Source organism: Phalacrocorax aristotelis, chromosome 12 (genome assembly GCF_949628215.1).
Source record: "Phalacrocorax aristotelis chromosome 12, bGulAri2.1, whole genome shotgun sequence".
In the NCBI taxonomy this organism is placed as follows: domain Eukaryota; kingdom Metazoa; phylum Chordata; class Aves; order Suliformes; family Phalacrocoracidae; genus Phalacrocorax; species Phalacrocorax aristotelis.
The window spans coordinates 11,588,271-11,650,799 of NC_134287.1; the positions used below are offsets into that span (position 1 = coordinate 11,588,271).

Below are 62,529 nucleotides of genomic sequence, written 5' to 3' on the forward strand. Positions count from 1 at the left end.
TTTTAGCCAAGCAAGGAAAACTTTTTTGCATCTCTTTAAAAGTAGTTATTGCTTGCACACAATAGTTTCCTCCAGTCCCCAGCAAATCAAAAAGGTGTTTTTACATTCCTACAAAGCCAGATTGAGATCCTAATGCCCTCATCATCACGTGGCTGCATCCATCATCTCATCGGGGTTTAGATCCTGCTCTTTAGATCTTCTAATCTTTACTGTGTGACTTAAAAGCAGATGTTAACTGCAGCCTGTCACCCATGGTTCAGTGGTCTTGGTACCATCCAGCAGAGCAGGCTGACATAAGCCCTGCCCAGCTTATTACAGAGTGATTTCATTCTGCCCCCATTGAACAGGAGAGGACACTGGTCAGCCCCGACGTGCTGGCTTCAGCTCATGGGAATAAAGAAAAAGGGAGAGAAAGAAAAATGTTACAGTGTGTACTCTGTAAAATAAAAGTGCCCATAAAAACTGAACCCTCTGATGGAGGAACAAACACATCAACTGACATTAGAAATGAGTGCACCTGTTTTTAGGAACCCCCTCTCTTCCCTCCTGTGGCAAAGCACTCAGAGTACTCAGGGTACAGCGATCACCTCTGCTCAACCTCACTTCAGCGACCTAGAGATCCAAATGGCACTGAATTCACACAGGTGCTGAGCACAATCTTTATTTAGGCAGATTATAACCTGATTTCTTTTCTTCCGGATGAAGACAGAAAGTTGAAAGAAGGGAATTACACCAGGAAACAATGAGTCTACAAGGCAGAATCCAAATCCTTTTCCTTGACAGCCCGGCTCTGTTGGTAAGGTTTTGTGGACATACTCCTGCTGTGTTATATCACTATCCAAACAATTCTAATGCACCTTCTAAGCTTTTATTTTCTCCTTCAGTGCTATCATATTTTAGTTAGAAGTGATCAGTCTACATTATCGCACTGTTCTGACCCCCCAGGTACCTCAGCTATTAGATTATACTGCCCCATCCGTGAAGACAAGGATACCGATATTATCTGTACATCCATCCTGATGAACCACTAACAACTACAAGATCACCTTGAGGGAGGAGGCATTTAAAATATCCAGGAATGAAGTTTAGAGGGGAAAAAAGACAGAGCCAAAAATAAATTAGGTGTTTGCCTGCATGGGGTACAAGTCTGTGGACTAACAGCCTTCAGCAAAGATTACCTCCTTCCGACACAGAGAAGTCACGGCTGCTGTTGTTTTTATAGAAGTGAGTATGAACAAAGGACTGAGCTGTTCTGGTAGGAGAAATAATTGAGCCTGTAATCAGTTATATGTCTCCAGATGGAGGCTCATTACCTTCTCAGACAACATACATTAAAATTCTGACAAATTGATACCAAAGTCCAAACAACTCAAACGTCTCCCCTGCACGTCTGTGGCCCATAAGGATCTCTTTTAACCCTCACCACTGTAACGTTTTAGTTAGAGGCAATGAGGAGAATGCTCCATCTCTGAACTCAATCCATACACAGCAGCGATGTGAAGGCATCAGGATGTAAACAGACTGACATTTGGTATATTTAGGGTTTAATCTATATGTAAATTTCCCGAACATACTTCAATAAAAAAATAATTCACAAAAATTTACATTTACAACTTTGGGCGTGATTCTTTATGCCTTTAACTAATGGTATCAGATCTGTACTGTTGTATTTTATAACACAGAGCTGATAGATCATTTGTACAGGAGCAGAACTGAAGGTTTCCTTTTGTAAAAACAAAAGAGACCTGAGAGAGGTTTTGTTAGGCGAGTAACAAGCAGCAAGGCACACAAGACCTCTAGTGAGTTTAAGTCTCTTGTAAGCTAGGTATCTGTGAATTGATGCAGGAAAAATATAAGAACAGCATGGACTTCCAGCTCAGCTTTTACATCATGTGGCCTTCTGAACCCTTGTAGTTTGCCTGCTTCATCTCCAGCTGTTTATTAAAATAGGGTGACAACCCACTGCGTCACGTATGTGACAGGTAAAGGGTGGGTCATTATTCCAAGTACTGGGACTGACTCCCAAGAAGCTGTTGAGCCATAAATTCAAACCGCTGGACATTTCCCACCTGCTGCTAAACATCATTTGGACTCTACATATTAAAGTTGGAATTTTAGTATCACATGAGGCAGGTGAAATGAGTCGTAACCTATAGTAACCCTAAATCTTTGTCCATACAAGCAGTGGTAAAAGGTGAACAGTCAAAAAAACTCCCCGTATGGATATAAGATATGCTATTACAGCTCAGACCACAGTTTTGTCTCCCTCAGTTTCTGGTGTCTACCAGTGGCCAGCAGTAGAACCTCACAGAAAGAGTAAAAATCAGAACAAGAGCCAGTCCTGAGACTGGGCTCTCATGCCTTGTAAGCAGCTGCTGAGTAAATCCTCTCTCAGTCGGCACAGAATTGCTTGGGTTTTGTTGAACTACTTCATCTTTTAGCCTTACTCAAAGCATTGGTGCTTCGTTTAAAAAATGTTGAAGCAGGACCCCACCTAAGGTCATCCCAGCACATCAGACGTTTCAGCCTAGTTGACGTACTCTTTGGCGGACAGTAGAGGGACCAGCTGACTGTGCAGTAAACACCAGCCTCCAAGGGTTTCTCCAGCACCCAGCTAACAGCCTGGGGTTCTCACCCTGCCCAAGTGGAAGGGTGTGGGTAAGAAGTCCTATCTCCCCCACATCTCTGAGTAAGCTTCCCCATCTATGAGTGGTAGGAGCTTCCCTGAGGACTAAGTTGATTCCACATCCAGGTACATCGGTATGTGGGGAAGAGACATACCTGCATAGCATGTGCCACCTGCAGCATCCCCAACCTGAGATCCGCTCCACACACACGTGCAGCTGCCCCCATCACCCTGACTCCCATGGAGAAGTACCCCTGCTGCATGTAGAAGATGGTGCAGTGGTTTTAAGTGATGACTGTGGCCAACCTGGGGTGCTCAGGAGAGCGTCCCAGCCTATGCCCCAACTCTGTGTGAGCACACACCACTTACCTCTCCCTGTCCCTCAGCCCAGTTGTCTTTTGAATAGGCACAGAGACCAGCAGGGATGGTCCAGCTGGATCCCCAGCTCAGAGAATCAGAGACAAGGACTTTGAAGACCTCTGTGTAGATCACCTGCCCCACAGTCCAAACACAGACTCAATTACCTGAAGATCTGCAGAAAGTGAGAAACCAAAATATCATGGAGCTCCATATGATTGCCCCAAGCAACTGTAACCAAACAAGTGTCAGGTCAAGAGCATTCCCAAAGACACATTCAGCACCATCAGCAGGAGATGAGACCTCTGGAAAATCTGGCTAGTCTGGGCATAAAAAAAGCAATTTGCATCAGAGACATCATATTAAGGCACAAAAAGGGCCTTAAAAATACATAGGTCACCACCTCCTCTGGTTCCTCCTACAATGAGAACAATAACGCTCTAAGGCAGCCAGCCTTGATTGAAAGTCTTCAAGCAATGGAAATTCATCATTTCATTAACTCTCACAATTTCTCATTTCCATGGCAGCAAAACAGTAGTTTTCATGCAAGCTGAGAAGCAGGCATGTTGAAAGGAAATGCTCATACATATAGAAGGAATGAATCACAAATGCTCATACTTAATATCCATTTAAATCTCTCACACTAACATGCAGGTTATAAACAAGAGACCTAACAATTTTCAGATTTTTTTCTCTCAATGCAAAAATGTTCTTTTTAATCTTAAATCCTGTATAATGTATGAAATGCTAAAACATACACTTTTGCATATAAACAAGCCATTCATATTCAGGCAGTTTAATTGCCAAGTTCAGTAGGAGCCACGTTAGTTAGCTGCATGTAATTTTCAGACTATTTTATTCATATCATGTTTGTAGAAAGACTGAAAAAATGGATTATATGTACTTTGATGGCTTTGTCTTAAAAAGTAGGAATACTTACATGCCATATCTGATTAAAAATTTACCAGTTAGTAATACTGAATTGGGAAAATTTAAACATAATTTCAAGGCAAAATACATGAAAAGTACATGTGGGTAAGTTAAAAGCAAACCTGTTGCAAGAAAATCAATGGAAATATTCATTAAAAACCTTGGCTGTTCAGAGTTAATGGTTCTTTTAGAAGGCTCTCAAACACCTTAAGGGGAAGACAATGCACAATGAAGACATTTAATTAACCTTAACTCTGACCCCCATAGCAATAGCATTCACATATCTTGCAATCATTACTTCTTTCCTACCTGCTATGTGCCTCTGAGAGCACACTTTCTCATCACCTTCTCATCACAAAGATCTTTTCATGCTTTTCTAAATTTCTCCAAGACAAGCATAAGGGACACTTAATGAAATCACGTAAGGAAGCACAGGCAATGGAGTGAGATTAAAGATAAACACAGATGGAGATGATCTCTTTGGCTGGGATGGGAAAATGTTCAAGATATGAGAAGACGATCTGTGGTAATGCAAATGCAGCTGTTCCTCTCCCCTGCCTGTGCAGCAACAGGAGATTGGTGAACAGAGGGGAAGAGTCACAGGGAGAGGCAATCTTTTCTTTTACACAGAAGAAAAATTACATGACTCTGGCAATGAGGAATGCTACCAGACCACCCTCTTGCCTTGCTTCTCTGTTTGTAAGAAATAATAACCAGGCCTTTCCCATGGACGTCAGTGTAGCAAGCCCTACGGAGGTAAGATGAAGGATGGGAGGAAAAGACTGGTTCAGGCTCCTTCTCAGAAAACTTCCAGGTTGCTGCTAACACTCTTTGTGATCTCTGTTCCCACTATCACTGTAACCATGATGAGAACATCAGACTGGGTGTTCTTAGAGATTTATTCACTAAAAGCTTTCCAATTCACCTTCCAAATGCACAGCAAATCCAGACATGAGTGTCAAGAACTCCTGAAAAAAATACCATTTGGAAAAAGAAAAAGGGTGAGGATTTTTAAGAGGTGAATGAGAAATACCTGATTTACACACAGAATTTCTCAGTGTTCATGGGGGTTTATGAGGACACATAGGTTTACTGGAAAGGGAGAGGAATGCCACACTTCAGAGCAATTCCTGCTATGGGAGGGGATGAAAGAAAACTGTCATTTCCTTGCCCCAGAAAGAATACTCACAAACTAAGCGAGACAGGTCTTAAAAAGGCAGATCTACTAAAGGCTGACATGTATTAAACCTTCAGCTGCACCAAAGGAAGAGCTGACACAACTGAAAGGTGTATTTGGAAGTTATTTGGAGATGAAGAGAAATATCTTTTCTGCACCATAACAAAATATACTTCCTAGGACAGCATAGCTATGGGAAATAGCGCCGTAAAAGGAACGCAGACCATTTAGGAGACTAAAATTTGGTGTAACATGGATTATTTTTCATTGAATTGCAAAGGCAGTATACATTCACTCTACTGGGTGGTAACTGAGAAACTAACCCAAAAATCCTCTTAAGTCAACAAAGAGGCTGCCATTGACTTTATCATACTATAAATCCAGTTCCAAAGAAGGTAAGTGCAATGTGTGTACTTTCTGTCACCGATAAATGATGGAACTGAGGAGAGCTATTTTCCAGACATTACCAGTTCCTTTGAATTCAGCCAAGTGCAATTCATGGCAGGAAGCAATGTCATCTGAAACACAGCCTCTGCTGGGGCAGTACATGGATGTTTTAAACAGCGCTGTATAGCAGCATGACCTGCTTTAGAGATGAAAGCACCTCAAGCACTTACACAAAAGCATGTACAATTATCTCTTTGATCCCCTAGCCCATGATTGCCCAAAGATGTACAGTTATGTTTTAACATCTGGAAATCTCAGAACAAACTTGCTTGCACAGCTTCTCTCAGGCTGCTGAGGACCTGGAATTCACTCTCTGCAGAGATTATATTGTTCCTTCAATCACCAGACCCACTCCCTTGGAAGATGTTAAGATGAAGTCAGATCAATCCTGTTTCATTTATGAGATGTGATGTGATGATAGGCCAAGGCCTTACAACCTGAGGGCAATGGGCTTTTGCATCCATATACAAAGCAAAATACCTGAACTCATTACTTGCTGGAGCAGACAGCATCTGTTATATTGTGCAGACTGTCAAAATAAATTACTTGGAAAGATCAATACTGGTAAAAGATACCAGGGGAGATGCAGAGATGGCTTAGATGGGAAAGCCAAACTCTTCATCAAGGCTCTGATTTGTGCCTGTAGTGCCTTGGTTGTTTCCTTAGACGCAGCTTTTCCAAGACTCAGAGTCCTGCCTGCATAGACAGACCTGCCTACAGGTGAGCTTAGAAAGCATGAAGAGATAGTCCAGGCCCTGTCTGTGTGAGCTGTAACATTACGGCTGTCATTTCACTGGTAGAAGCTAAGTCCTACATTTAGCTCAAGAGCCAGGCTTTATTTTAACTGTGCTCGCGCTAAGAGTGAGCCTAGTGGCACATCACAGCAGTAGAGTTTGGTCCCCTTCTTTGAACCAGACATGGAAGGGCCAGGCAATGACCCTGGCCTGAATTACCCACTCTTGAACATCCATCCATGTATCCTGGGTGTTAGACCAAAACCAAGTGACTCCAAGGACTTCTTGACTGAACCACAGAAGAATCTGTCTGGCAGCAGATATGAATGACTTTCTGATAAATACTCCACCCCTGCCCTTTGACAACCATACGCTGCTGATAGCCCAGCTATTGAGTCTTACTGGAGAAAAGGTGGAGTCTTTTTGCTAGTTCAATGCTGCCGTGAACTTTTGCCTTCTTGCATGTAATATTTTGCTATCCAAAGCAGGAAAAACATGAGAAAAAAACCCTCATCCTAGAAGGTAATTAGCATCCGGCTGCCTAATAACCCATTCTCTGCAGCACATGCAGGGTGGTGTAATTAAAGCCATAAAATATTCAGAAATTATTTCTGCATTTGGAAGATACACTCGCAACATAACTAATGATGGCTGCTGCTGTGTGCCTGGGCGAGGAATTATCCCCCAAAAGGCTGTTCTCCCTAGGAAGCCTGCTGGTCCCATCCTGCCTTTCCCAGGGGAGTTGAAAGTCAGATAACCCAGGCAGCAAATAAGGTCAGTTCCTGTCCAGCCCCAACCCACATCTCAATCTGTCACAGCTCAGTGCTTCAAAATTTGAGTTGGGCTATTCTCCTGCAAAAACCTCCTTGAGCACATTTATGCTGTCACCCAAATGCACAGCCACATGCAGCAGCTCGTCCTGCAGCAGGACTGCGCCATCGCACAGCAGTGACCAGCCCCTGCTCACCCACTCGGCAGCGACTGAACGCATCAGCATAGGAAGGGCCAGCCAGACACCGGCAGATTAATGTGATGTGCCCACAGATTCGCAGCACTCGTGGAATCGGTCCCATTTCCCAAGAGGCTGATGATTTACCAATGCATCTTGTGGCACAGTGAAGTTTGCAAGTTGCCTCTCTCCCTGCCGATAGTAGCACTGTTTTAAACCTCCCATCTGTGACTTCCTATAGACAAAAAGACTGTCCCAACTCAGGATTCTGTTTTGATGGTCTTGCTTTTGTTTGAGAAGTGTGAAAGTCTCCTTGAGTCTGTCATGTTCCCTTTAAAAGCAGAAAAAAATCCTGAATTTAAAAAGTTTTAAAAGAAGGATGAGAAATCAAGATATAAAACCTTTCAAGCAGAGTTCATTAGCAAGAGTGTTTTAAGCTGTACAGCAAACAGAAAGTATCCAATCTGCTTTAAGAAGAGATCTTTGAACTCTGTTTTGCATTTTTCCTCCTCTGGTTTCTACCCCTATTCCAGCCACTGCAGTGGCAGCTTTGCCAGGTGTCACTCATCACGCTACAGGGCAGGTTTATAAAACCAGTGTTTTCCTTGCAAAGTCAAAGCAGGTACTTTCTCATCTGCACTGGGATGCTTAAGAAAAGAGGGGAGGAGAGGTAGCTGCTGCAGCCAGCAATGCTACAGTCACAAAATAAACAGGATCTATCTTGGAACACTTTTGTAGGAGATGTGCATGCTGGTGCCTCCTGCCAAGCCTCCAACCACCTCAACACAAGACAGAAGATGAGGAGCCCTATAGCCAGGACCTGCTGCAGAGCAGCAGTTATCCCAACCTATTACATGGAACAAATCCCATTACCAAAACCCTGGACATCAGTGACAGCAACTGCAAGAGTTTACTTTAAAACCCAGTAGTTTCTCCCACTATATTTCATTATAAGAACCAGAAATTCTTCTGCCATGTGTAGCTGAGAGACCAAACGCAGCCTGAGGTTCACCCTGCAGCCAGCTCTGAGCTAGAACAAAACTATTCCCGCAATTCAGCTAAAATTTGCTTCTTATCCTTTAAAAAAAAAAATTTGCTTTCTTGTAGAAAACATTGGGTGAGTCCCCTTGATTTACAGCTACAGTCTTTAGGAGATGTAAGAAATAATAATGACCTGCTTCTGAAATGTCTTGCTTCTGAAAGCTGAAAACAATCTGAATAAAAAATTCATTGATCAATATTCTACCACCGTTTTTGCCAATTAAACCTGTAAGTTAGTGTCCCTTAAAAAAATACATCAGAGCAAAGACTTCATGGGCTTAGCCTTGACTGTTCACCTGTGAAATACAAAATCTCTTAATTTTTATGTGATAATAATTACGTAACTTATTTTTAGATGTAAATAATTCAGCAAGGATGAGATGCACAACACAGAAGATTAGGCTGTGCCTGTGTTTTGCCTACTGATAAGGGACGGTTTTGCTGTCCCTTTGAATGCCTGCACCACCAGCATTAACCTCTGCAAGCATCTTGAGAGGGAAATAAAAAAGAGCACTCCCAGCAAAGCTAAATTCCACTCCCAGCTGACATTTGTTTCTTTTTATCTATACATTTGTCTAATTAAGAAGATATAGTGCCATTTTAATTTTCATATAAACTCTTAACTTCAGTGGGGATGCATTCTGCAAACCAAACAAGGATTTATTAAGATAATAAAGCAAGCACTTCATAAAAATTTAAATGCCTGCTACAAGCATCTTTTTTGTGGAACTAAGAGGCCAAGAAAATCTCTTCAATGGGGGGAGGGATCTGCAGTAGTAACAGCTTCAGCAAGCCCATGCCCAAGTGCATGTGTGAAGTTCATGTGTGCAGGCGTGGCTTCCCATATCTGAGGCCACTCGCCCCCCACGACACTGAGACTGCAGCAGGATTTTAGCTGTGTGCCAGCGTTGCACCTTTTCAAGCACAGGGGTGCACTGGTTCAAATTAATTGATTCATTTAGAAGGATCTCAGCTATAGGGGAGAGCGTATTAGTTTCCCTTGCTTGTGCTGCATCGTCTGTTTATAACAACAGAGTTAATCAAAGGAAGGGGAGATGAAGATTTTTTTTGCCAGTGTGTCAGGAAAGACCATGAAGCTTTAATTGACCCCTCAAGAGACAAAGTGAAAAGCTTGTGGAATGAGTTAACTTTTCAACACAAAGGCATGTTTTCCTTTCAGTTCTGCTCTGGAGACTAAAAGCAAGTGTCGTGCTCCCAGCTCCCCGCCATCCTGGGTGCAGAGGCTGTACCACCTCCTTACCTGAACTGTTTCAGAAGCAATGCAGGTATTAATAACTCAGGGTAATGACTCAATAATCCCTTAAACCCTGTAATTTAAAAAAATGGCCACTGCTGACTAATGACTTTGGAGGCTGGGGTATAATGAATTCTGCATAAGATGCCTGAGGATTTTAAAGCAATCTGTAGCTCTGCCTCATTTGTTGGGGCTATGCAAGGTGTTCCCGAAAGCAACATCTCCTGGGCAGCCAAGCAAAAAGTATCCCGGTCCTCCAAGACCAGGACTGCAAGGGACCAAGGATGCTGCCCCTGATGCCACGTCCTCCATCCCCTCCCCACACATGGAGACACCGGGGTGGATTTAGCAGTCACAACACTGCAGCAGGCTCCCAGCAGGGTGGGTGAGGAGAGATGATGGCCCTTGTGACTGAATGAAAGAGGTTGAGAGAAAAGACAATATCGTACACTTTTTTTTTTGATGGGGGTCTAAAAATTTCAAATGCAGCATTTAGAAAAGTTGGGGAGGGGGAAAGGATTCCCAAAAATACTCAAAGTGGGACATGAAGTTCCTACAGAGATCTGGTGAAGTACTCCTGCTCTCTCTTAGATCTCATAGGTTTTTACCTGTTATGTCTATCAAATTTTTACCAGTTATGTCTATCAAATCAGTTTTTCCACCCTCCCCTTTAGTTCTGGGGCAGTGGGGAGATAGACATAGAAACTAAAAATATATGTTATAGCACAGGCCACAAAAGGACAAGTTTCCTACTCACTCCTCCTCCCCTGGCCATGACCTACAGCAAGACCGCACAAAACTGAGGACAGGCAGAGATTAGCTGGCTGGCCAGATGAGGAAAGATGTGCTCAGGAGTAGCTTGGGATAGCGAGACTTGATAATGTTTGCACTACATAAAGCGTGCGCTGTCACATCTGGAAGGACGAACAGCAGGGTCCAGTGGCAAGGGTTGCTGAGGATTGCTACAGTTTGTTCCCAATTCCGCGTGGGAACTCTGCATCTCCTTTCTCTCCTCTCTCCTGGTAAACCTGAAGCACAGAGGCAGCAGTTTCCTTAGTGGACCTGGTAGTCAATAGGCTACCATGATCCCCAGCCAATAGTCAATGGATTAACATGTGGAATTTCCCGGAGGACGTAAGCCTATGTCTTGCAAACGCTAGAGTGAACAATTCCTCTAGCCAAAAAAAGCAGATGATTTGCTTGCAACTTGCGTGATCACTCACCAGATGTGGACACCTATGTGGCGACAATGAAAAAAGGTCTTTTAGGTAGCAGGAATAGATTTTGTTATAACTAAAAGCTATTACTTCTCTTTAAAAAAATGATTTTGCCCTTCTTCTTATACCACTACAGCTCCAACAATGCTATCATAAATAATGAACATACTCAACTGTGTGGCAAGAAAATCTAAACACCACCATAGCTGCTACTCACTTAACTTAAAATATTCTAGTCGGATTTCCTCTCTGCTGTAACAAACATTATGTTTTCCCTCTTCTCAAACAACTGTGACACTCATGACTACATTGCAAGAAAGTTCCCTGCAAGCCCCCAGCATTATGCAGCCTCATTAGTAGCTTTGATTATTTATTCGGCACATCTCCAGCTTGCCTGAGCGGCCTTAAGACTCTCAGTCCTCTGCACTGATTCATATTGCTAGTGGTTAATACAGTTCAAATGCCAAAGGCAAGCCAAAGGGCAAAGCCAAAAATAGGTAGTAGCATCAGCTGGGAAAAGTAACCAACTCACATAATGTCAGTCACCCCGTGATGACCCCGTTGAGCTGGTGTTTAATAGGAGGCATTGAAAATGAAGACGTCATGCCTAAGGACACATTGATAACTTCATGGAAATGACCAAAACCCAGCACTGTTCTTCTGTGAGTTGTTTTCTTAACGATTGCTAATCTTGTTTAAGACAAAAAAAAAACCCGCAGTTTACTTGAATGCTCTGCCTTTACAGGGAGGTTTCATTTCATTCTTCCTTTCCTTCCTCTGAAGCACCAGATGCCAGACAGGATTAGACAGCAGTTTGAACTAGAACGCAAAAAAAAAAATAGCCTTAAGAAACATTTGCATTGCCTTAAAAATGCTCCTGGAACCAGACATTCAGAGGCTGGTCCTCATTTGAACCAGCTTGTTTCTTCCTTCACTGCAGTAGTGTTAAGGCCATTGACTGAAAGTTAACAAAGTTGTCTTAGGTGTAATGGCCCTGGGACAACCGACCAATGGTCCTTCGACCATCTCCAGTTTTCAGTGAGCAGGGCAGGAGCATACCTTCAGTCTGGTCTGGAAATGCCAAGTTTTGACCTCTTTGTTTTATACTGGAGGAAAAAGCCAGCTCACTCTTCATTTTGTTGGGAATCAGTTTCTTTAGAAGCGTTTCCTCTGATTTTCCAGAACAAATTGTCACCTAGAAATTCTTCATTGCTACACCAAAACGCAAGTGATGAGTATTAGCACCAAAGGAAGCAACATCTGAATAAAAAATAGCTTTATTTTTAACTTTAAAAGCATGATGACCCCAGAGCTGTCCCACAGGAGTTATCCTTTATCACCACTGGATGAATAGAGATTTTTCTGGTTTGCAAAGCCCCAGTCATACATATTCATGCCAAACAGAGTTCCTGTCAAAAAGGGTTTAATCAGACACAAGGCAGAATGTAGGTTACTCTTGCACCAATAGCTCCTGGTACGGTGATCTGCAAAGTGTCATAGCAACCAGTCCTGCAATGGGCTGAATATTCCCTGAGTTATGCCAACAACTCAAACCATGTCCTGGTTTGAGGTCAGAGCGAGCAACCAGCCCCAGGGCCTGCCGCCACCCTCCTCTTCAACCTGCCAATTTCCTGGGTTGACTTATATGACAAAAAAAAAGACATGAAGTGAAAAACCAGGAGGAATTTGGACTGAAAATGTTCTTTCCACTGGAGTTAAGCAGTACACAAAAGTTGAAACATTATGTTCAAGAGAAGACCATTGAGAAGGCAGGTTCTCCACTTCATGAGGGTGGCTGGGATGGGATCTGGTTCCAGACATGACATTATTCCCATCTGTCTGTCTTGCGAGAACCCTTAAAGAATATCTGGCTGTGCTGTGACATTCACAACATACCAGCTTGTAACAGGGAAAACACATCTAGCCTTACCTACACTCCTCCAGCCAACCAAAGCTCATGAGGGACCAGCACTAGAGAACCCAGGTCCCTGGAGAATCATGAGCTGGATGTTTCAGGAGTACTAGAAATGCTCTTGCTGCTTGTAGCTCATACAGCACAGTGTGGCCATGACGTGGCCTCAGACATGGAAGCCCAGATGATCTCCAGCCACAAAGCATCCCACTGTGAGGCAGTGTTATAGCTCCCATCATGTCTTCAAAGAGAGCTCTGGGACTCCACTGCCCTACAGCAGGCAGCTCCAACAGCTAGGCAAAGCACCTTTTCCCAAATTGTTTTACCCTGTGTTTCCCCCCAATTCTACCATTCACAGTGTAATCAGCCGTCAGATACCCCTCATCTCTTTGACCACATTCCCATCTCTTCACATGCACACCATGTGCTTCTTATACTTTGCTGGGGACAAGGAGAAAATGGGAAGGGGTCATATCCCACTTCAGAAAATGTTGATTGGATTATTTCAACCTGCTCCGTTCAAAATGTACTGTTATGGACCAACAAATAGCACACCCAGAGGTGACATTCCCCAAATAAACGATTACTTAAGGATTAGTCACGCAGCTGTACCGAAGGCATACAGCTGGCTTTGCAGGAAGGATAAGTGCAGCAAAGATGAATACAGATGACTGATGCAGCCAGGGCAGGGACCTGTCCTTCCACGTCAGCTGGGTATAAAGCTTCTGGCTCGAGGTCTGTCTACCCTTATTTGGCGTCCTCTGGGTGCACCACTGCATTTGGTAATTACAGAAGGAAGGAAAACCTTTGCAAAAAGAAAGTGACAAACACAAGCAAGTGTCTGATTTCCCAAAAAAATCTTGAGCAAGGCACTAAAAAGTCTTTCCCCTCCAGCTGGCAGTTTCTGAAGGACAGCAGAAAGACAGGAACTCTCTGAAGCATTTTAAATTGCAGAATTCATAGGGGTACCCAGGGAGCTCTTGCCACAGCCTGAGCACACAGCCATCGTATTGCACTGCAAGCGCAGATGCTCAGCAAACTCCCCTCCAAAGGGCCATTCCCTTTGAGCAAGCTGAGGCCAGGGAGTTCGCATCCTCCTTCACACCCAGGACCTGCACTCGCTCTGAGGAAAACTGTTCCCTGAAAGGCCCTAATCCAAATTTTAGCCCTGATAAGGGTGAAAAAAAAATGCTACATCTGACTTCACTAAGGTTTCAAATCAACCCCGTTGCCTGTTATATTAATAATCACAGCTTTTAGCATACTGGAGCCCAGCAGTTTCTTAGGAAGTAGCAGATGCCCTTTGGTTGCTCTGCTTTTTTCCTACTGCTAACTTATTACCCTCATGACTCTGTCAAGAAAAATCCATGGGGCATTTCTTTCTTTTTGGAAAAAAACTTGTTCTGTAGTAGGTAGATGATACATAGGCATATGACATCCCCTACGAAAAAAGACCAAACTCCTGCTCTCGCCTAAAACCACACACAATCACTGCCTATTTATGTCTCACTGCCCACAAAATCATGAATAAGTTTGATGGCAACAGGCCTTAATTTTACCAATTCTACCTTAATTTCAAATACTTGTCAGCCGCAAAAGAGTGCAAAGCGAACCACAGCTGACCAAAAAGCCATGAGGATTTTCTCCTTACTCTTTTTTCCCCTCCACCTTTTTTTTCCTTTAGCCATAGCTCTTTCCACAATGAGTGTCCCTGGTAGAGACCAGGTCGTTTATCCTGGGTTCCTGCAAAGCTCTTGGACGCTTTGCATCGCTGTGTAACTATCAGCAGATTTTCCTAACGACATACACCGGTGCAGGGCCAGAGGAACGGAGGTGAATCCAGCTTGTTTGACACCTCCATGCCGAGCCCGCTCTTTTCTATTCGCTCGCGTCGGCCTCTTTGCTATTATTAAGGCCGAGCTTACAGGGGTTTCTGGGAAGCGCAGCCAAGCCCGCCTGCGGGGCCGGCAGCCCCGGCGCCCGCCCAGGGCTCCCCGCACCGCTCACGGGCTCCCCAGCCGAGCCGTGCTGGGGGACCCCATGGCCGGTCCGAGGGGTCCCTCTGGTGATGGGAAGCGGCGGCGCCTGGGAGCAGAGCAGGGGCTGCTCCCGCTCGTTCTCTCCGAAGAGCTAACTCCCCCGGCCAGCCCTGCCCAGCCCCCGGGCCCGCCCCGCTGGAGCACCCCGGGGTGCCCTGCGCCGCCCCGGCAGCCCAGAACGAGGGGCTCCGCGCCGGCCGCCGTGTGGGCTCCGACCCCGTGGAGGGGCAGCGTCGCACCAGGCCGGTGCTAAGAAAGCGCACGCCGGGGCACGGAGGGTGCCTTGCCCCGAAGCGGCGCAGGATGCGCGGCCCCGCCGGCATCCCTCCCTCGCCTCCACCGCAGAGCGCGGAGGGGGGCAGCAGGTCATAGCCCAAAGGCAAAGCGAGGCGCTGCCTGCACTCGGGTTTTTTCAGGCTGCCAGATAATCTGGTTTTTAACAGAGCCAGAACTTTTATGAACAAGAAATATTCCTCCCTGGGCTTAAAAAAAAATGAATCGGCGGTCCCTCCCCCCGACATGGAAAGCTGGGACACAGTCACTTAGCCCAGAATCCCACACATGCAACAATTTGGGGTGAAGAGGAAGAACAGGGAAAGGATGGATCGTCTTAGTGTAGTGGGCAGAGGATGTTCCCACTGATGTAGTCCAAAATAATGAAATATTCTTTAGAAATTGAAATCCAACAATTATTTGCATTCCAAGTGCTCCAAACCACTAGATATGACTGATTCACCATCTCTAATGACTTGCCAAACCTGGGGGAAGGGGGTCAGATCCATGGAGGTTTTTCTAGGCCCCCTGGGCTCAGGGGAGACCATAGCAGCTCTGCTAAGCGGAAAATAATGTGATGCTGGTCCCAGTCCTTCTTTCACACTCATTTAGCCAGGTGTGATGCTATCCAATAGTGGTGGCAATGCATTACTTTGACACTGGTGTAATTTAGCAGAGGGTTGTGTCTGCTTTTTTCCCTAAAGAGCCTTTTAAAAAAGCAAACTGTCAGACCTTCCTATTCAGGTCACTCCCAAGTCATGTTCTGCAATACAGTCTAGAGAAAAATGTAGAGTGTTTTCACTTTAAAGTGTGATGATAAAAGAATACCTGGTAGCCAGAGGGAAATTTCAAGGGGTGAGAGCAGTCCTTCCAACTCCTCTGGGGGTCTGACATTACGTACTCCTCAGGCAAGTAAGTTATTAACGTGCTTCATTCATGCCCTTTAGCAAGAAGCAGAACTAAGTGCAAATCCAAGTCCTAACTATTGCAAATTTCACGCCTAGTTTGGCATTTTAGTTTTTCCAGCTCTCATAAGTAGGTGTTTATAATCTGAGAAGCTCAGCTTTCATGGAAGAAGAAAAGTCTGCCTGAGCCCTGTTTGCAGAATACAGATGTTTCCAGTTGCACCCTTCCAGAGGGCAGTGTGCTAGCTGTCTGCCTGTGCTACAAGTCAGCAGCAAGGTGTTTTATAAAGCAGTGAGGATGGTGGCTCAGCAAACTGTTGAAGCGTCTCTTATACAGCCCACACACATGGACCTGCCTGTGTTTCAGCACTGACACACTCCAGAAAGGTCCTGCCTGAATATCCCGGAAGGTGGCAATGCTCCTTCTTTCTCACTGACACCAGGACTCTCTAAAAGCTCAGTCTTGTCACCTCATGTGGGACTGGATACTTCTGCTCCACAATAACTATTTTCAGTGTGTTCATAAGTAATGGGCAGAGCTGGCCTTGTGACCGAGTGTCTCAGTCTGCTGCAGAACACAGACACCTCTGCCTACAAGCAGCTTTCTTTGCAAAGGCACTCATTCACTCCATATCCCTTTTTTAGCCTAACAGCGAGGAGTTACAGGTGCCACCCAGAAAATGCTTTGCTCTTCTTATTACTTACCAGGAGAAGGTATTACTGCAGTCTTAGAGCTCTCTTGTCCGTTCAGTGCGCTCGTGCTTAGTGCTTCCTCTGCCTGGAAAAAGAGCATTAAGAAGAAAATTTATGCTGCAATTTATTCCTACTTTACTCCTGTCACATTAAAACTGCATCCAGTCCTGCTTATAATGACAGCCTTACTCCCTAGCAAGGCAATCCCCCTACCCTCAGAGGTGCAATTCCCTCCACAATTCTCACAGTTAGTAATCAAACTCTCCCCTTCTTTGGCACCTTTAACCACCGAGCACTTTAGAGGAGCCAGTCAGTGCCACGGGAGCAAACAGGAAGACAGACTGACTTTGATTCTGATGGGCTCAAATTAGGCTACAGGGTCAGCCCCAAACTGTGTAGCTCCATCTGTGACAGACCCAGACTCCTTGCCTGATTTGCAGAGGGCAAAAACATCCACACAGCTTCTTGCAAGATGATTTCAAGATCTAAGTGTGAAATCAGTGTGGACTGATACCAGCTTTTACCCAGCAATGTTTTAGTTGCCTGTTCTCCCTCTTCCCAACCCCAGCTGGGAAGGAAGACCTGAAGTTTGTTTCACAAGCACTGCCATGACAGAGATGAAGCAGTGAGGACATGGCATTTCAGAAGCTGTCTGGCAGCTTTGGTATTACCAAGAAACTTGGAGGGACTTCAACATGTTTGCCAGGTTCAGCACGTCACAATGTGTTGCACAAAGAAGCTGTAAACTCTTTTCTGCATCTAACTCGGACAAGCAAAACTTTTGACGCATACCCCTTTCAGATCCACCAAAACTCCCAACAGAGGCAGTTTCCTGAAGAGTCAGTTAGCTTTTGCCAAGGCCCACCAGGTAAGGAGGTAAGGTGTTTGTTTCTGCTTTGAGGATTTAAGACATTCCTGTGTCTAAATAACAGCAACATCCACCCTTGTCACTTCTAACTGACAGGAGTGGGAGGACGTAGCTGGGAGGGGCGCAGTGGCTGGATGCATGTCCCCACCCAAATGGCAGACAGATCTTGCCATCCCCTGGCCCTGACAGCCAGCTGATGAAGCTCCTTTGTGGCACCCAGGTAAAGGTCACACCTTGCTAGAGCTCTTGGAGGATGATTTTTCCCACACACGTGAAGGAAAATATGCCCAAAACAAAATTAGGACGTAAAGCTGAAGGCTTATGGTACCTTTATGAAGCCTCAAACTCCATTAATAAGTTGGTTTGTTTCCCAGAAGAGTTCAATCTTGTTTCATACTTAGGGAGAGAGTGGGGGGTTATTCACAGCACTTCACTTCAGGCTTCCTGGAGAAACCTCTCCTTTCTCTCCCCATGGGAAGCAAAGGCAGGCAGGACTCCAACCTCTCTAGCACCGACAGATGAATTAGTGCCCAGGTGCCCAGAGGTGGCATTTACACACAGTTTGTCAGCTTTGGGGCTGAAAAGCATAAAATTTGACCCTGCCTAATTTTGGAGGCGTGCTGGGGGGATACTCATCCTGTCCAAAAAGACGAATATAGCTGTGAGCACGTCAGGATGTCCCAGACTAAGCACACCCATGGAAGGCAAAATTAGTGGGTGGTGCACAATATTAATTCGTCTCCTTATCCATGTGCACCAGGATGCTGCCTTTAATTAAATTAGCATAAGCTCTCTCTTTGACATTCTCATTTAAGATTACAGGCTTGAGGTTTTATCCCAGTAAATGCATAAAACGTGAACGCATCCGAGAGTCATTTTTTCCTGTCTCTCTGTACACTCACTGTTTCTATTGTCTTAATGATCTGTTTTGTCTTTGCCAGCTGGGGTGTGTGTTACAGACCAAGCCAATGTTCAGTTCTCAAAAGGGGAGAGCAAATCACTACAGTGGCTTCTTTATTGCAGGGTTGTGGGGGCTCCCCAGTGAGATGGAGGAGCCTTATGGCTGTCATCTTCCCAAAAGTCATCCTCAGCCTGGGGGACAGGTGCTAATTGAGAGCAATTTGTGCTGAGCTTGAATCTGCTTCTGCCCCGTTCACCAGGGCAGAGCTCGTATAGGTCCCTTGACCATTCTCCAGCAAATGGGAAGAGCTGTGGAAACGCTCTTCTCCCTGGGCTGTTTCCTCTTTTTTATAAGCACTTTCACACTGTCAAGTGGTGTGAAAATGTCATGGATAGCTGAGAGCCTTATTCAATGTGCAATGTACAGAGCAGAGATAGGTCATGCTGCACATACCAGGAGCTCCCCTGCACCTTCTTTGGGTAGGATTTGTTTCAGGCCTCTTCCGTGTGAAGTCCCTGGGCCACGCTGGCCCACCTGGCAGGATCTCATGTCCAACTCACCACCCTCCACCACCTGTAGGTCTCCCTCCTTGCTGGGTTTCTGCCACCTAGGTAGCTGAGTGCCAGCCCAAAACCCATCCTGGATCCTTCATTGGACCTAGCACTGTCACTTCAGACTATGCTCCCTGCCGCTGGGCACAGAAGGCTTGCTGGGAGGTGGTGAACCCAGGGAAACCAAGGAACCAAACTCCAGTTCCACTACACATGATTTCTGTGCTTCTATCCAGCCTTTGCATTTGCATGTTCCTGAATTAATCACTTTAAATTAATGCCTGCTGATTTCCTCATGTCAATAAATGCACTAAATGCAAAACAATATCATCCTTACGGTGACTGTTTCTAGCTCTACAGCAGATTAAAACTAAATTTGCTGATGTTTCAAAACTGGCAAAATCATGCATCTGCAGTACAATTTTTAATGCTAGGCAGACTGTTATTAATGGTGGGATGGCTTGTGTTAAAAACTCTCTGATTATGAAACGCACTTTTAAATGCTTGACAGTATCAGCATAAAGCTCGCTTGTTTTATTGTTTAAAGGTGATGGAAACCTGCTTTACTGCGGGGTCATTACTAGATTAGTTGTGACTCTGCTGCTTTTCTGGTGACACTGCATTTCTCCTCTTGATTCAGCAGCTGGATCTTTTCTGGATTTGTACAATTCTTCCACCCTACTTTGGGAACCCGTCCTCTTCTTCTGCTGTAGGTCTAACTGTGTCCTAGATATTTCAACCTACAAAGACTACCTGACCTGTGATCAAGTGAGCGATGTCCCTCTGTCCACAGATAAATGATTAAATGGAGCCAGAATGCCTTCTTCTGGAGAGCCTCCTCCATACTATTATGAGTACTTTTCTGCCCTTGCAGAAAAGCCTCCCACTTTTTCAGGAGCTTTACCATTTATCCAGATAGCGCACAGCAGCCTGTGATCACACATGTTGCAAGACACTCTGTGTATCTTCAGGCTCAGGGAAAGACAGCTGTCTCAGCCCTTCTTAAGATGGCTCACACCACTCAGGAGGAAGACTACGGTGGGTGAGCCCTGCCCTGGAGCCTGTCTTCCATCCCAGGACAGGAGTGTTAGGACCACGTTGGTTCAGGGGGGGTTGCTCCTGGACAAGGCTGTTCCCTTGGGACCACCCACACCTTGGCAGTGCCAACATCCCTTGCTAGAGGTTTGGATTCACATAGTCTCCATCTTTCAGCCCACATCACATTTAATGAGCCAGACAGGCATTATGCCATCCTCTTTGCGACAGAAGCAGAGTGCAGTGTCCTCAGCCAACTATTAAAGCAACCTCCATGTGATTTTACAGCTAGGCCTGGTAGGATTCAAAGTTTATTTTTACTGAGAGTTGATGGTTAAAAGCTACATTAATTTCTGGTTGTCAGCTTTTACTGCCAGTTACCGTTCTTGCTCTCCACCCTGTCTCGGGGCCTGTGGTGCCCCCTCTTTAAAGCCGGCACCTCCTGGCCGCTCAGCTGGGGTCACAGAGAGACCAGAATCCAGAGTTGATAAGAAATTATAACCAGTGCTGCAGGAGCAAGAGACAGTACACACAAAAAAAGCTGTCTCCATTGATATTTCATAATTAAAAATTGAGTCCTACTGAGCCTCCTCAGAGCTGTGCTGAGCCTTTAATATAAAATGGGTTTGCAGCTTTTGGTGGAGAGACCCTGTGAGGAAGGGCGACGGAGCTGGGTATCTCTCCATCAGGCCGCTCACACTACCACAACTAGAAATGCTTCCAGGGGAGCTTTTTGCAGGAGATATTACATTTCAGCCTGGCTCCATAAGGGGCTGGTTATCCCAAAGTAGAGACAGTCTTATCTATTGCTTCCTGCCCAGGAAGGAGCTTGTGTTGCTGACTCAGTGGTTGCTGTGGGGCAAATACATGGTGCTAGCACTATGGTGTTATGGAAACAGCCATCTTTGCTCCTGTGGTAATAATAAAAAGCATCTTTAAACAGCATTCATGCGGAGACAGGCTATTTTTTAAGCAACAGGCCAGGCACCTGCCTCCTGCCGCCTCTGCTTCGCAGCAGAAGCAGCGCAATGCCATCTGACTAGGGAGCAGTGAGGAGCACTTAACTCCACGGGACGTCTCTGTCACATCCCCTGCACCGCAAGGCACTCAGGTACCGTTACCCACGGCCTTCAGCAAAGGAAACGCAAAAGCATCAATGCCCAGGGTTATTTGCTTTGCCAAGCGGAAACCCTTGTTCTCATTCCCCTGTAGGAAACCCAAAGACAGTAACTGCTCCTGACATCTCTGCCCCGGGTGGTGAGCCCTTTTAACTGCCTTGCCATAACCTAGACAAGAGGTTGGAAGAAACATGTCTTACCATAGCTGGGCTGAGGGGAGCAGACGTGAGGTGCAGTTTGCTTGCTAGTCTGTACTGGCCTACGGTCCTGCCTGCCCACAGGTGCCACAGCAGGTCTTAGATTCAGCGAGGACGCCCAAATGGCCACTAGCCACGAGTGTTGTCCACCAAACTGCTCAGCCCTCGTGTACTGTGGCATTTCTCATCCAGCTGTGTTCAAAATCTGATTGATTCAGAGCTGCCCAGTGCCGTCAGTTTCAATCTGAAATATTTCTAAAGTCTGAAAAGTTGAGACCTTTGTAAATGATGCGATCGCTTTGGAAGTTATAACACAGCGCTGCTCCCAGAGGGGAGTCGGTGAAGGTCCTGAGTGGGAAGCGTTGCCCAACGTGAAGGAGAGCTTTGCACGTCAATCCTGAGCCTTGTCACTTGAACACAGGTTTATTTATTCCACCTAGCTGTAACCATGTGCCTGAGATGGCTGAGAGAGAAGCCTTGTCTGCTTCTCAAGCCAAGGGAGAAGGCACGAACCCCCAAAGGACGCCCCAGCTCACAAGTATGCTGGATCACTTCTGGGGTTTCCTTCCTCTCTCCACTGACCGCAGAAAGCAAACATGATATTAGCTCTGCTTGATAGGATGAACACACAGCTCGATGCGTCTTTGCTACTCCTGTTTCTCAGGAGCAGTGTAATCGCGGCGGCAGGAGTTTTTCAGCAAAATGTTTGACTTTGGGGTTTTTCTATGGTTTTCTGTTTCTTATCTGAAAAATTCAAGTTCTTCAAAATTCAATCTGCACAGGGGATTAGGGCCAGCTTTAATCAGGTTTATGTAAAAAAGTATAAACAAAAAATATATGAATACAAATATATAAGTTAAATATATAATATATAATAAATAATATAATTATTAATAATTTATTATAATGTATGGGAAATAATTTGTGCTGGTTTATTAAAATAATGATTATATTTATAGATTATATATTACGTATATGTGGTATATATAATAAATATATTAAAATTTATAAATAGAAAGTAAAAAATATTTTAATATGGTTTAAAAAATTGTCAGACTGCCTTGCTCCAGCAAATTCTAAATGGAAAGCTCCCACCTTCTACTTAATTTTTTTTTTGCTTTAAAAATTAACCCAATCCTTTCAGTTTAATTAGAATTGCCAATATTTACAAAAATCACAAAAATTTACAAACCATTTTCTAAAACAATGTAAACTAAATGGTTTGAAAGATGTCGCTTTTTTGGCTCAATAATTTTTCCAGGTTTTTTGTTAGCAAAACTTTTCATGGTCTTATCATGGCCTTATCGTCTCGTCCCAGAACAGAATAACCCTCCAAAATATTTTCAAAAGGCAGGCAAAAAAGTTTTCTTCTTTGTCTCTTGTTTTGACCGACTCTGAAATTGCAGTGATTGCTGTGGTGTTGAGCTCCCACAGGTGCTCAGGCTCCTGACGGGAGAAAGGGAATGTTAATTCCATGGTTGGCTTTACTTAAATAAAAAGAATATTTGTCCAAATATAATAGAATTCTTTGCAGACCCTGCCCTGATCAAGCTGTGCTCAGAAACATGCAACCTGACTATCCTTATTTTAGCAAACTGCCTGTCAGTCTTTGCAGCCCAGCAGGAAGACGGGCTATTAACAAGTCAGGTATTTATAGCGCAGATGCCAATAATTTGGAGTATTTAATCACAACGTACTTTGATTTGTCCACAGCTCAGACAAACGAGCTGGCTGTGCCAAGGGCCATGGCTGAGTACGGGGTGGCTCTGGGTCTATCTAATACCACAGAATCACAGAATCATTAAGGTTGGAAAAGACTTCTAAGATCATCAAGTCCAACCACCAACCCAACACCCCCAGGCCTCCTAAACCATACCCCAAAAGTGCTACGTCCACACATTTTTTTAACTCCTCCAGGGATGGTGACTCCAGCACCTCTCTGGGCAGCCTGTGCCAGTGCCTGACCACTTTTTCAGTGAAGAAATTTTTCATTAGGTATCTCCTTGTTCTTGTATAAAAAGAAGAAATAATGGACCCAACCTCTCATCAAGCCGTGCTGGATTATCCCATCTCCAGCCAAGGCCAGATCCTGTACATCTGCTAAGGCTCAGCTCTCTGTGGTCTTAAAGAAGCTGCAAGTGGGGATGGGGAAGATTTGCCTTTTCTGACTAATGGCATGATACATATTTTGCTTGCAAAATGCCTCTCAGATATGAAATTTCACAAATCTTATGAAAAGGTCTTTTCTGAGTGCCCAGAGAAGGTGCACAAGCTAATCCTGTAGCACTGAGATGATAAAAGCACACCCTGAAGGAATGAATAATTGAAGCCTGGCCCTAAATATTAATAGTATACAAGGGGAAGAGAACACTTCCCTCAGCTTTGCACTTACCAAGCTGCCTGTTTGGATTTGAGCAGAGATATTCTCACCACCACTCCAAGCTCCTTAAATCCCCTCCTAGAAGGCTGTGGCACCCCGAACTAATGCTACCTTCGTCTGAAATTCCCCGGCTCGTTTTGTATTCAAACCTCAAGAGGAACGTGGTGGTGTTTATCAAAAGATGAGCTCCAAATGCAAACAGGAGCAAAGGATGCTTACGGAGTCCCCTGCCACTGCAGATGGGAGAGCACATCTGCGCAGGAGACAGGTTGCACAGAGGGACCTGGTGCGCAGTAAGCAGGGGCTTGCTCCCGCTCCGGAGGTGCCCAGCCAGGGCTGCTTGACACGATACTGGGGTGATGGGGGCTTACCAGAGGTTCATGGTAGACCCTCTCCAGTGGGTTAATGCTCCGTTTTGGGAGACGTTTACAACATGCTGGCCCCAGACTGGTTTTTAAGCAGGCTCAGTACAATGCAGCTCTGTGCATGGCAGTTGCAGGGACCAGGCTTTGTGCTCACCTGGTTGACAGCCCATACAAACTGCCCCGGAGGCTGCTGTGAGAAAGGGCTTGCAAGTAAGCACGCACACGGGAGGCAACCCACCTTCAGGCTCTGTGGGCAAAAGGCTCCCATGACACCAGGAGCCAGAGCAAACCACTGGCAGGTATGTGAAAAATGGGTGGGACTGAATTTTTTTTCTTCAAATGCCACCTGAGTGTGGAAATTGCACTGCAGACGGTGCATCACAGGAGCAGGGCAGCAACCTGTGCCAGGAGCCTGCACTCCTGGGAGAGCTGCTGATGGGCAGCCCTGAGGAACAACACAGTTGAAGGTGCAGCCTTCACCAGCTCTCAGTCCAGTAAAATATAAGTAATTTAAATTAAAAAAAGAAAGAAGGGTTTCTGTCTGACTGTTGATACGACTTAGGCTGCTCTCTGCTGGCTCTGTGTGCTCCCTGAGTGTTTGTGGTCAGGATCACTGTCGGTGCTGCATGCACTAACATTCACCCCTGGATCAAGCCCTGGGCTGGGAGCGGGGATGGATGGGTTGGAGGAAGTGATAGGACCGGGTGGCTTACCCCAGCAAGGACCCCTGCAAGAGAGGCTGTATAAGGAGCAGAAATGTGCTTTGCAGCAAGATCTAAACTATGAGACACCCAGTGGGTTAAAAATACTGCAAAACTGAATGGCTTGAAAATAGACCATTAAGCATGCTGTTATTGAAAATGCCCCTTCCTTCCCACAACAACAACAACAAAAGCCTTTATGCAAAAAGTATATATATTTTTTAATAAATCAACTAAAATTACATTTTTCACTTGAACAACACAATTCTATGGTCATTTCTGTAGATAGCACTCATTAAAAAATAAAACCCAATCCTGACAGGAACTTGGTTTCCATTCATTCTTTTCCTTGCTCCTCTCTTCCTTAACTTTGTCCTTCCACCAGGAGAGGGGGAGAGACCACCCAGGGAACACAGGCACTGATGGAATAAATCAAAACCTGGAAGAAGAAAAAAAAAGAAGCCAATTTTAATTTCCATTGGAAACCTGAAGCTTAGACAGGGAAGTATGTAAACTGTAGTTGCACATTCAAGGAGTGAATAGGGAGACAAGTGCCTTAGCATTAGGAATGGTGTCAGCCAGCCCTGCCCTGGTGCCACATCCGAGACAGGGGTAGAGATCTTCAAGCTGTGGCCAAGATGCAGTGGCAGATTCCCTGCAACAAAGCCCACAGGGTCGAGGTTGTATGGAGGGACAAGGTGGGGGGTGAAGGGCAGGAGCTACCTGCTGAGGCTCCCTGGGTGGTGCCTAGAGGAGACAACCAGTCCGGACTGCCTCACCTCTGGCCCTGTGCACTGCAGGAGACTTTGGGATGGGAGAGAGCCATGAATTTCTGGGATCTGGGTGGGAACAGTCCCAGGTTGGCATCTGGCCATAAAGAGGGAATTGAGGTGGGGAAAAGGCCTAACAAGGACATTCAAACCTAGCAAATTGCTTTCAGTGTCATGTCCTCCATCCCCACCGAGGTGTCTAAGCCAACCACGGCAGCTTTGGGTCAAGAGGACAAAAGCTTCCCTGGCTGTTGTGTTTCACCATTTGGTAGAAATCCTCCTCTTCTGCCTTCCCGTGGGAAACACTTGCCCTCAAATTTGAGGAGAGACCTACCCAGGCTGGGTCTTTGCCACGACATCGGAACGCCGTTCTTGGGATCATCTGTAGTCAGCAGCACAGCCCCGCCACGGGTCTACGCTGACCAGCAGTCGTCTCCTTGAACTGCCACCATCACCCTGGAGAGCAGCTGCTTCCCAGCCTCCTAGGTCTCCCTCCCAGCCGGGCGAGGCTGTGGCGTCCAGCTGACAACTCCCTGATCATTCAGCCTCGCTGCACACACATCGATTTTGCTGGGAAAGACCCGATTTATCACAGCACAACCTGCTCAGAGATCCCCCACTTGTCCTTCGGTCTTGCAGCACAGTCTGTACTGACAGAGGCAACAGGCACCTTGGCAGAAATGTTTTCCCCAATCTGCTTTACTCGATAGCACATACTCCGGAGACACTGTGGACTGCTTGATGCATGAGTCGCGTTTCCCATAGACACAGCTGAGACAAAAGCTAATGCGTGGAGGTGGTGGGAAACCACTTGGATATTTAAATACATATACATATCTGCAGAGGCTGGGGTGTGAAAATGACCTTTTAAAGCACTTATTGCACTTCTGTTTTATCACCTTCTTGGACAACATAGCTAAGAAGCCAGGCAACCTTGTTTCTCTTCCAGTCTTTTCTGTTTGGCTACATGACACTGCTTCCAATTTCCAAATTTCCAGAACTCTTGAGGAAAATACGAGATTAATATTTCCCTCTCAGAATTTCTTGGGGGGGGGGGATGAAGATCACGCATACAAACACTTCCATTTGCACAGAGCATTTCTTTAAAATAACAAGAATTTTAAATGCTGTTACCCAATTGCTCTTTTTAGATCTAATATCGAACTTGAGTTTGGTCAAAACACTTTCAGTGTAAATGTTAAGAATGGCTGCCTCTTTCAGTAAACATATTCTTACCCCATCACATAACATTATGGACAATGCCTTGATGCACCTGCACGCAGGGACTTTCAGAAGACCACAGAGCAGAGAACTCCCCCTCCGGGGAGGGAAGCTCTCATACCTGCGTTTAACTTGCAGTAGGTCGCTTAACCACTAGATGTCTTTGTGCACCGCCTGGCGCTCTGAGCAAGGCTCCCGGCAGCCAAGGCCCGGCTGATTTTCAACGGAAGCTGCAGAGGCCTTCTTTTGTCCATTGTATGCATTAATTTTTTTTAACTTAATAATTGCTTTCGGTCCAGGAAGAGCTGCAATTCCATGATACTGCCCACACCTCCTGCACTGCCAAGGGTTATGTCAGTACTCACTAAGCCATAACAACAGACAGAAGTACTGGCCTGGGTGCCCTGCACACATAAACCTCTGCCCAGCGTCACCACGTCCCTTCCACGATCCGCCACAAAGCACAGGCAGAACTGACTGTCAGGCCTCTCGTTACATCTGCCAGCGCCTCGCACAGGGCAGCCCTATGCCTATTTCTTCACTGTCTGAGCTGCACGCACACATAAAGGGGAATTATCTGGTTCTTGCCCTTTTTCAAGCTGTCAAACCCAACACATCACTGACTGCAAGAGAAGGCAGACAGAGCAAACAGCGGGTTGGAATCTTTTATTCAGTAATCAGTCCTGCTGTGTGGGTAGCATCTTAGCAACTGGAACTTAAGTATGCAAAAATACTGAGTTTTCACAGTGAAAAACCAGACAGTATAAAATATTCCAGTATTGCCTCTTAGAACCATTATTTCAATAAGACCCCTGTTTCAAAGGCAACATGCTGATTTATTTTGTTTGCTCGCTATTCTCAACCCCTCCCCCCCAAAAAAAAAGCCTGTTCAGACAGTAACCTTCCTTATCCCCACATTACCCGCACTACATGAAATCCCCTCCTGATTTCCAGAGGTTTATTGAAGAACATTCTTCCAGTGGTGTCAAGGGCCAAGAAGACATAGATGATTGTGACACCGAGTGGTCCTGATGTTCTACACACCAGACAACTGTGGTGCTACTGAACTCTGCTGAGAGGCTCCGTCTCCTGTATGAGCCACCGAAGAGCTTCGTGCCGGCCTTGCCTCTCCAGTTCTGCTCCAATTACTTCCCTGCACTTCTGATGGTAGTCGTTCACCCAGTCACACTAGAGGAAGAAAGGGGTTATGACATTCAGTATAAACACAGAAGAGTTGGTGCCCTTACAAGCTGTGTACGGCCAGAGACATTTGTAGGCCCTTGTGCTTCTTGGGCTCGAGCTCTTACGCTGAGACAGGATCCTGTCCCAAAGAGACAGATCTCTAATACATGGAAGTGACTTGTAAATTTGATTGGGGAGGAACTGAAGCAATTAGTCCCAGGTTTTCAGAGAAGCCAAGGTTCAGTTCAGCTGACAAGTGTTTAAAGTCTCAGCAAATCACTGCCTCCAGCAACTCAGAATAGCTACCTTGGCATGGCCTAGTGAACAGCTTTGCAAATTTGTAACTGAACAATGCAGTCCTGAGACACAAGCTGCCCTATTGATCTGAAAAGGTAACCTTACGGTACTCTTCACAGTCCTCTTCAGAAAAAGAAAATGCAAATAGGATTATAATTCAGAAAAGGAGAATGGGTTGAGGCAAAATAAAGAGCATGGTAGAAAAACACGATGAAATATGTCATGGTGACGGTAGTGGGAGATCTAAACAGAAAGTTTAGAGTATGAAGCTATTTCAGAAATAAATGCTGCTGAACAGGTATCACTGATGTCTGCTCAGAGCCCATATGTGCTGCAGAACGTGTTGTGGCTGAATGGGATTGGTCACGAGTGGATACCAGCAACAACATGGACAGTCATTAGTGTAAGTCTCTGGAAAGATATCACGATAGTCTGACAGAAGCAAATTCAGGCAGCAGTAGGAAAAGAGGAGATAGTGGAAAATATCATATGAAGGGAACTACCAAAACAACATCATCGGAGGGGTCCTTGCTGCCTTTGTCATAGAATAATTTAGATTGGAAGGACCTTTGGAGAGCTCGTCTATTCTACCCTCCCACTCAAAGCTGGATCAAGTTAAATTTAAGTCAGATTGCTCAGCATTGCTCTCTGGATCTATGAAATGGAACAGAGGCCAGTGGTTCTTGTAAACAGAACAGAACAAGCTGGTTCTAGTGCAAAGAAGGCAATGCAAACCTACTGTTTTTCACTTACCTCTTTTTGTGTCAGCAAATTAACATCAATCATTTTCGTCTGGATTGGAACCAGGGTTAAGGGTTCAAAAGTCAGGCTCCCTCTGTTTTTGAAATTGTACTGCAGCAGAAAGACAAACAGGGTTGTAAATTTTTAAAAATGGCTCTAGCCAGATCATGCTTACTCCTGGGTTCGTGTCATCACTACAGAACAACCCATGTAGCATTCAGATGAGGAGGTAGCAACTTTTCCTTAACAGTTCAAGCAAAGAATCTCAATATAAATCTCAGTTATTTCTTTCAATGGTCACTTTTTAAAGGCCATGTCCCAGGTCACAACTGCACAGGACTCAGCCTGATGACTACATGCCAAACTATAGTCTGCATTTCTAAAAGCATAACCCAGCCAGACTGGCAATTATAATGTCAAAATCTGTCCGTAGTTTTGTTTCTACTGCCACTGAGGACGTTCTATCACAGAAGAAAATCCCAACTTGAGAAGATCAACCAATGCTACAGCAATGACTCCAAGGGGCTGAATAAAGATGCTTCTGGTCTTTAACATCCAGACAGAAAGCACTTCAAAACAACTCTCACATACACATTCCAACCTATTGAAATTCTGCAGAAGCAGAACTGTCTTCTGTGCCTCCATTAGTAAGGGAGACTTGGAATCAGTCTTCGCCAAAGCATGGTTTTGGAAACCAGGAGTCTTGAGTAGGATTCAACTGTCTGCAGCATGGTCCCACCTCAAGTTCCAGTACTTTAAGTTTTACAACCGGTGAGTCACAGAGAAAGGTGCATCTCGAGCAGGTCATTCACCTTGGTTTCAGCAGGGATCACGAGAACAACATTTTCTATTCGGATCCCAAAGGACCCATCTTCATAATACCCAGGCTCTGCAGAAACAGACAGTAATTAACTAAGCCACATAGCTGCACTGTGCAAATACTCATTCCCTATGGCCAAACTTCCCCTCCATGGCTTTAGTCCACAGAAGTCACTAAGCAATCTTGACATCAGACATCCACAGAGGCAAATAAATTCCTGACTCTCCTTAATCCGCACAGAAGCCCCGAGCAAGGTGACAGCAACAGTTCTCAAAGAGAGGAGAAACAAGACAGACAGCCCTGAAGCTCAGAGAGTCTCCTTGCAAGTCAAGAGAGAGCACAGAGTACATGAGTTCCAAATACCAGAAACTCTGAAAATATTAATGTCTATGAAAGGCAGGTGGATAAGCCCTTCCCCAAAACACTTATTTTAGACAGTGCTCCCCTGACTCCCTGAGAGGACTTTGCAGCCCTGAAGGAAGTAAGTCTCTCAGCAAACCCCAGCAGGCTATTAATTTACCGCTGGAAGAATAAGGCATGTAAAGATTTAAGAGCTGCCTCAAATAGCCCATAGCAAAGACAGGATTAGCTCCTGAAAGCTTGGTGTCCACCTTGTACTGTAGCCAACTCTTCCACCTCAGAATGGAAGGCAGCATGCCATAGCTGGGCTGGTCAGCAGCACAGCTCTGCTGAGGTTTGCACTGTAGAGAGCAGGCCTGCAGCACCTGACTGCAAAGATGCTGTATGGAAGGTAAAAGAGCTAAAATGAGGGTCTTTACCTAGAGAGCTTAAATGACAATTCAAATAACAAACTGAGGAGACAAGCCCAGAGCTTATGATCCCACCTTTCCTTTACTCCACTGTCAGATTTATCTACATCTTGAAGAGTCCCTCCCCAGTAACCAGAGAGAATCACCAACGCTAAATACCATCAGAGACGATCATGCCAGCCTCCAAGGGTTCATCTGCAAAGGTTTTGTAGCTAATACCACAAGGACCCTCATGCACATTTAGGAAAGAGCCAACTCCATGTCCTGTCCCATGCAGGTAATCCAAACCACAGTCCCACAAGGCAGAGCGGGCAAAGGAATCTAGAAGGTGACCTGCAGACCAAGGGGAAGAGACAGACATGGAGAGAGAATTTGACCAAGTCAGGCTCCATCAGAGATGCTGATAATACACTGAAGGCTCAAACATGGAAAACCTGCAAAAAATAAACACAAACAAACAAACAAACCACCACGCCCTCAAAAAAGACTACCACCCACCAAAGAAAGGAAGTCATTGGATTGTTAGAAGTTACAGGGCAGATTTGGCAAGTCTGACATTCAAGCCCTTTCTCAACTAAAGAGCATGTTGTCCCCCTCCTCCTCCTCCTGTTACACAGCCCTTCAGAAGATGGTCTGTAACAGAAACATTGCACTGCTGATTGCTCCACTATGGTTTTCAGGAAGGAATCCAGTGGTTAACTGTCCCACAGAGAATTCAGTACCTTTCTTAAGGGTAGCTGCACTAAGTGAACTCAAAGTAGAAGACCTTCCAGTTATATTTGCCTGAATGGCCAGTCATTTCAGATTGTTTCAACCAGAATGCAGAGAATTTCTGTTGCCTGCATGTGAACACCAAGCCCGTATGTCCAAGTTCAGACACCCTCCAGTTTCAGTTGGGGTTTCTCATAACACTTCACAGCTGCTTTTTCCTCACCTCCCCAAAAACACAAACTGGAGAAAACTAAGAGGAGGCATCTTTGCGTAAAGTTTCTGATCAGGAAGAAAATAGTTCTGCAACAAATTCACCAGGGGTGAATATATGTCACAGCTTCTCCTGTGCAAAATCAAAACAGCTCCTTTGTGTGTCATTTTCCCATGCTGCTCACTGATAAAAGAGATTCCACATTAACTGGAAGATAATTAGCTGGTCCTTTTAAAGCTGGAAAGTAGTAGCTTTGGCAGGGCCATGAGTAAAGCATGAAGACAACCTCCAAGCACAGACTAATGAACATCACTGTCACCCTAGAACCAGAGCACTTCAGACCTTCCCCCTCCAAATTTTCAGCATTGGTTGATGCCAAGACAGAAGGCGTCGGTAATCCAGAGTCCAAAATGTTGTGATGGACACTAACACAGACAGTTACATGAACATCTGCCGAACATCTGACCTGTCAGCCATAATGTTGCTGTCAGACCACTTAATGGTTCTTCAGAGGTCATTGCTGTGGTCAAAACACTCCAAATCACCAACCTACCTTTGGTTCCATTTGGGAAGATGGCTGCGCTCACAGCTATATGGCCCTTCAGGACATAGGTGAAGCATTCCTGACAAAGAAATGTGTGCCATAGGTTAACAGGGAGCAGCAAAACTTTGTCTTCCCCAGGAATGGAAAGAAAGACTGCATCTTGTAGAAAATTGTGGAGGATCTGGAAAGACTTGCTCATGCTCTCCTATAGGTGGCAATGCCAAAGCAAGCCATGAGCAGAAGGTTTAAATTAATCTAAAGATCCTTCTCCGCTAATTATGGAGAGTGTGTCACAAAGTCAGACTGCAGGTTTAGCAGCAAGATTCACCTGACCTATATGGCTGATTTTCTTTGTGGCAGTAGTTTTACTTCCTGAGCATACCCTAAAGCATATTTTCATCACTGAGTGAACTATAATGATGAAATTAGTTTTAATTTAAAAGGCAATTTAAAATAAACAAAATTACATTGCTGAATTTCCAACACAGACCTCAGATAAGTCTGAGACTGGTTTTTGATACGGTACACTAGACACAAACCACTACTGCAGTTTTGCATTAGACATTGAGCTTTGCACTAAATTAAACCCCCCTATTTCCCATGTTGGACAAGCCAGTAATATTTAACCTCAGCCCGCTGACTTTATTATTTCTTAGAGAAGACGTGACTTTGAAGATGTGTGCATTTTAAGATAGAAAGGTGTCATTCTCTAAATCACTTAATTTATATTTTGGAAGTCTGACAGCCTCCTTTTCAGTCTTTATCAAAATGCTGTCACATATTAACAATAAATGATATTTGATAGAGCACTGTGACTATATTGCAATAGGTCACATTACTATTTTAAGTACCTCTAATAATAAGGGTCAGATCACAAACAAACCACACTGAGATGCCAACTTACCTTTTCATAGGCTGATGGTGTGCCAAAGTGCATTGTCCTGGTCACGTCTGTTGTACCATCTCTTCAGAGGTAAACAAAGATGCAGGAAGCAAAGGAATGGCAGAGAAATAAAGATCAAAGTGAGAATGCACAGAAAATCCAGTCACACTGCAGCAAACCAACCAAACTCATAATTGGGTAGTCATCTGCTCTGTGCTATGCAAGACTGATGATGTAACAGTTCCTCATCTCAAGAATTCCTGAACACACATGTCCCAGATGTAGCAATAATGATTTACAATTCAAAATGTTATCTTTCATCCATAAGCATCCCAAAGCTCTTTGCAAATTAGAAGCTAAACTGCTCATAAAAAATGATGCTAATTTGAGGTTTAGCAACTGATACCTGCCCATTGAGAACACAGCAGAGAAGGCCAAATGTAGTCTATTTCTATGGAAGATGATTCATTAGCAGCTTAAAAATATATAAATATGTACAAATGACAGCTACTAGTTCAGAAGAGGGTAGGGTAAGGGGGTATAGAGTCCCTTTCATCCTGAAGGTGTCTTGTGCTAAGACTTCTAGAAGTTATCCAGCATTTGGATAGGAGTTAGTTTGAGATGTCACAAACTGGCTCTAAGTTCCTTCTACAAATATCAATTTAAGCCTGCTATCAAAAACACAGAGGCTCTTGAAATAATGGATTTCCTTTGAAACACTCACTCCTGTGCCTACACTCTTCCCCGGCACACAGGCCATGGACACAAAGGACTCACGGTTTAATTTCTCAGCAGGGACAAGCAGAGCACCCTTGTCACAATGTTGTTGTAAGTGCCATTGATGTCCAGCTTATATTGTATTCAAAGGGCTGCTTTTCATAGCTGCACTAAGGAAACCATTACTCAAGCCATCAGAGGGGAGGAAAAAAAGATGTCCTTGTAAATATCTTACCAAAGGGTGTCTGTATGGTTCTTTTTCAAAGCTCTTCCTGATTGACCTAACAAAAAGGCATAGCTCTAAAGACAAAGCTCATCTCAAAGGAGCAGTCAGGCCTGTCCTGCATTTTTCTGAACAAGCCACTTCTCATCTATTTACACTGGTTAAAAACACCCCTTCTTTCATTTTCCATAGAGTCAGATTTCCACAGTAAACAGCTGCAGAGATTGAGGCCACTGAATGGCACTGTCAAAACAGCACTGAGTGAGTCAACAGGCATGACGCCTTCCCAGAAACACACCTGAGACCCAAGTCACCACTGGGATGAGAAACCCTGCCTCTGAGTCTCTCTCTGGAAAGGCAGAGAACACCACAGGGCAGTGCTGTCCTGCTCCTTTGCCCCACCTTGTTCTGACCTCAACATCAGTCAAATCTGCCCACAGGGCAGACCTTGGCAGGGTAGGTGCCTCACTCAGCTGTGCAGGCTGCTGTGTAGGCAGCCCAAGGCTAAACCAGGGCAGTCAGGCCTGTTCCCTGCAGCTCTAACACCAATGAGCCAGGTGAGCAGAGCTGCAACAGACAGAAACATGCACCCCCAGCTACAGCACACCCACCATCCCACTGGTAATGTGACTCAGACAGGAACTGTACTTTTAGATCTCATCCCCTACCCCAGACAAGGCTTGCCAGCAGCCCTAGTCTGCTGTCCTAAGCCCAGCTCAGGGCCTCCTGTCACAGAGCAGTCACCCATTGACTGATGCACTTGGCTATATTCAGAATCCCAATAACTCCCTCCAGAGGGGATACAATAAGCAGGCTCTCTTTGAAATGGCACTGCACTCAAACCTACACATTGACATGCTTGCCACAGCACCTGTGAGCTGACCCTGTAGGTGGTCACAGGGAACAGAAAACGTAGTGGTTCAGCACCATTCATTCCACTCACTTGTACTGTGCTCCTGAGTCCAGGAGGTAGATCTCGTTCACAGACAGCGTTCTGTTGGTCTCAGGAACCGGCCTGTTCAGTTAAACACAAAGTTTTTTGTTTCACAGTTTTAAGGTCTCCAGCCCACGTCTGCAGTTCAGAAACCACATTAAGTGCAAGCTTGGATGTGTCGGCTCTGATTTCTCGTAGCAGTGATGGAAATCCCACACATGCTGATCCAGGGATCATACTGAGGACTGTATTTGTCTACAGTAAATAGCACTACAATACAGAGAATAGCTTTGTTGCTTCTAGCAAAAACCTCAACATCTGTTCCCGGACATATTTCAGAACAGTTTACACTTCATACTCAACCTTCCCAGACTTCTACCCCCAAAATAACCCTTTTCTAGGCTCCCTGAGCAGATCAGCATCATAATACATGCATGCTGCCAGCAGAGAGAGATCTCTTACTATGTGTGGAAACTCAGGTGGAATAAAGCAAGATGACAATCACCACTAACTACATCTCCCTGGAGTACTCTGTTGTGACTCCCCAAAGCAGCTCATTCTAACTATGTTTGCTGAAGGATGAAAGGAGAAGCTGTGTTTCTCTTACTTGTAGTGAATGATGGCTCCATTTGGACCTGTGCTTGATATGGTAGCAAAACTCAATTCAACAAAGTCTTTTTGTTGGCTGAAAGAGAAGATTGCAATCACTAAAGCACAAGTGAGAGGAGCACACCAGGCACCTGGGGCACCTGGAGTGAGTGCCCCATCCCCAATTTCACATCACCCCAGCCCTCCCCTCAGATTTGAAAGCCATCTGGGCAAGCACACTTGGGTAGGAGAATTGTACAAACCAAAGCCCTACCCTCCCAACCGTGTAGAAACCTGCTTTCCACCTCTACCCTTTCCTTACAAGCAGAAAACTCACCACCCAGACCATCCAAGGAAAGGGAGGTCCTGAACAATGTCTTCCTTGTTACTTATTTACTTAAGGCATTTTTAGAAGTCCTGTTGATGTACACATGGGAGTATCTCTCAATACAAATGATGTTCATTTTCCATCAGAAGAGGAGGAAACCTAACGCTTACATCAACTCCTCTGTGGTGAAAAAGCAACTGTCTCATATTTAAGCATCCTAACCTGCGGCACTCCTCATTGCTTTCTCAAAAGGAAAGCAGATAGGATCCAGTGGGCTGGGACTTGTATCTCCCAAGAGACCCAATTCTTCCCCAACTCTTTCAAGTGTTCAAAGAAATCCTGTAGTAATGGTTTGTCCTCAGGTAAAATATATCTGCGAGTGAGGTGGATTTCTAAAGAATAAAATAAAAACAAATGATAAAAACACCACCCAGAAAACATCCTCACAGGGGAGTTACTTTTTACCTGCGAAACTCCTCCGCTTTGTCTGCAGCTATTATTTCTGTTACTGTTCCCTTTGGAACCTAGTGGACAAAGGCATAGGTTGAATTAGTACCTCGACAAGCAAAGAAAATGCTATATGCTTAAGCATGACGCCACTATGAAACCCAGTCCTGAAGTGGCGTCTTTCCATGTTTTCTGCCCTCATTCCTCAGTAATGACAAACACAAACCTAGTAATATTGTGCAGAGCATGTAAAAAGCAGGAAGCAGAGATGGTCACAGAAGGATTGCTGAACCCTGACTAGGGAGCAGTTAGTGCGGTATTAACTTCACTGAGATATGTACAGAGGCAACATCTCACAAGGCGTCATCTCTTCAGAGAAGAGGTTACACTAAGCTTAAGCAGTTCTCTCCAACAGCCCATGATATTAGCAGAATTTTTACGCTTTAAAATCAGAAATGGAAGCAGTTGCAGGAAAAACAAAGGACATTAAATTTTACTTTAGGCATTTGGTAAATTAAAGCCTGTGACACAACTTCCCCAGGACTGGACAACAGGCAAAGGGGAGCAAGAGCTAGGTTTCATTACCCCTGAGGCAGACTTCCTGAGGTACTCAGACATGTAAAAAGGCACCTTCTGGAAGTCACCAAACCATCTCCAGAGATAAAGTCAATGGACTCAGATATGCAGTAGCACAGAAGGAGCACAGCTTAGCAAGTTGCTGTGTAACACCTGGCACTCTGCACCTTCACTGGGTACTTCTAACCCAGAGAAAACACGAGTAATTTGTTTTTATCCCATTTTCACTGCACATGGGCATGACTGCACCTCTCCATTCCTAAATGTCAAATCTGTCCATGCTGCCAGACAACACTGATTATCATGAGAATAATTCCAAAGTATTGCACTAAACTGGATATTATTTCACGGTTTATACTACCAAGCCAGCACAAGAGAGTATTAACACTATATTAAGCCTGTTCAGGTAGTTTCTTACCCACTCTGGCTTTGGTCTGTGTAAAATGAATGGGAGCATGTTTTAAAAAAAATTCATGCAGCCTTGGATGAAAGCGTGATTAAAATTCCAAAAAAAACACAGATAAAACCCCAGCTGTTTCCCCTCTTTTAGCAAAGGCACTGGCACTATAAAGACTATCAAAAAGTTTATGCTAATGAAGAATTTTACATAGCAATAAAATCTCCAAATTAAAAAAAATTAATACACTACCTCTTTCTCCAGCCAGTTAAAGAGTTCACAAAGGGCAACAGCATCTTTAATCTATGTTAAAATAGGCACAAGAAAAGGGAATTGAGAAGAAAAAAAATTATCAAACCTCAGCACAAACAGTTTTTGATGCAAAGGAATTTGACCTGCAAGTTTCAGAAACACAAACTAAGATATTATCTAAGAGGTCTTTCCAGGTTCTGCATCCTGTAATTAATTCAAGCACTGGAAATGTATCTGGACAATTAAACAAACATCAATAAAAGTTTACTGCTGGGAAGCATCTTATTGTGAAGAATTACCCAGTACTCAGCAAACACTGGCTTTACCCCACACATGACTTTCAAGTCTCTTTTGTTTCAACGCACCAGATTTGTATATCAGATCGCGGAAGCTAACCATGCGACACATCTGGTGATGCGACAGGGGAACATGCGCTTCGGGCACAGGGTCACCGCCGAGTCTCTGTCACACAGCTCCTGGCTTCTCTCTTCCCTGATAAGCCCCATTTTTCTTCCTTTTTTTCTACATGCTTGCAGTATGCAAGGGCAAGAAGCAGGAGACAAGTGTACAAGAGCAAGGCACAATTTTGTCCTTGTGTGGCAGGTAACAAAGTGTCTCTGCTCAAGTATTTCTACTTTCCCTTAACTAACAGGGAAAGAAAAACATTGAAATAGAAAGCAGCAGTTCCCAAGAAGCTAGCAGAAAATATGAGACAAGTCCAGAATTGCCAGCCCTGCTTTAAGTGGCACATTTCTCCTGTTATGAAAACTGCTGCTTGCAAATTAACAGGAAATAAACAAGAGAAAACTTCAACCCCACCATGAATCTGCTTCACAGGCAGCTTCTTTGCTTGAAAATATGAAGCTTCCTGGGAAATCAGCCTCATTTCCAGTGCCATGATGATGACACAAAAACAGAGTGCTTTGAAGACACTGGCTGCTTCTGAATATCTTGGCCTGTGTTTTGCACCATGTGTTGATGAATATCTCTGTGTTCTTTAGTCTGTATTTATTCAAGTGATAACAATTTGAAGACTCCACTGAGAAAGACAACAGAACTAGCAACAGGTAAAGAACATCCCTTTGAGGGCCCATACTCTAAACAACACTTCTCAAGCCTGCGTGGTCTTCCAACAGAGCAAGGTTGGCTCCTCATGCTATTACAAATGTTCTTCACTCCAAGGGAATGCTAAACAAGCAAAAAATCCTGCTTCAACAGCAGTAAATGTCTGACAGAAAACCATTTTTATCCTGCCATCCAAATTCTTATTTGCTTTTTAATACAAAACATTAAAACTGAAATGAAAATGTAATTTCTTTCCCTAAATGTAAAGCAAACCTCTGGCCATGTGCAAGGAGGCTCTCAAGACTTCACTTACATGTGCTCTTCTCATGCCTTCTGTTTCCGATGCATTCTTCACAGCTTTTGCAATGCAGATGGGGGTATATGGGGTGAGGTATCGGTAAGCCTGCAGTAGGACAGGGATTACTTGTAGATTAATCAGACTACATAATCCTACAGATTTAATAACTCAACCTGGCCACAATTTGTACTTCGACAGTCTCTCTCAACCTTCAGCACTGTGAGATACTCGTTGCCCGTAGTCAGCTAAGTGCACTGTGGAATAAAGAGGAGAAACAGTCCCTGACTAAAGGAAGAAGAGCCACAGAGAAATCCAAGGAACTAAAGGGTCAACAGCTTGTCATGAAGCAGAGTGAAGATCTGGATATCCTAAATACCATATATATCAATGTCTGAGCCATGGATTTCCTGTTGCTGATGTACACTAAAGGCCCAGAGAAAACCGATGAGAAACACCAATCCCAGGGACTAAGGTGGAACTTAGGCTGCACAAACAGACCAAAATCACCTTGACTTGTTACCTGACTGTCACCCTCAAGCAGCAGGGAGCAAAGATACCCAGCCCAAGTACCAATAACTGGAATTGAACCTGGCAGGGGGCCCTTCAAGGCTGTGGCTCCTCCAGCACTGAGCAACTCCTCTTCTAATCATCAGCAGCTCTGACAAACACATCAGAGCCCCAAGAAATATCAAAAGCATTTGCAAAGCTGAGCTTTACATGCTGTCCACTTCTAAAAGGAGCTTACATCAGCAGTTTGAGAGAAAGCTTTCCTGTGCATGGACGGCATGGCCCTGCATTAAGAACTAGTAACCAATCCCTTACCACTGTGCACCTCCCCAAACATCAGCTGTCCTTAGATTAGCAGAAATGCTTGGCTGATTCTGAGCATGTCTTCAGAAATTCATCAACTGAAGTGACTTGCCCAAGCCTCATCACACCTGGCGTCAGAAGAAGGGACAAAAATGAAGTCTTGCCCCACAGTTCTCTGCTCTACCCATTATATATCAGCAGATGGGATGAGCATCTACACAAGCACAGCCCAAGCAATATGTTGGTTTCCTATTCTCAATGCACCAGCATACAAATAAACACCACTCAAATTCATGGGAAAGGCCTGGTAGACCCTCAGCAAAGGCCAATTTCACAAAAATCCTACAGGCTTACAGTTTCCAAACTCTTAAAAATAGCAAGACAGTTACACTATATTATGCAGAAACTAAAATACTGAAGAAGCCACAAGAAAGGCAGAGAAGTCCTTTTATCAGAATCAGGACAAAACTTCCCAACAGTCAGATTCTTAGATGGGCTTGCCTTTTATAGATACTGGTAGGTTCTATTAATCTTCTGTGAAAAGCATATTTACCTGGAGCTGTAGGCAAATCTATAAATCTGTAGGCAGATCTGTGTTTAATAATGGACTGGATTTTTGCCAGTGTCAATATTTGGCTTTAGTGGAGACAGGCTTTAATGGAGACAGACAGTAGATGGACTTGCAGCGCTAGTGTTCTTCAAAGCACCCCAGGCCAGTTGCTCAGCTGGTGTAGAGCGGTGTAGAGACAGAGAAAAATGCCCAGCATGAGGAACTGGAAAACCTTTCACTCTTTCAGTGACTCTCTAAGTGGTTCTTAATCAAGACATTTCAGTCCTTCCTCTCCTGCTTTCGGTTGCACAATGCTCCCTGAGGCAGGGACTCTCCCATTGAGTACAGAGGGCATGTAGCACTGTAATGACTCAGTATCAGCCAAGACTTCCAGTGCTAATGGGGTAAATAATGTCACTACAATTCATTACATTCCTTAATCCAGGCCAGGCCTGCTGTGCTTCTCCATATGGATGCTCCGCATAAATCATCTACAGCAACTTATCCAAACTGGGGTTAGTCCATTGACGCCAACTACAGCAAGGGGTATTCTACTCAAGTCAAAAGAGCAACAACAATTTATCCTGAATGCTCCATAGACTCTATGCTTTCTGCTACTCTGAATGAAAGAAATTGGGCAAAATGTCAGTATTCTGTATTAAGAGGCCATTTGCATGGAGAAATGGATTGATAGGTCAGATTTAACCCTGAGCAGCGGCAAAAAAAGGTCTGTCTTGCTCACGTACATGTCTTGCTGGTTTTTAAAATAAAAAACACCACACAAGGCAAACTGCACATTCCCCTCAAGTCACTGCAAAGGCACAGAGAGCCACATCCCATATTAAAGGGATATGTTGAAAGCAACAAAACTTTCCAGACCTGTTTGGTTTTATCGTATGCCCCAATGTACCAATAGCAATGAAGCTATTAAGGTGAATCTCATCACTGAAGAAAAATAATGCATGGTTCCTGCTATTTTGGCCATGAGAGCTGGAGAGTTTATGCAGAGATTTGTGCTGGTAACGAACTGTGGCAGCCTGGGGAGACACGAACAGACCCTGCTCTTGGGATTTTGTCTTTCAGAATACACAAAGCTGAGGCCACCCTTAAAATTCCTGTGTACAGAAAAAGCCTTCAGGCCCCATGAGTTAGCTCTGTTGTCACTGGTACGGCTGTATTATACACACACCTGCAGCATGTGAAACAGGCAGGAGATATCTGCCTGCCTGGTGGAGACAGAAACCTGGTGGTGGGTGAACACAGACTTGCGGCCAAACACTTTTTGCAATTTAGTTCTTCCTTCAGTGACCCCTTCATCCGAGCCCTGCGATTCTCAGGCAGGAAGCCCGGACTCTTTAGTAACCCAGCACAGACACTGATTCTGTTCAGCGGGTCCGGTCTTCCAAGGCAACATCTGGAAAAAACCCACTGGACCCTGACTCCCAGCCATATTTACTCACAGTACCTGTTAGGTACTAGATATCTAGCTCTGTAAAGTGGATGGCATTCCAGAGAATGCGATCTCTAGCAAACAAGAGATGTACACAAGATGCATGGAAACTGGCATATCTGTCCATAGTTGCTGCTGTGTCCTTCCCCAAGCATCTCCTTTCATGACTACTGTAATATGGACTGCAGGGCTCCCAGACAGGCAAGTTCAAGTACAAGGGTAAGATATAGGAAGTACAGATGTACCAAAATTATTCTGATGCTACAGTTGTCCCTCAGCAGATGCACTCACTGCATAGACAACCAGTGCCTGCAGGTTATCTGTGTCCTCACAAGGTTCCCTGCTGCAACAACTCTGTTGCCCTGTCCCTCTTGTCTTCGGTACAAGATGTCACATATTGACTGATATCCCCAAGCCACTGAAATAAATAAGGGGAACCATCTTCAGACACTCAGCTCAGTGTCCCCTCCAATGCCCCCTCCCAAAAGTCCTGCTCAACTTTCTTGCTTCTGCAAGCTTCCAGCTCTTACTGCTGGTCCACATAAGGCTGATGCTCCAGCCACGGACAGAATGACCCAAGTTCACCCTACCCCCTCTCTCCCTCGTCTCTCTCACTGTACTTGTTTTATCTTAAGCTGACAATTCTTTGGGTAAATCGGCTTAGTGAGTTGGAAGGGCAGGTCCAGCAAGAGCAACCCCAGGATTAACAAACTCTCAATACCTCAGCATGGCTGGATCCCTTCTGCACAAGCTCCAGCCTGCATCATGCTTTGTAGAGGGGAAGCTGAGACCAGCTGCCCTCATTAACACCGTTCCTGACCACGCTGAGCAGAGAGGAGAAAAGTATTTTCCCTTGCAAGGGCCACTAACCTTGGGAATGGCCTCAGTCAGAGCATAGCTGGCTTTGTCACTGAGCCACACTCTCTCCTTGGGTGAGAGACCTGCACCAACAGTCTGCAGCTCTGACAGGATAGATCCGTAGGGCATCACCTGGATTTTAAACTCAGGCTCCACGGTGGAGTCGAGCTGTAAGTGCTCCCTCACAGCTGGGTCCATCATCCGGTCACCATCAATGAAGAGCCTGAGAAACAATTCAGATAGAGTAGATAGGTGGGACCACATCTGACAGTAGTTGGAGTAAAGGAGGGAAGGAGAAACCATTCTGGTGACATTTCAGGGAGAAAGGAGTTTGTTAATTATGCACTATACTTTGTTCTATATTGTTTTAACCACTGGCCTTCACACTGCTTAAGTCCTGCTTTGAAATTAAGATGTACCACTCAGCTGAGAGGAAAGGAGCTGATCGCATTTTTGTTTCTATGACACTCAGAACGGCTGTATCCCATCACTGTGCTTCAAGCAGGAGAGACTAACAGAGGTAAATAATGGGCATTCTCTAATTTTTAAGGGTAACATCTGGAAATGGAAAAGCTACTCTTGTTTTAAGTACCCCATTGTTCTGGCTTTCACTGAATTGGAAAGTTCAGCTCAACCTTCACATACAACCTGTACTCACCCAGCCAGGTTTTACCTCAGATGCATCTTGCTAGCAGCTTGGAGATGCCTCTAAAAGACTTGTGTTTGCTGAGGCTCATTACACGGGGCAGTCACAGAAAAGAAGCCTTCTGTCATAAGCCAGCCCTGAAACTTTTCTACACAGTCCCTGCAGTTTTGAAGTGACTCATCAATGACATTAGAGAAAAGTTTTCCAATGTCCAGGCCAGTGTTGACTCTTACCCACATTTCACCGAAGGGCCCTCCATGTTATCTCAAGGTGACAGAGGGGTGAGCCATCATGCCCAAGGTCACCCAGCAAGTCAGCCGAGGTGCTGAGGAGCACAGCAGAGTTCTTGGCTGCCTCTCTAGCTCTGATCAGGGGAGGAGAGTAATTAACACTGAAGACAAAAGTGCTCAGAAAGGACATTAAAGCGCCTGAGCGTAGGCATTTTCAAAAGCCAAATACTTTGCTAGAACAGCTTTCGCACAGAAAAATGCATCTTGGGGGACAGAAGAGGGGAATACAAGCACCTGATTGTGTTCATTCCTATGACGGCGTATGCAAAAAACACAGGATTGTACTCAACATCAGAGCCTCGGAGGTTGAAAAGCCCTGGAAAATAAGAACGCCAAGAATCACAGTCCTGGTTCATCTTTTGCAACATTGGAGAAAGCCAAAAATAATCTCAGCAAAACACAGTCAAGCAATGAGTCGTCACTGGTGCAGGCCATGGGTCCAGCTCCCACCCAGCTGTCCCACATCCTGCTGCTTTTCCAGCAATCCTAAGGTTTTGCCAGGAGATGGCACCAGAACTGTAGTTTAGACACTCCCATTGGGCAAGGAAATTGGGGTTTAACTTCTAAAGGAGGGCTGGCTTGGAAGAAGGCAGGTACAGGCAAAAAAGACAAGGACACATTAAAACAAAAAAAAAAAAGGTAGCGTTTGCTCTTTCTGGTCTGTGCAATGCAGTAAAAGCTCACTTTTCAACAGCCAGAAGGCTTCAAAGTTACAAGTTATCATTTAATTACAATCCTTTTGATAGTTGAGGGAAGAGGGAGACACAATAAGCAAGTCCAAAACACTCCGAAAAGGCCTCTCATTTGGGTGCTTCCAACATCTCAGATTCAGACTGCATAGTCTTTGAGTTTTTTCACACAGATTTTATCCTGTACAACTGCAGGCAAAATCAAGAGGGGAAGTAGATGTTCAGCATCTCTAAACTCCTGATTTTAGGGTCAAATAAAAACCCCAGGGTATCCAATTAGCTGAAATGAGTTATTCAAGGCAATAAGGCCAGCCAGCAGGACAGCTGGGAAAAGAACCAAGATGTCCTAAATCACAACCCAGCACTGTATTCATCGAACTGTGCAAATTCTGCCTCAAAAGTAAAAATAGAGTTTGATTCTCCCCAGGGAAGGAGTAGGTCACTTGAAAGCAGGAAAAAGCCACAAAGAACTCTTTACTGCATGGGTACAAACTTCCTCACTCAGCCGACTCCAGTGCAATAATCATAGAATCACAGAATCATTAAGGTTGGAAAAGACCTCTAAGATCAAGTCCAACTGTCAAAGATGGCAACAGCCGCCTCTGTGTCTCTCTTTCTGTCCCCAGAAACTTGTCTGGATTTAATACAGTGAATTGAATTAGATAAAATTAAAGACAACTTCTTCTACTTCCCCCTTTAGGATAGAAAATCAGCAAGGCACCCAACAACAGGCTTCTCTCACAACCTCCTCTGGTCCATCTTAAACCCCTTGATTCATAACCAAGCTTGGCTTTGCTGGAGACATTTCATCTGAAACCACCTCAGGGCACCAATTTATCATTAATTTAATTGGAGATGTGCCCGAAAAGGTGAGACACACCATCTCTCCTCATGCAGGCCTCCCCAGGGAAGAGTCATATTCACCACTCTCAGAAGTACTACTTTCATGAAACAAGCTCCTTCCTCAGTGTCCCAGATCCAGAAGAGCCCACAGACCTCAGTAAGCTGGCTTCTCCTGGCACCAGAGACATTGTGCTGGCAGTGCTGGAGCTAGGAACACACCGCCTTCATTTCTACCTTTTCAAATCAGTCACGGGGCACAGGCATTAGCTGTACTCACACTCTGCCAGTGCTACGTTCCCACTGCACCAGTCTGCGCACTGGTGATTTCTGCACAAAGCCTACACAGCACTAGTAACAACAGTCCCAGGGAAACCACTGATGTTTCTGGCCATTCTCCCTTCCTACACACTGGGCTGGGAGCCAGGGTGTGGAGACCTAGTCATCCTGGGGCCCCAAACACAGAGGGGACTCTCTAGTGGGACCCTGAGTTGAAATGATCTGGAAATATAAGTTGAGCCCTGACTGCTTTGTTTTAACCAAAGCATTTGCCAAACACTGGAGAGGTAGAGACTGACTTAAAAAGTCGTGACAATCAGGAAGATTACTGTGAATGCCGTGTACCCAACCCTTGCCTTATGTATACAAAGCCACATGTTGCATTGCTTTGTTTATAGTCCAGCCTCCACAGGAGAAAATAGTCTCCATCTTCCCATAGGGTGAGGCAGCATCAGGATATTTTACAGCCAGAAAATCTCACAGGTCTTTTTTTTTTCCCTTCAAACTGCCTCAGGCTTTACATATAACCTTCCTTTCCCTTTGCCTGGCTGTTTTCAAAGGTGGTGATTTGCTGCATTTCCTGGGCCAAAAACATACTCGGGAACTGCACTGGTGTAATAAGGCACTGTACAGAAATACAGGCTCACTGTTTGTGACCTGTTATCACCACTGATAACAGTTGATACAAGTTAATTGACCCCTAACAAACATGTTGGCTGTCATAAGTGCCTCTCACCCTGGCAGTGTTCTTCCTTTCAGAGGCAGGAAGGATATTTATTCTGTAGGAAGAACTGAGAAAGGAGATGCAAAGACTTACATGCTACTTCATCCAAGGCTGTTACCACAAACCACAGGACTTTCCTCTCAGCCATTTTTGAACGGAGGGCTACAATTTTGTCTCTCCAGCTGACCCCTGCAAAGCACAATATGAAAAGCTAATCACCAACTTTACTGGGGATGATGATGTAAACACAGACCAACACACTAGATTTCGGAGGTACCCAAAACACACTGTGGTTGTGCTCCTCAATCCTTTCTAGTAACTGATACGAACTATCTCAAATGAGCAGCCCTCCAGACATCCATGGATTTGTTTTGAAGTTATCTAGCCTCTAGAAAATGGTTATTTGAAGTTTTGAGGACAAAGGGATCATTAGCTGAGGTCCGATCACCTTCTTGACCCATTCATAGTGGAACATAATGTGCTGCAGTAGTGTCTTTCTCACTACTTTGTAAGACGAAAGCAAAGGGGCATAGGGCAGTAGAAACAGTCCTTGTCTACTGAGAGTTAAGCTTCTCACCTGTGTAACTCAGGTCAAGAGTGATGAGAGGCTTGCAGGGGCGCTGAGGACAGTCTGTCCAGATTGTATCAATCAGGTTTTCATTGACAGGCACGAGGTCATGGCCAGCACTTCTCAAGGCTTTGGACATCCTCTTCCACTGGTCTTCCAAAGGGAAAAGAATCAAGAGTGATGGCTTTAAAGAACACACACTGGTTGAACAATGGCCCCATTCACAGGGACCAAACTCAAGAATCTGAGTCTCCTCATCTCCTTCCAGCCTCCCCTTGTTCCCATTCCCTTAAAAAAAAAAAGCAAAAGCTTTTGCAATTACAGTTCCACAAATGCAGCCACTACAGCCAGCAGCAGGTACCGAACCTCACAGCCTGAAGCGTCATGCTTGAGCTGAATAAGAACTGCTTCAGCTGGGAGACAGTCACTGGAAGAAGCCACATCAGAGGCTGCCATGAGTGTCCTCTACCCTAGTGCAGAACCATGCTAGATCTAAGCTAGACGAGAGATGAGATGGGCTTCTACACAGACACAAGACTGATCCTAGGCCCATCTGAACCAAGCAAATGTCTCCCCTTGCCTCCAGTGACCTTTGGACTGGGCCCCATGTTCTGAATCATGAGTAGATGGATACTCATTCACCTGATATAAATGGTACCTCTCCAGGAATGTGCTTTCTACAGGGAAAGCTGCAGAGACGCCAAGACCACCAAGCAGGAGTAGCACTGTGAGTTTTGTCTGGGTGTTCCAGCTTGCATGCTGGGCAAGGCATTCCGCAACTTTGTACTGAAGTGCCCATCACAAGCCACAGCACAGACAAAATCAGGACTCATGCTTTTCAAGTAAGGTCACTGCAAGCCCAGAGAGTAGTTCTCATCTCTCCTGTTTTGGAATCAAGGCACTGCTGTGGAGCTCTTTTGATACAGGCCTAAAACCAAAACCCAACCTGTTTTGCGTAACAGTTTAACCCACTACTTCATCTGGGCTGAAACACGCTTAGCTACATGCGATCACACAATAGCTTAGCCAGAGAAGCAAGGAAGCAAAATCTAGTTGCCCAGCCCAGAGTTATAAAATAAAGTAAAACCAACCAGCTGGAATAATGAAAGGGTCCACTCCCACCTTCGAGCCTTCTGGCAGGACACTCACTAGCCAATCCTCCTGAGTCGGTGTATCTTTCAGACCTCCATGGATTTGGAAAAAAAAAAGGTCAAAGAAAGTAATACAAAAGCATTCCCACACAACCCAAAAAGTCCAAGCTAACACATCAGATACATCTACTAATGCATGTCTAGATCCATGGGTAATAGTTACAGGACACTAAAGCAGGAGCAGCAGTGCATCCAAGATGTCCCTAAGTCCCTGCACGATGGGGTATCCCTACAACCCAAGCTGCAACATGTGTGAAGTGACCAAATAGCCTGTGATTGTTTTCTGTTTATCAGAGGACCAATATCCCAGCCTCCTGCGTACCCATTTTCATAAGTATCCAGTTGTTATCCATTTGATGTGCAGCTTGCAGGAAGTAACGTCCATCTGTCCACATGGCTGCATGCTGTTCAGTTACTATGGCAGTACCTAGGTAGGAAGGCACAAGAATGCAGTGATTTAGAGGTGGGCAGCCAGCATGCAGAGTAACAGACAGCAGGGGGAGTGTTTGAAATGCACCCCAACTCCCCAAAACGCAGCTCTGCTCAATGTTCAAAAGTTAGCCCTGTTTCAGTGGAGATGCTCACAGTTTCCCCTGCACTACAACCTTCCAAATCCTATCAGAGACAGTATGCACAAAGATGCAGCTTAACGAATTGCCTCAGATGAATTCAACTTAAGCATATCTCAGCCAGTCAGTGGACCTGGGTAAATGAGGCTTTCCAAACCTCTGTACCAGAGCCTGTGGTCTCCACTTGGCTGTTGTCACAGTAACACATACGGTACATCCCCAAATCCATCCCATCTTCTTACAGAGAGGAAGCCTGGGCTCTGGCCGTCCACAAGAAGCAGCCATCACTAGGCTAGCAGACGTGGGTATCACTCACAGCTGTCAGCTGGACCCCCTTCCTAAATGTTACAGCTCTAGCAGAGATGGCTGAACAGGAAGTACAAACATAAATTTCTACTGGTTTCAGTGTCTGTCCCACTCCAGACTCAAGAAGAAAGTGTGCAAGCAGACAGCTGAGGAGCACTGGCATCTCAGCAAGGCACTCTAGCTGCCTTGCCCTTGGTGATTAAAAAAAAACAACAACACAAAAAAACCCAAAAAACAACAAACAAAAACACAAAAAACCCATGACACAAACAGAAACTAAATCCAAGTATTTTGAGTATCTACGTCTTGAACATACTCTCCGTCACCAGAAACTGAAGCCCAGATTAGCAGAGTAGTTTCCAAATATGAATTCACTGCATTCTACCAAACTCCCCCAGCGCAAACCCCATTTTAATCTGCTTCAGCCTGAAAAGATCAAGGAAGAAACACAAGGTAAGCCCCTGTGTGAAACCTCACTGATTCACTGAGGACTAGGCTGGGAACACAGACCTTCCTAAGGGCCCAAAATAGAAAGGAAGGTTAGGAAGGGGCAGTACAGAAGGCATGAAATTAATACAGGATTCATGTTACCCATCAACAGCAGTCGTCAGCCTTGGATTTCTCACCTTCCACATGAGGACCCAGAGTAGCTCATAGGAACTGAAGACTATATCCCCCAAACACATAGGTAGCAGTATTTATTAAACCGACTTACAGTTGGGGGCGGGGGGGGAAGACCTCAATAGACTAAAGTGACTTTCCAACAATCACACAGCAGAGTAAGTTGCAGAGCTTAGGGTACAGCTGGGGTAAAAACTAGGTCTCTTGAAACACAGACCTATCCTACAGCCAAGAAAACATCCTGTCTCGGCAAGATAAGCAAACTTTTCCACAGCATTCAGTTTCCAAATGCAGTGTTTCTGGCCCTGGCTCTGTTTAAACAGAAAGGCTAGCTAAAGTCCACCTACTATTCACCCAGCCCAAAGGGGCAATGAAAAAATCTGTTCGTACTGGCTGCACATCAAAAGAAGTGACTGTAGGTTACAAGCACCACATTAAAGAGTTAACAGGATTTTACTTTACAAGAGGTTCATTCAGGGGTCAAACATTTTCTGAAAACTTGTTATTGCGCTGATATTACATAATTCCAGCTGGTAGCCAAGACATAAGTCTGCAGATGCTTCAATGTGAAGAAAACAGTCCAAATAAGCTGGATAGGCATCCTTTTCCATGCTGCCTCTATGCCATGAATGAGACCATTTCTTTACAGGGGAATTATGTACATTTGCAAGAACCCAAATTCTGGAAAGGTACCTGCAGAGCCATCAAATCCAGAGATGAATGCCCGTCTGCAATCACAGGGTGCAATGTACTCGCTCTAGAAAACAAAAGAGGCAGCAATTATTTATAGCAGCAGGGGAAAAAAAAAAATCAGCTGATGACAAATACTTTGATAAGCTTTTTCTCCTAAAGGACGCCACAGAGAGAACAAAATGAGTTAAAAAATCCTGGGCTCTACTCCACTGGAACATTTAATCATCTGTGATTATATTGTATTTATGTCCAACTGGGTTGCTGGCTTTTCTTTTAAGCTGTAGCACTTTTCTCCCACAAACGTCTGTAAACACTGAAGGGCTTCAGAGTTTGCAGATGTTTATTTCACACTCAGCATCCCCTTTGGGCAACAAACAAATGCTGCCTTTGAAGCTGCAATGTGAAAGGAAGAGAAACCAGAAGCACCCCTTGATCTTGGAGACCAGAGTAATCACTGCATAAAATCTGTAAAATTCACTATCTCCAGTGAAGTCCCCTCACTGGCATTTATAAGAACTCCTTTAAGACTTTCTTTTCCACAACAATGATATTGAAAGAAAATCATCAATGTGGTAAACTGTAAAAACTTTAACCCTTAGGATCTTTCATAATTAGATGCTGATCCTCTCACTTCTTTGCCTACTCAAAACGACTACACCAGAAACCACCAGACCATGGTTTGGTGGGCAAGACGGAATCAAAGACTACTCTTCCATCCTCATCCCAAACCCATCACAGCCTGTGTTCGTGGTCATCTCTGTTGGCAGCCTTACAGAAGAGCCTGAGAATGCACAGATACCCAACATCCACAGGAGCTGCCAAAATTTAAAAAACAACTGTATCTTGAAATGGCTCACACACCATTTTTATGGGATCCCACTCTGGCAAGTTCGGAGGTCAGAACTGCTGAGTAGGCCTGTTAATTAGCTAGCGCAAGTCAGCAAATCAGCTTAATCCAGGCCGACAGCACCGATGTTGAGCTGCAAAACCCCTGGATTTGTACCTTACAAATGGTCTGAAACCAGTCTGCTCCTCTGCCCATAAAGTTCCTCTGCATCCAGCTGTGCTGTGGCAACAGAAACCTTTTGGGGACTGAGCTGTGAAATCACAGCTGGATTCTCAGGTGGTTTAAGTTCCTACTGTGATAGATACTGCATTTCCCTGTCTCTGGTCAGGGCTATTTTTAATCATCTGATTGTTAGAAAATACTCCCTCCAAATCTGTTACTCTTCACTGTTCTAAAGAAGGCAGAGGGTTCAAAGCATAGGAGTGAGAGAGAAGCACAAATCGCAGCACCTGGGACCAACTCTTTATTTCTGCTCCCAGTCACGCCACAGTCAAAACCCCTCCAGAACAGCTATGTCTCTCCCCTCCTGGGAGACACCCTAGGCAGCAGCTACCAGCCATTCGCCACTTCTGTTTGTAAACTGAGCCTTGGGACAGCAAAACCCATGGCCCAAAAGAAGATCTGGCTGAGTAGCTTTTGTTTCTGATTGCCAGGGAAGATTCCTGGGATATGCTCCCAAGAAATCCTCTTTTTTATCCAACCACTAATGAAATCTTGCAGAAATGGGGCAGTTATTGAGGCCACAGGTGCCCTCATCTCTGAGCCAATCCAATTCCCTGTGCCTCTTCCTTCCAAGCCCACAGACCCCACAGGGCTGTGACATACACTCAGCAGCTGTGGGAAGGAGAGGGGTCAGGATACCCACCTCAGGAAGGGATGACTGCCCTCTGCACACCTCTAGCTGATGGGGTGGATCTGCCTCAGCCTACCTCAGTACCACCATCACCACTAACTCCCTTTAAAATAATGATGGAGGTATCAGCAGATAGAGAGGACAAAGTCATTCAGGGAACAGAATTAAGCGCCCGTTTCCCCAGCTACCTGTCTCACAGCAGCATGACAGAACATGAAGGCAGAGCGATGCTGGACCTGAGGAGGATTCCCCATTTCAACCTTTCCTAACAACTATTCAGCCTGTTGACTGCTAGACTCCCCCTCTCCTACACTTCTCAGCTCAAAGCTGGGACACCATCTCCCAGGGTCTGACACCTAAAGGGGATGCTGGAAATTTCCCATTGTGGATCATATCACTAAGTACATCTCAGATCAGACCAGTGCTTTCTCTTCCCTTTCTCTTGACCAACACAGCTGAGGCTACAGGCTAGTCTGCTTGTGCAGACAGGCAATCTTACATTCATAGGAAGGGTTAACACTGAGCTAGTTACATTAACAGCACAGAACAGTGCAAGGGCTTTAAAAGGGAGTATAAGGGATCTGGAGGGGAAGATGGTTCATTCATCTGTCAGTCTGACTTCTTGCACACCCACCTGTTCTGTTCCATGCAGCAACCCCCACTGTGCAAAGATGAGCCCATGTTCTGCACAAGCTAAAATTACAAGGGGAACACCTGCGTACGCCACACAAAGTACAGGCCACAGCACAGTTAGAACAAGGTATTTCCCTGGGGCTTGTCTTGCAGCTCTGATGGCCTTCAACCTGGCCTTTCATGTCTGTTTTCCACACCTGTCAGTCCTTGACACGCAGACAAAACTGGGGGCTGCACCATAGAAACCCTCAGCTATGTCAAGAATAACCCAAAAAATCAGTGGTGCTTATCACCAGAGCCTGCACAGTTGGGCCATTAACATGTTAAAGCTTATTCTATCCTAATAACAACCAAGATCAGCAATGAAAACTGCAGCTTGCTGCCCTGAGAGCTATGACACTGATGCCATTAAAGAACAAACACTGCTGTGTACTTGTAGGGAGGTTGGTATTCACTGCCAAAAACCTAACTACATTGGTAAGATCTGGAACAGGTCAGTGCAACCTGTGCACAAGCCGCCTCTTGCTTTATAACTCCACTGGTTCCCCAGCTCAAAACAAGTGCGTGACAGAGGAGCCAGCCCTGAGCAGAAGACAGCATCTCTGCCAGCCCAAACATGGGGCTCTGAGCCGGGCAGGTGTTTCCTTGGTGTGGAAGACCAGCCAGATCTGACCAGATTTGTTTTCACTGAGTCAAAGCCTGGAGGTGGAAGCCAACCCCAGTTAAGCTGTGACTGGCTCCAAACCCAAGCTCTAATCCAAACATCATTACCTCCCATTAAGAAGAATGGTCCTCCAATCTCTGAATATTCCCATATGGGAGAACTCTAGATTCAATGTAAACTGGGTGACTCAACATGAAAATGGATCCTGCATGTACCACTGCAACACCCTAGAAGCTCAGACAGGCATTTTTAACTGAACCACGAAGGACTTAGGTGCCTCATTCCCAAAAGCATGGCATTTCACCCCTTCATGAGTCTTTGCTACCTCCAGCCACAAGATCCACCCAGCACTCATGAAAGGAAGCGGAGCTCTTTATGTGGTACTCAGCTCACTTTTGGCTGGGACTGCCCTCCTTTCTCATCAGCCTCTGGACCACCCAGATCCCCAAGGAAACAGTTTGTTTCTTCTGACTTCTTATTACTAGCATCAAAAGTCTCAAAAATCAAAGCAGCCAACATTCAGGGCTGGCTGCGAGAGCCCCAGATCCAAGGTATTAGCAGCCCTGGTTAAGCCAGAGTCAGAGCCAGCTGTGTTTGAGAAGCTCTGCAAGTGTTTCAGCTCCTTATACAACTAAGCATGGAAAGCAAAGGATATAACTGGTGGCAAGCCTCCTGGTGGCAAGCCTCCTGGCCTTGGCAGGAAAACCAATAATAAAAGCAACACAGAGCTCAGAGTTCAAACATTCCTAGTGTTAAAAAGAGAAATTAGGCAGCAAGTTGCAGCATCGGGGTGTATCAACACAGCCCAATCCAGGGGTTCCTTTGCAACCTAGAAGGGAATAAAGTTCCCCCCGATCTAAACCCTGTGTCAACACTACAGGAGGGAAAGCCCTCTTTGCTGACAAGTTCTTTGATGTGGAAGCCAGGACAGCCTCAGGAACAGCTGAGAGAGGCAAGGACAGCAATAAGTAATTTGGGCTGTGGGGAGGAAATGGCTCAAGCCACCAAAAGCTCAGTTATCATTAAAATGAAGTCTTCTGAGTCATGGAGGGACTGTCTAAGAGCAACATCTGACTGCAGGGCTGTAGAGTTCTGATTTGCGTACAGGAAACAAACCCTTGCTTGGAACGTGGGGAAGCTGCCAATCTCAGCTCATGCAATTTACCTGGAATCAGTAAGCCTGTGCCGGGATCAACAGGTTTCCACCAATGCCTAAAACTGCACCAATTCCCCAATGTCACAGACAAAATCCTGCACTAACTAGTCAGGAGGCGCCAGAATCAGCAGCTTTTAGTAATCGTTTCCATTCAGATAGATTTGCTTTGCAGAGAAACCTGACCAACTCGCCCGGCAGGAAATAGCAACATGGGGTTCTCTGCTCAACTGCACTCTGTCAAGTAAAAGAAAGCAACAGAAAAACCCAGAAGTCCTGAGGGTCACATTCTTCAACTCACATGACAGCATTTAACGTCTAGTGAAATGAAACCGGAGTTATATATGGACAGAGGCAGCTTGAGGCAGGAATGCAGCAGACAATAGCAGCTGCAGAAAACGCCTTCCCTCTACCTGCCCAAGTTTGGATCTCCCTAAGAGGAAACACGATGCTGCACATACGGTCCCGGGGCACAGGCAAGTCTGGACCCAGCTGAGCCCAGTGCCAAGTCAAGGGCAAAGGTTCCGATTCAGTTGTACTTCGCTCTCGTGCACCCTGGGGTAAAAGGGAGCTTTGGGTGTGAGCCAGGAAAGCTTCAGGTCTTCTATTTCCTGAAAATGGCTGAGGAGTGAAAAACCCTGGGCAGTTCTTGGGTCTCCTAACAGAGCAAACAGAAAAGTGAAACTAGCATATGAGCAGGCAGGGGAGGTAAAAGGCAGTTCAGCAGTTTAAGATGTCACGGACTACAAAAATCTTAATGGTGGAAGGAGCACAGAACACAGCTACCACCATGGGTTATCACCCTGCGCCCATACTTCCCTCCTGTCTTTAATGCACAGAACAAGCTGCTTGCAGAGCAGCAGAGAACGGTAAGTATCGTCGTGGCCTGTTCCTTCCCTGCCTTTCCAAAGGCCCCTCTGTGTGGCATCTGAAGGGCTTTAGCATAAGGCAGCAAATTCTAGCAAGAACTGGATCTAGCAAAGGGGAAGCTCTGCAACTAATCCTTCACCACCTCACTTAAGAGTATGTGTTGATCAGGAGGTGCTAATGGGGAAACTAAAGCCCAGTTAATGCCTTTTCCTCCCCGGGTAAATCCATTCTTCCCAACAGCCAGGATGGGGACAGCAAGTGCTCTGGCAAGCCTCCTTTTTTGCAGTGTGAGCTCCCTGGAGACAGTCTGAGGAGAAGCTGCTGGTGGAACATCCACGCTGATTTGTTACAGGAACATAAAAACCTCAGTCTCCTGAACAGACTCCAGAAACTTTTTTCAACATGATGTTTCTCAGGTTACCCAGGCTTTTATGCTAGAACCATTAAAGAGAGTGAATGAAGGATGATTTTAGTTATCCCTGGCTTTTATTTTTTGCAGAGAAAGGAAGTGCAATCATTCCCATAATCCATCCATCCATACCTGGTGGGCATCTCCAGAGGGTACTATGTAGGCTTGGATAGGCTCCTGGACATACTTGGGACTCTTCATCACCTGCCGCAGTTGCTTCAGCAGCTCTGTTGTAATTTTGGGACTCATCTTCCTACCTGCAACTAAAACAAAGCACAAAACTTCAGAGCTTCTCCAGGCGTCCCAGGCCACTCATGCACACAGGCTGAAGGCCGTCACCACTGGAAACTCCCTGAGGACAATTGTGCCAATGTCACCCCCCTCAGCCCAAGATTTTTCCTGCCTTGTCTCTTCAGTCACATTCCTCGAGAATGAGGGATCACGTTGAGGCCAGAGGGTCAAAGCTGGTCTATCCTGTAAAGGACCTTTCCCACCTGGTGAAGAACTGGCATGCCCAGTGGTGATACGCACAAGCTTAACACACTTGCCAACCCTTCTTGCATGTGGACAGCACCAGGAACAGAGCCCCTCAGACATGCCCTGTGACAGACAGTAAAGGTCTTGGCATGTCATGTTGATGGTCCCAAATACCCACAGATCAGAAGTAGCCCCACCCAGCAGGTACACAGAGAGAAACTTTCAGCCTTTTCATTCTGAGCACGGAGATACTGTGGCTTATATGCCACAGGAGCACGGGCTGCTGGGAGAGCAAGCCATGCACATCAGGAACTCAGAAATGGACCAGTTAAGAGTGCAGTTTTTAGAAGTTTCACTACAACCCAGAATTTCATAGCAGACTGGTGACCAGATTAACTCAGACAAAAGAAATCTGCTCCCAAGGACATGCACAGGGACACATTCACTGGCCATATTTACCTCTGGGCTGCATGTTAGTTCACATAGCAATAAGACAACTATAACAGGAGGAACAGCTTGTTGAGCTCTCACAAGTGACTGCCAGGGGACAACTCGGAAGGCTTCAAAGAACCTTCTCCAAAGACCTTTGGCAAATGCTCTGCAGATCTCAGCTGGTGCCAGGCAGGCAGGGGTAGACACAGGCTGGGTGGAAGACAGCAGATCAGAGGGGAAAACAAGGGCACAGGCCGGGCACAGGCAGTGGATGTATCTTTGGCACTGAAGTGAACATAAGCCTCTCAATTCGCTACCCAAAAACTGTCAATAGCCGGGGCCATGCACAGTGACGCATCAGGCCACACTGCTGCGCTGGCGCAAGTGAAGGCTGCAGTGGAAGGCACAAGCTGACTTCAGAGGATGTTCAAACTGTGGGGGAGGCCTGGCCTGAAAGCCTATGAAAATCAAGTAACCCGAACCTCTTCAGAGATTCTCTCCATCTTTTCTTCACTCACATCTCCAAAGGGTACCCAAAGTGGGATAATCCCCTTCCTGGTTATCTACCCATTCCTTTCACATTTTTCAGAACATGCTGCGATCTTACAACTTTAATGCTCTCACTTTCCAGGGCAAGGTGGGTAGGCTCTGTGCTGCTTGAATGCTCTGCTATGCAGCATTTTATTCTGTCCCATTCATTTCACAGCTCATTACACAGCCATGTCCACAAGCAGATCATAGATGGGAGAAGCAAGTAGCATGCGAGTCCCAAACATTTTTTGCTTATCCAGGCACTTACTCTATTTATACCTCAGTAACTACCAGGAGCCCCAAGCGACATTACAGTCTTATGCCAAAACACAGTAAGGCACAGTCCCTGCCCTGTGATGTTTGCCATTTAAATGGGAAGGCAGAAGAGCTGCCTCTGTTTCACAAGGCATAGGAAGACATGATTTGACCAAGCTCACACAGCAGCGCCGTGACCAACCAGGAAACTGAACCAAGATCTGATGCATTCAGGTCTAAAAATCTCGACCCAAGACCACCATTCACATGTCTCACCACAGGAAGTTTAGAGCACACCAGACCTGTGTGTGACTGTCTGCCCACAGGTACACGGCGTTTTAAAAACCAAACCACAAGAAGCAAATCAAGCTCAAAAGGCACCATAAGCTAAATCTTCAAATTGGTACCTTGACTCCAGTGCCTTCACTGAGATTAGAGTACATCTCAGATTTATTTCCAAGACAGATTTCAGTGTTTTATACAGTGTTTGCAAGTTACACTGAACTTTAATACACTGTGATTGTCTCTGTCTGTCCTGTGTAACGAGCTGCTGTAACATTTTATAACATTGATGCTGATTTACGTTCAGACAGAGGAAAAACAAAGGAAGCAACAACATAGTGACTACGCAGCAGAAAAAAATCTCTTTCTACAAACTCATAAGGACACAGCTTCATTTCTTGACCTGTGCTTTGTCTCCAGGAGCCTGAAAGTCTCATTTAAATGGGCAAGGAATGACGACGCTTTGCCTTTTAATAAAGCTCCTTGCTGACAAGCCATGGTTTTCTTAGCAAGCAAGAGATTCTCTCAAGGACAACAAAAAACATTTATAAAGTACTCTTACCATTGAGAGACTTGCTTGCAATATTAAAAGCACAACTAAGCTAGATTAGCAACAAAACTCATATTAAGGAGGACATCTATTTTAGATAACCCCTACAGTATAAGAAATCACTTTTAAAAAATCCTCCACAAACTTTCCAAAAAAACTTGTCTTCAGTTTCCACAGAAAGAGAAGCTGTTTTCTCCCAGATAGCAGTCATTTACTCTGGTCCCCCTATAATTTTTAACAGGTGACTTTTCCTTTCTTGGCCATAATTATAAGCCTCTACAAAGCTAAAACAGCTTCTCTATCATTATTTAATCACTCCAGTGATTAAAACCAAACACAGCTGAAATGAAGGTAGAGGATTTAGCACTGCAAAAAACAGTCCCATTCCTTGCCCTAACTTTTTCAAAGGTATCAGACTGCCGTGTTACCTGCCTCTGTAGTTCCCCACGTCTGGACGCCTCTTGCCTCTGCTCACACAAAATACCACTCAGCTCTTTGCTTGGCCTTCATAAGCTCCACTGTGCCTGAGACAGCAAAGGGCAAAACTGAAACGGCTAACAAACTTTGTCCCCCATAAAACATTCCCATCCCTCAGCAAAGAGCTGAAAAAGCATTAACACCAAGTTCCATTGGCAAGATTAGAGGTGCAGGGAGGGTGAACCGTGGGGGAGCAGGGAACATCAAGGGCCAGGCATTTACTTGTCAAGATTTATGATTATATCTTGCAAGCGTGTGCTGTTTTACACCAATTTGTTTTCGCAATCATTCTATCAGAGGCCACTCCCCATTTTACGGATAGGGAAACTGAGGCAGGCCAGAAGTAACAGGCAACTGCAGCATTATGGCAGTCAGAGTTGGATCCCAAAATCTGTCACAGTCTAGACATATATTATCTAGACATACATTATCTACGCCTCACTCAGACCACAGGAATCAGTCCTCCAAGAGCCCAGGCCAGATCCTGCCCGTACAGCACCTCCATCAGACACACAGGGCAAACAGCAACCATGGAAATGCTGCTGGAGGGACCAGGCACCTCCTCCTGCCTCCTGCATGCACACGGAGCGATGGGCTGCTGCAGCCCCAGGCGCCAGCCATGGCGAGGGTCGGGGACACCAGGCCCGCTGTGTCAGGGTGTGCGTCAGTGCCATGGCGGGGAAGGGAGGCAAGGCCAGGAGGTCAGGCTACATCTGGGTCTGCCTCTGGCTGCTGCGTTAGACCACCCTGAACGTTTATGTCCTGTTTGCTTCAGATACGCTTATCTTCTGATCATTTCCTCTTCGTTTTCTCTTTCATGAATAAACTTGTTCAAAATAAGCACATAAGCTTGCATCATCAAGAAACAGTGATACCACCTCAAAACCAGGCCTCTGTGGCCCGGGTTAGCCACATGCAGGGCAGGCCAAGCACTCATAGCCATGCACCGAGGCGCAAACCCTGTGCCTGTTCCCCAGTACCCCCCTACACTCCAAACTCACTGGAACCTCCAGCCCAGCTTGCCCCCCTGAACCAAAAGCCTCCCCCAGCCCCACACAGAGCTGACAGGGCCACCTGGGCATGGTTGACAAGGCCCGGCTGACAGGGGCTGGGCACCCTCACTGGGCCTGGGCACCCCAACAGGGCCTGGCTGACAGGGGCTGGATGCCCCTCCCGGGCCTGCCTGGCAGGGGCTGGGCACCCTGACAGGGGCTGGATGCCCCTCCCGGGCCTGCCTGGCAGGGCCTGTGCAGACACCCCGCCCCGGCCGGGGCGCCCGGGCAGGGCCCGCTGCCAGGGCTGGCGGGGGAGGCCGGGCCCGGGCTCGGGCCCCAGCCCAGGCCCCCGCGGCCGCGCCCCCACGCTCACGCCGCGCAGGCCGAGTCGTCCCCCCTCCCTGGGCCTGCCCCTCCCCGCTGCTCCTCACCTGCCGCCGTCCCGCCCGCCGTCCGCCGCCGCGACGTCAGCGCCCACGTGGGCCGCCGCGGCCACCCGCCGCTGACGCCGCGGCTGACGTCACTGTGGAGCTGGCGGCGGCGGGAGGCGAGAGGAGCGGGACGGGGAGCGGCAGCGGCCACCGCGTCCCGTCCCCCCGCGGCCCTTCGTCCGAGCCCTGCGGGGCTCCGCGCCGCCCTCCCGACCCGGCCGCCGCCAGCTCGGCGCCGTCCCCGCCGGAGGAGCCCGGATGGGGACCTGCGGGCCGGGGAGCTCCGTGCCCCGGGGGAGGCGGGCCGGGCAGCCGGCGTGGGACCCAGGGCAGGCCGAGGGGGTGGCGGCCGGCGGGAAGCGGCGGCCGGTGCCATCCCCAGGGGAATCGCCGGGCACCCTCTCAGGGCTCTGTCCGTAAAACCTGGGTCTACACTCGCCTCTTTGACCGGCTTCGCTCTTAAACTTCCAAAAATACTAATTTTTGCCCGAAATAAGGACGTGCCTGGCTCCTCTCCCTCCTCACCCCGGGCAGCTCAGCCGGCCTCGCTGGTGTTTGGGAGGTGCCGGAGGCTGGGGGCGGAGGGGGCCAGGGCGAGGCCGGAGGTGCTGGGGGCTCACACCAGCCCCCCAGCACCAAGCTGACGGGCTTTAGGTACCCACAGCTTGCTCTCTGGTGCTGAGCACGGCTCCAGAAGAATGTCAGCACCCCATTATTTTGCTTAAAGCCTCAGCAGAAAAAGTACTATCTACTTTTCAAGATAAATTACCATCAGTTTTCTGCTTGGAAGGGAGGAGGGTGGTATTTGTAACAACAGTGAGTGCAACTGTTGAAAAATCTGGCCATTTGCCACACGTGCTCCCAAAGGAAAACACCTGCTGCTCTTCTCTGCCCCTGGCAGTTTTTTTACAGGTGGGCTACAAGTCAACCCTATTGACAAAAACAGGAGGCTGTTACAGAAATAAAAAGATCATCACCAAGAAAGGCTACAACAAAAGCCAAAAATCTGCTTTGTAATTGCGTGTAGGCTGGAGGGGGTTACTTGCAGCAGTCACTGCCCGGGGATCCACCAGCCTCTGTGCTGTGATAGTACTGCACCTAGTGGAACCGTGACTCTGCAGAGGATGAAGAGGAGGAAAATGTGGCACTTGGTGGGACCCGTCTTAGTCCAGGGCCTCCTGCACGTCCTGGGGACTCGGTAGGAAGGAGGTGCTCAGCTGGCTGCTTGGTGCTCAGGACCAGGCCCTTAAAGATGCGCAGGCTGGGCGCTGCACCCAGCACCGCGCCGGTGGGGACGTGGCCAGCTCATGAAAGCAGTCCCTGGGCCTCTGTATGCATTTTTCCAGAGAAGAAAAATTGCAGCCAGCAGCTACTCTGCCCTTCATCCTTCCTCTCCATCATGCCATACCAATGCTGTAGCCCGCAGAGCTTTACCCACAAACTGCCAAACATTTGCTGCTGCATCTAGCTAGCCAACATGAGCCAGGCTTTTACTAAACCACCTGGGTCTCCCCAGTTATTCGTGTATTTCCAGGAAAGCATGAAGCAAGAACAGGATGAAAGAAATTAATAATTCAGGGAGGAAGAGGCATTTGGAGGTCTCTAGCCCAACCCCCTCCTAGGCCTGCTTCAAAGCTAGAGCAGGGTGTGTGGGGACTGTCCTGCTGGGTTTTGAGTATCTCAAAGTAAAACGCAGCACAACCTCCCTGGGCAGCTTGTGCTAGTGCTGACCACCCTGGAGCAAAAAAGTTTATTCCTGATCTCCAAGCAGAATTTCCTTGTTGCAGCTTGCCCCTTGCCCTTTCACTGTGCACATCTGGAAAGGATCTGGCTCCCTCCTCTTCCTGACCGTTCTCCAGGCTGAGCAATTCCAGCTCCCCTGGAGCCCCAAATCCTGCAGCCAGCCCCGGCCAGAAACTGCTGCCCTCTGCGGTTCTCTCCAGGTTACAGAGCTCTGTCTTATACATCTCTGGAATAAAATCTAGGGCATAACATAGCACAGCAAAACTTGTAATCTGACAGAAGAGAATAAAAGGTCTGTCCTGCAGTCAGCATCACAGCACTGGGAAGGGTCATTGGGCAGGGCCAAGGCTACAGGCTGTCCCTGAGGAGGGACGGGGGAGGGAGAGGCTGGTGACCACAACTGTTACAGCAGGAAGAGTTTTATTTCCTCGTTAATCTCCTTGGGTGAAGCTAATTGCTATTTCCTGGTTATTTTCACCCCATCTTCCAGCCCCGCAAGGGACTCCTACAATCCTGGCAGTCTGGGCTGGAAAGGCCCATTTAGATCATCACATCAGTGTCCCACTCAGGGTAAACTACAACCCTGTTTTGCAGTTGTGTTACAGACCACGTTATGCTCACCCTGCAGAATATTTGCTGAGAAGATTCATTTCTTGGAAACCGGCCAGAATCCAGCAATGCTCATACTAAAGCACATGTCAGGACATTTTAAAAGCACTGCAACATTGGCACGATGATAACAGAGATCATTTGCCGATGGTGAACTCTGCAGCTGAATCCAATCAGGGTTGTGAAATGGTCCTTTCAGCCTCCTCTGACTCATAATAATACTTTGGGGTTAGATTCTGCATTTGGCTGTAGCTCTTAATAGAGGGTTGTGGAGAGCTGCACCTGCCAGAGCTCTGTGCCAGCCTAGGGGAGGGGGATGGATCAGTCCAAAACATTTCAAACGTTCATCAAGTGCCTTTCCAGCTCACCAAGTAGTGCTGCACCATGGGGATGCCTTTTTCTCCCCTGTGCTGCCTGGCTTGTGCACGTTGTACCCAAGGGAACAGAAGACACTGACACCCCCCCCTCCCCTGGCATGGTCCACATGCTCCACACTCACTTCTCGGGGGCAGAGCTAAGGGTGTCTGGCCTCTTCCCTTCCTGCTCTGCAGAGCTTTCTGTTTGGCTGAATTTAGGACAGTGGCTAAACACAAAGTAATCTTAATGCCTGTGCCAGTGAAATTGTTCA

At 46.0% G+C, this 62,529-nt stretch overlaps 1 protein-coding gene across 4 annotated transcripts; it reads right to left on the reverse strand.

Moving 5' to 3' along the window:
* Positions 1-27,313: 27,313 nt before the first annotated feature.
* Positions 27,314-59,746, reverse strand: XPNPEP1 (X-prolyl aminopeptidase 1). 4 transcript variants are annotated; one of them, XM_075107266.1, is made up of 21 exons: positions 59,550-59,638; positions 58,075-58,170; positions 55,252-55,382; positions 49,691-49,754; positions 47,824-47,928; positions 47,442-47,534; positions 46,360-46,503; positions 45,876-45,971; positions 43,485-43,566; positions 42,327-42,537; positions 38,662-38,751; positions 37,284-37,334; positions 36,077-36,135; positions 35,303-35,380; positions 34,705-34,776; positions 32,843-32,903; positions 31,948-32,017; positions 30,632-30,805; positions 29,695-29,771; positions 28,895-28,993; positions 27,314-27,850 (listed from the first exon to the last, which is right to left on the reverse strand). In XM_075107266.1, the coding sequence occupies exons 3-21, from the start codon at positions 55,366-55,368 to the stop codon at positions 27,722-27,724; spliced, it is 1,872 nt and encodes a 623-aa protein (XP_074963367.1). In that variant the 5' UTR covers positions 55,369-55,382; positions 58,075-58,170; positions 59,550-59,638; the 3' UTR covers positions 27,314-27,721. The 4 variants fall into 4 exon arrangements, with proteins under 4 accessions (XP_074963367.1, XP_074963366.1, XP_074963368.1 ...); XM_075107265.1 differs by having other exon boundaries at positions 47,824-47,924; positions 49,687-49,754; XM_075107267.1 differs by lacking the exon at positions 58,075-58,170 and having other exon boundaries at positions 59,550-59,746.
* Positions 59,747-62,529: the final 2,783 nt, after the last annotated feature.

Excerpts from the sequence above, each read along its gene's own strand:
- XPNPEP1 (XM_075107267.1), bottom strand. The coding sequence starts at position 55,368 with ATGAGTCCCAAAATTACAACAGAGCTGCTGAAGCAACTGCGGCAGGTG. Across the intron at positions 35,381-36,076 it reads AAAGCGGAGGAGTTTCGCAG|CCAACAAAAAGACTTTGTTG; the intron begins GTAAAAAGTAAC and ends CTTCTCTTTCAG. Across the intron at positions 32,904-34,704 it reads GACTCAGGAGCACAGTACAA|AGATGGTACAACAGACGTGA; the intron begins GTGAGTGGAATG and ends TTACCTCTGAAG.